The sequence below is a fragment of the Canis lupus genome, chromosome 10 (assembly GCF_011100685.1).
Source record: "Canis lupus familiaris isolate Mischka breed German Shepherd chromosome 10, alternate assembly UU_Cfam_GSD_1.0, whole genome shotgun sequence".
NCBI classification, from domain to species: domain Eukaryota; kingdom Metazoa; phylum Chordata; class Mammalia; order Carnivora; family Canidae; genus Canis; species Canis lupus.
The window spans coordinates 38,212,058-38,284,146 of NC_049231.1; the positions used below are offsets into that span (position 1 = coordinate 38,212,058).

The 72,089-nt window shown below is 43.6% G+C and overlaps 1 long non-coding RNA gene across 1 annotated transcript; it reads right to left on the minus strand.

Annotated features, from left to right (window-relative positions):
* Positions 1 to 13,371: 13,371 nt before the first annotated feature.
* LOC119876702 lies at positions 13,372 to 29,707 on the minus strand. Its single transcript, XR_005365198.1, has 2 exons — positions 29,447 to 29,707; positions 13,372 to 15,868 (listed from the first exon to the last, which is right to left on the minus strand). It is a non-coding gene; the product is annotated as an uncharacterized LOC119876702 (long non-coding RNA).
* Between the last annotated feature and the right edge of the window lie 42,382 nt (positions 29,708 to 72,089).

Consider the following 72,089-nt stretch of genomic DNA (forward strand, 5'->3'; position numbering starts at 1 on the left):
CTTTGTCGTCTGGAGTCCTGAGAAGTGGGCATGGACACACCCTTTCGGTGCCAGCTGTGATCCCAAACGCACTAGGCTGTAGTTCTGAGATCTCATGACTTTATTCTTGAAGCTACCACAGAGAGACTGCCCCCTTCACACACAGGCACACACACACACATGCTCACACACGCACACACATGCACACACACACACTTCCCAATGGTGAGGATCCATTTCTCAGAGTGAGCACTATCTAAGGAACACCGTTTAATGGCTCCATGTTATCTGAGGCCACTTGGATCCCAATGGCATTAATATCTCACAAGATTTCACATTCTTCTGCGAATCACATGCAGTTATCTTTCTTCTTCCTTGGTGCATTTTCAATATATGCTGCCAAGGTATTCTAAATAAGAAAAGGAATCATAGCTGAGATAAATCTTTAAACGGTCAGTCCATGACCAAAGACTCAGCAAAAGCTTCCAAACCCTTCTATGTGAGGGCCCAATTAAATGATTGGCCAAAGTACGCCCCACTCCACCCCCAGTCTGTGGTTAGGATGAAGGCTGATAAGTTTCTTCTTTCAGTTAAATTGATAAGCGCTAAACATAGAAAAGGGAGTACTCAGTCTACCCCAGGGAGACAATATCCCCTTCACAGGGATAACCCATCTGAGCCCCCATTTCAGAAACTGTATGGCCACGAGGGCACAGGAGATATGGCCACCCTGAAACAGCTCAGCAACCAGGAAAAATGATGCCAAAGCACATCAAGCAGGGAAAACACTGTCACATTGGTCCGGTGGTGTCTGTTCATGGGCCAGGCGGTGATCAGCAGTGAAGAGGGAGACAAGAATTTGAGGCATGTGGATGGGAGCTCCTGAGCCACTGGCACCAGGCTGGCAAGGCAGGGAACAGCACCAGGGGGGCTGCTCATGGGGCAGGCCTTTGTTACCAGTCGGAATGTAGGTGAGGCCATGATCCCATGGAAGGAGCTGAGTGATGTGCCCCCCTCCAAGTTATCTTAGTGTTCTTCTAGCAGAAACAAAAATCTAGAACATTCCAGATGGTAGAAAATAAGATCATCCGGACTCATTGTCCCCCTCTTCCACAGTGGAAAACAGATTTCCAGGATAACACCGAGAAACCCAGTGAGACCCTCCTTCCCTCATTAAACTAATCCTGGTGGTCAGGGTGATGATAGGATCTTACTAGCTTGGCCGGTCCTTGTACCCACACAGGGGCAAGGGGAGGGGAGCCCCCAGACCACGGATGCAGAGCAGGATTGCTAAGGGACAGAGGACAGGTGATTCTCCAAAGAAAAAGATGCAAGGATGAGGGGAAAATAAATAAAACATGTCCAGTATAATACAGTTGATAGGTTTTCATGTGGAAGAGTGATGTGATTTGAAATATTCATTTGTAGGAGGCATTACTCGTCCCAATTGCAGAGATTTTTATTCAATCTAAGGAAACACTTTTTAAAAAAAATAAAATAGAACTGCTCAAAGGGAGAAGACAAAAACGAAATGCCCTTCTTCATAACGTGGAGAGCATAGTTATTCGTTTGAGATGCTGAGGGGGAATTCTGGCTTCAGATGGGAGGGTGAGTCAGATGATGTGCAAAGTCAAGTTCCCACAGACATCAAAATCCTAGGATTGATTCCAGGATTCCGTTGTGTTGTTCAAAGAGATGAAGAGAGCACATAATCAGAAATATACACATGGAGGCCACAATATGCAAGATTTGGCTGCTACAAATGTTCTTTTCCTTTCTTACCTTTTTTTTTTTTTTCAGAATAGGATTGAATCCTCACGGTGTGGAGCTGACGGCGGCCCACTGTGGGCTTGGCATTGTGGGGACCACTGTGGGTTCCCTCTCGAGGGCCCGAACACAATACTTTTCCTGTAGAATGGAGCCTTTCCATGGGTGGTTTTGGTTTCTCTGCTCTTGAAAATGTACGGTGCTCCTCACACTTCACTGTGGGTGATGTTGGAGCCCAGGAATCACGGTCACCACCCTGTCCCCACGGGACAGCCTCGGCCTGGCAGGAGCTGTGGCGGTTCTGGGAGGTAGGCATCCAATAAATGAGGTTGGACTGACTCATGAACAGGTCAGTTATTCTTCAGCTACTGGTTTCAGGCTCTAACAAAGTAAGTAGCTACTTGATAAAGACCTGAATGCTGTTGATGGGGCTTTATAGAATTTTTTAAAAGAGTTTATTTCTTTATTTGAGAGAGAGACAGAGAGGTAGGTGGAGGAGCAGAGGGAAAGGGAGAAGCAGACTCCCCACTGAGCAGGGAGCCCACCATGGGGCTCCATCCCAGGACCCTGGGATCATGACCTGGGCCAAAGGCAGATGCTTAACCGACTGAGCCACCCAGGTGCCCTGCTTCATAGGATTTTAAAATCATTCCTTTACATGATGTTTCATGATTAAAGTAAATAACAAAAATCTTTGACCCAATCTTCTAGGAAAAACAATTCCGTTCAATGTAGTTACCAGACTAAAACCAATTTCCTGATTTCTTTTCCAGGAAAATCTGTTGTACTAACTTTGTCTATACTTTTTGAAACTAGTTAGTATTAAACTTATTCTCACATTAGAATTTTATTGCTTCTCTATGCTATACTGCATCCCCTATTTCATACTTCACCCTTATACCATACTGCACCCACATATCATAATGCACCCCATACCATACTGCACTCCCATATCCTCCTGCATCACCATAACCCACTGCACCCTCATATTATACTGTACCCACATACCATACTGCACCCACATATCACACTGCAGCCTCATACTGTACCCCTATATCATACTGTACCCCATACCATACTGAACCCCACATATCACACTGCACCCCCATATCCTATTGTACCCCAGGCCTTCCATACCCCATACCATACTGCATCCCCATATCCTACTATGCCCCTATACCATACTGCACCCCATACCATACTGCACCCCACATATCATACTGTACCCCCATACCATACTGTACCCCCATTTCATACTGCCCCCTGAGTAAAGCACTGATTTTCCCCTTTTCTATGCCATTCCCCACCTGCCGCTAGTTGAGCACTTGCCTCAATTAAATGTCTTCACCATGGGAATGGCTGACCTTTTACAAAGTATTTATTAAATGAACAAGCAGGCTCTCGTCCCCCAAGGCTAACTGGAAATAGCTGAACTTTAAATTTTCTTTATTGAGAATTTCAAAGATTCCTCTCTCCAAAGCTACTTACACAATGTTTCTTACCTTCCTCTATTTGTTCCAGGAGGGGCTTTAGGGTGAAGTTCAGTTATTAAAAGAATCAAAGTAAACTTTATTTACATGCTCTCATCTTTTTAGATCATTTGTATCAAAGAGTAAAGAGTTTTTTTTTTTTTTAAGGGAAGATGTGTAATGTTTTCACATGAGTGCCCATGTCCCAATATTCCAACCTTCTAACTTTACTTGGATTTTGTTTAATATCACAGTTTCCAAACATGATTCTCTTTTGTTTTCCTTTGGTTGTTCCTCCTCATAAAGAAAAACCTCTGATATTTACGAGAGGATAAGGCTGTTTGCTCAGTGGCCCTGCTCCTATTCCTTACTCCTAAGGCCAAGATAAAATAAAAATTTGAAGCGGTTGCATTTTGGTGTCTGGGACTTCTGTGTGGAGTCCCCATCTGTCCTGTCATGCTGTCCATCCACCTCGGGCTCAGTGCCCTCTGCCTTCTTTCACCACCTGTTGGCAGCATGTGGCCTTTTTGGAAATCATGATTAATTGTACAGTAGACATCACTAATAATTTTGAGGGTTAGTCCCCACCACTCCTTGTATCTAACTAAAGACAATTCATCCACAGTAGTCACAGAGATGGTAACTGGGGGAGCACACAGGTGCCCTCAAGACCTTGACCTGCAGGCACTGAAACCTTTCCCCGAGAGCCACAGTCCCACTGGAGCAACCGCAGCTGCACCTCCCCACCTGCGCCACACTCGTGTCTTGTGCAACACTTCCAACCACAGAAACTAGACCTGAAGCTACACCTGTGCTCCAAGGGGGACTGAAGAAGATGGGCTGCTTTTGTAGGGTTACATTTTCATTTTGAAAAGGTGGGACTTACAAAGTGGGAACTTGCAAAATGTAGAAATAGTTCTCCGCCATGAGTGACCGATTCCATTCCAGATCAGAGTCCAGGAGACTTCTTCAAATGAAGGTTATGGAACTTACCCAAGGACACATAACCAGGAAGGGACAATCTGGGAATCAAGGCTGTCCTAACCACTGTGCAAGACTGCTCCCCAGGACATGGGGCTGTTTGGAGTTGCAGGGAGGTCCATTGACACCAGCTCTTTTTGGGTTCTCAGACCTAATATATTTTTTTAAAGATTATTATTTATTTATTTATTTATTTATTTATTTATTGGTTTATTTATTTGAGAGAGAGTGTGTGCATGTACAAGCACAAGGCAGAGAGTGGTGGAGGGAGAGGGAGAGGGATGATCTCAAGCAGACTGACTGTGGAGCTCAGAACCCAGCATCAGGCTTGGTCTCAGACCCTGAGATATGACCTGAGCCAAAACCAAGAGTTAGTCACTTAATGCACTGCCGCACCCAGGCACCCCCCAGACCTAATTTTAAATTGGGGAGTGGTCCCTCACACACAGTTCTCCGTCACCCTCCTGGTGAGACTTCAACTCAGTTCTGACGTGAACTACCGGAGACGGCATCAGGCTCCAAAGGGGAGGGCTTGGTCCTATGAGACTCCCCCAGGCCTGGCTGTGGATGCCAGTTGCACGCCCCAGGCTGTCACCTGCTCCAGATCAGAGGTTCCAACGACCTTCTCCTTAGGTTCCTTTGATTTGCTGGAGCGGCTCACAGAATACAGGGAAACACTTACCAGTCTATTAGGGATATGGTAAAGGATATGAATCAGCAACCAAATGAAGAGATCCATAAGTTGAGTCATAGTGAAAGGGTGGGGAGTTTCCATGTCCTCTGCAGACCACAGCTGTCTCCAATCTCCACATGTTCACCAACCAGGAAGCTCCCCAAACCCAGTCAGTTTTGGTTCTTATGGAGGCTTCACTCCAGAGACATGATTAACAAAGTCATTGTCCATCAGCTGATCCAACCACCAACCCCTCTCCCCCTGCCCCTGAGGTCAGGACCTGGGGGTTTGAGGGGTTTGTGGTCTGGGGGTGGGGCTGAAAGTTCCAAGCCCTCAATCACATGTTTGGTCCTCTTGGTCCTCCCTTGGGTACAGTCAAAAGCCACCTTTGTTAGTAACAAGACACCCATGTCATTCTTATGACTCTGGCATTCTGTGGATGATGACCAAATATATCTGAGAAATATACTTTGGCCATCTGAATAAGTAAATATATATTTATTATACATCATTATATTACAAGAAGGAAGAAGGTCGATAGATCACTATGCAAGATAAATTGGCCAATAGAATAGAAGGCCCAGAAGTAATGCCACACATTGACACAGTTGTGAACTCTCAGTATAGAAGACAGGGCACTGCAGATGGATGGAGAAAGAACGCTCTTTACATTAACTGGAGTGGGGGCAACTAAGTATCCTTATAGGGAAAGTTAAAGACCCTAACATGACACCATTCTCAAATCAGTTTCAACTAAATTTAGGCCCCAATCTGAAAGTTAAAACTACAAACATTTTAGGAAACAGTAGAGGAGATTATTACAGAAAATAATACAGAAAAAATCATGTCTTCAAGGTATCTTAAAAAAATTTTAGACAAGATACAAAAACATTAACAGTAAAAGAAAAGTTATCCTAGAGAACCTTTTGCATGTTTTCTATTCTAGAACAAATATATATATATATATAAATTATATATATATAAATATATATATATAAATTATATATTCTAGAACAAATATATGTTCTAGAATATATAATTTATACCAATCAGTGAAAAAAGTACAGGCATTAGGAAAAAAATGTGCAGATAGTTGATCCAGCATAAGGGAAGAAATGCACAGGGCCATTAATATACAAATGTTGCTCAATGTCATTAGTAGTCAGAGAAAAGCAAATTAAAATACAACAGGACACTGTTTTACTCCTACCCAGTGGGCCAAAGTTAAAATGTCTGAAAGCAGAGCCTATGGAGGAAGCAATCTTCATATGCTGCTGGAAGGGGCATAAATTGGTACAACCACCATGGAAACAGGTTGGCATTATATATTTAGGTAAAATATAGACATACCTTATGACCCAGCAACTTCACTATGGGTGTGTACCTTGGCAGATAGTTTGGCACACATGTGCATCCTGTTTAAAAATGCTTGTATCAGTATTGTCCTCAAAAACGCAAAGCCAGAAACGGCCCACCCGTAGAATGGAAAAAGAAATGTGGTCTGTCCCTGTTATGAAATAGCATGGAGCAATGTAAAATGAATGAACCAAAGCTACCCCAAACACCAGGGACCAATTTCACACACACACAGTGTGGAGATGGAAAAGGAGACACAAAAGAGTTACAGAGAGATAGATGCCCTTTTATTCCATTACATCAGAATCAAAGCGAGCCAGAGTCAAGTGCGATGCTCAGGGATGCATCAAAGGTGGATGCCTATATGGGAAAGCAAGGAAATAATTCTCACCACTATTGGGGTGGTGATTCCCCTCCATCGAGGAGAGATGCTTGGGGACTTTGTGATGTTTTCTGACTAACTGGTCTGGTGTTTGAACAAGGAGTGGTATTTGGATGTGCCCCCTCATGATTATTCATTATAATATATACACAACTTTGGTAATTTTCTGCATGATTTTTTCACATGCAAAAATGTAAAAAGCTGAAGAGAAGGAACATGTTCATCAAGAGGAATGGCCCCCACAAAGGAAAATCCGTGTTAAGGACCAACGTTGGCAGTGAGACATCAAAGCTCAGGCGAGCATCTCTGCAAACAGCTCATTTGTTGTAATGATTGCGATGCAGTTGCCAATTTGGAGAGCCACGGATCCATAAAGAGAGATATGCTACATCTCCTCTTTTTATGTCCATTTGTGAGCATATTCATTTATTCATTTCTTTCATTCAACAAAATATTGATTGACACTTACCACTATGTCAGATACTAGAATTATTATACCAAACAGGACAAATATAGCCAAGGTTCTCAAGACACTCATAGTCTGGTGAGAAGATATAACTAAAGAGGCAATTTCATTGTTTTCAAAAGATACAATGCATTTAAAGTGCTTTTCTCTTGGTGTCTGGCCCAGAGTGGGCCCTCAAGGGTAGCTCCTACTTATTATTTTGTAAAGTTCTCATTTTAGGCTAATTGCAAGGTCACTAAGGAACTTTGTGATAGTTCAACTTGGTGTACAATTTGCCTGTTAAAGGAATGTACTAGTAACGTCAACACAATTACAGAGATCTCTTGGCAGTCATATTTTTAATCAGTTAACAATTAGGATTCAGACATTAAATATGTTCTCTGTGAGCTTGGTCAGTGGGAGCTAGTGCCACACCTAGACGTGATGAACCCCAAGAACCGAGGCTCTAGTTTCTGAGGCTACCGGTCATTCAATATGGTAGGTGGCCTTTGGCCTTCCCGTTGCTGCTTCCTCCCTTCTCATTTAGGGCTCCTTTCAGATCTCTTTAGCCCCCCTTGGAGTCCTATTCAAGCCTGGCCACCTCCCTGGCCTTCCCCATCTTCTGGCGGCTTCAACACCTTCCTTCCTTTAACCTGCACGCCCCCTGGTGGCTACCAGTTGAACCACCATGTTGCAAATATTTATTACTTTCGTCTCTCACACTAGTCTGTGAGCTGCTTTTTACTTTGTCTCTCTGATCCTCATGTACCATGCATGGCACACATCAGTTGCCAAGTATCTTTTAAAATTAATTGGTGAGTGAATGAATTAATTCCTTATATTGTTTTGACTTTAAAGACGTTGGGAAATTGAGTCTAGATGTTGCTTCTGATCAAACTGTGTAACAAGTTTGATCTCTACCAAGATAACACAGAACAGTTTTCTGAATTGATGTTTTCCCCAAAATAGATCCACATTCCCCATAGAAGCCAATTAATTCCAGGCCTCAAGATATCTGGAAGCCCAACAGGTGTGGCCAAGTTTTGTGGGGCTGACATCTTTAGTATTCTCCTAAATTCAGAACCAGCTTTGGGGGCTGATGAGTCAGAGCCAACAAACTCCAGCTAAGGAGCTTTGAGGAGCCACCTCCATTTCACCTCGATGATTAACGCTCTTGTTTACTGGTTCATTCTTTTTAGTTGAGTACAATGCTGAGCTGTGGAGAGCCGATAAGAGAGATGTCTGGAGTTACATTACTCTCCTGGAGGTAACAGGAATAAACACTCAGGCATTCTTTTTCAGATAATCGGTCAAAGGGAGGTCAGAAACTAGATAATAATTTCAAAGAATCTAAAAAGATCTTACAGAAGCCTGAGGACTTGTACTAAGAGCTGTAATAAAAGTTTATTCCTTACGCTGTGTTTTCACCAGCTGAGAGTAATTTAGTGTATCGCTTTGCTCACAGGTCAGCAAAGTTTTCCTGCAAAGGTTCAGATAGCAAATATCTTAGGTTTCACAAACCATATTGTTTCTGTCACAAATATATGACTCCAGGATTATAGCACAAAAGCAGTTATAAACAATATATAGATCAGTGCACATGGTTATGTTCCAATAAAACTTTATTTAAAAAGCAGGTGGCAGGCCAGACTGGCCAACAGGCCATAGTTGGCCAACTCCTGTGGTTTATTCACTAGCATATAGTTATACTTAGTTCTTTACAGAACCTAAGCAAGTAACGATTTAAAGATGTAACAAAACTGCACTGACAATCCATCAGAAATCAGAGTTAGGATTCCCTATTACTAAAATTATATATGTAGAATCCTTTCAGTTTAGGACAGTTTCTCAGTCTGTATTAACATTTGGATTAGATGATTCTATGTTGCAGGGTACTGCAGGATGTTTAGCAACATCTCTAGTCTCTCCCCACTAGACACCACTAGCATCCCCACCCCAAGCTGTGACAACCAAAATAATTGCCAAATATCCCTTGGGAAGCAAAATTGCCCTGCTTGAGAACCACTGGTTTAGAAAGATAGACAAATGCTATCTACTCCAAATGGCAGGCTCAATGCGTCAAAACCAACATCACACGGCAAACTGTGCTAATGTTGTTATTGTTGTTGCTGTTGTAATTGTTGTGTTTTAAAGATTTTATTTATTTATTTGAGACACAGAGAGAGAGGCAGAGACACAGGCAGGGGGAGAAGCAGGCTCCCCAGAGGGAGCCCGGTGCAGGACTCCATCCCAGGACCCCAGGATCACGCCCGGAGCCAAAGGCAGACACTCAACCACTGAGCCACCCAGGCTCACCTGCCCCAATATTTTTAATGTTAATTGTGAAAAGAAAAACTTCTCATCCTTCAAGAACTGTTCCGAGGCCTAGGTGGCTCAGTCAGCTAGGCATCTGACTCTTGATCTCCACACAGGTCTTGATCTTAGGGTCAGGAGTTCAAGCCCTGCATTGGGCTCCTCACTGGGTGTGGAGCCTACTTTAAAAAAAAAAATTAAAAATAAAAAAAAAGGAACCGTTCTAAGTATGTCCTCTGGCATGATGCTCTCTAGATGTGCTGCTTCCCCTTCTATAGAACAAATTCTGCTGGAAACCTGAACCATAACACGGCTCTTCTGGAAACAGTCTTAGCCAAGAAGGGCACCTCTTTCATCGTCAAGAGAGAGTCCCAGAGTCCCTAAGGGTCAAGCCTGAGGTACTGTCTGGGGACAGGCAAAATTCCCATTGTATTACAGAGGCTTCCACAGGCCTCTAGGTAGGGTGACACCTGCTAACAAGGCCTTGTGAACGATAATGGTATGAGCGATCTGGAAAGAATATAAGTAGAACATAGACTATAAACCACGTCAGTAGAACATAGATTACTCAGCACTAGTTGTTTATGGATCTCTCCTGGGCTGTCAGTCAGGGGGATGAGGCTCGGAGGAGCCCACCTTCACAGCTCATGCTGCTTCAGGTGATTGGCTGAGGGAGGGTGCCAAGAGCTGTGAGGCAGGCCGCCCTTCAGGTCTTTCACTAGAGGACAGGCTCCCAGGACACACATGCCACATGTGCCCATATTCTGCACACAGATCCTCATGAATGTGCATTATAACCTGTAAATGTGCACAAATGTAAAATACTGATGTGACGAAACCACAGAAGCCCTCTGTGCCCTCACTCCATCCTAGATGCTGGGACTCGAATGCGGGTCTTGATGGAACCCTCTGTGGCCATATTTCCGATAGTTGAGCCCCTGCCTTATTTCCTTGGACCTTCAGTCCTATCTTTGCTGCAAGCCAAGCCACCCACCACATTCCTGTGTGACTAGACCCTGAATCTGCCCAGGTCTTTCCCCGCCTGGGCTCCCTATGCCTAGACATACGTGAAAAGCACACCTGTTAGAAAATTGCCTATCTCTGTGAGCACTCCTTCCTGGTCTCCTCGGGGCCCTCCCCTGCGGCCCCCGGTCATGCCTTTCTCTCAGTGCCCACAGGCAAGGCCCTGCTAACCCCACAAAACATTGCCTTTGTTGGGAAAGCACTCTTGGTTTGAACTGTTTTCTGCCTCAGAAGAACTAAAGTTGATCTGTGAAGGGGAATAAGGCAGAAGGACCTGTCCTGGGTTTTCCACCAGAGTACTTGAGACTTGGGGAAGCACCAGTGGAGCTATGTGGAGAGGACGTCCTTCCTTCTGTCTAAAGCAGAACACTTCAGTGTTAGGGGGTGCTGCTCCAGGAGGCACAGGGTAGGAGAGCGTCAGCGACAGAAGCACCAGCAGTAGAAACTACTAAGAGAGGTCATGGTCCTACATCACTCTCTCTTATTCTTTCATGGAAAATTCAGCTTCTATCTGAAAGTTCTCTAAGTGGGGTTCCCAACCAGCACTTGGCATCACCAGGGAACTTGTCAGAAGCATGCATTTTTGGACCTTTCTCCAGACCTCTTGAATCAGAATCAGAAACTCTTATAGAGGGGCCCAGCAAACCATGTTCTTTTTTTTTTTTTTTAAGATTTTATTTATTTATTCATGACAGACACACAGAGAGAGGCAGAGACACAGGCAGAGGGACAAGCAGGCACCATGCAGGGATCCCAATGCCAGATTCAATCCCAGAACCTCAGGATCACAACCTGAGCCAAAGGCAGACACTCAAAACCCCTGAGCCACCCAGGTGCTCTGCAAACCATGTTTAATAAGCCTATCAGGAGATTCTGGTGCATGAGCAAGTTTGAGAACCAGTAGTTTGAGCAGTTCCCAAGCCCAGTTGTAGAGTATATTACCTTGGGATCTGAGAAATATCTCTTGACAGCCTCCTGAAACACCTGGATCTCCTCATAGAGAGCACAGGGTCAGCCAAACACCCTGGAAGGCCATTTGGTTGAGCCACAAGCTCCTGCCTCACTACTTGAAACCCAAGTAAATGTGGAGTCTGGTTTAATGGCCGAGAGCCACTTGCACAAACCCTGAGCCCCTCGTCCTCTCTACCCTGACTTCAGCTACTTCAAGGAGAAGATGATTGGAGGTGGGGACAAGACCTTGGCACTACCCAAGGCCAAGGGGCACTACCCAGACCCATGGGGAAAAGAGGCACAGGATTCAGCTAAGAGAGTTTGGGGAGTGTTCACAGTGGGGAGAAATAATAACAGGACATCATGGGCAGGGCCCTTCAGACCAATTCAATGCACCGTTCTTAATGATTCTACTACTAGAGACAGAATGGGGATTTGCGATGTCATATGCTTCTATGTCACCCATCCCTAAGTGTCAGAGGGGATTGTGTCTGTTGGGGCAGAGGCTCCAGGGAACTGCTGCTGGGGCATGATCATTTCTTCCCAGGCTGCCTGGCTGAGTTGGTCATCAGGCTCAGCAACTTTGTAAAGCAGCTGTAAGCTGGCCACAGGCAGTGTCTGTCCAATCACTAAAACACCTGCTGAACATGGGGTGCCTGGGTGGCTCAGTCGGTTGGGTGTCTGACTCTTGGTTTCAGCTCAGGTCTTGATCTCAGGGTTATGAGATTGAGCCCCACGTCAGGATCCACACTCAGCAGGGAGTGTGGTTGAGAATCTCTCCCTCTGTCCATTCCTCCACTCGCACACACAAGCACTTTCTCTCTCTAATAAATAATTAAATCATTAAAACAAAATATGCTGTACAGAAACTGAAGGGTAAGGTTACCTGGCTTCCTAAGGCACACCTGGTGGCTTATCGGACTTGCACGTGATGCCTGCATGCATCTGGAGCTCTGGATTTGGAGACTGCATGAGGCCAATGAAATGGATTTGTCCCAGCGTCTGCAGGTCAGATCAGTCAGAGAGGCCAGTGGAGTGCTGCGCTCACGGAGATACTCTGACATCCAAGATAAGATGGCAGAGTAATGAGGAACAGACATTATTGGGACACTGGCCTCACATGATCCTCCCCAGCTTGTGAGCCAGGCACTGGTTGGTGAGCTGAGGATTCCTCTCCTGAAACTCAACGCACTGAGTGCGCAGGGTCACCTTCATTCGACCTTGTTGGAATTAGGGACCAGGGATTGGCATACCCACACTGGTGCTCTGGCCACCACCGTTGCCATGAGCAATAAACTATCCTTAATTTCTGAGCCAGGAAGTTGTGTTTTTCTTGCCAACATCGAATGAAACTGTAGCAGGCTAACTCTTTAGCTTGCAGATAGGATAAAATCCCTATTTTATCTGCAAAGGACTCTTCACAGTTCTCAGCTCCAAGTTATGGGTCTCGCCCTCCCCTCTGAAATCTTGTAGTCCTGGGCTTAGAGTTCTGACCAGAGAATGTGAGAACAAGCTCCCTACTTGGAGTGAGTTGGAAGCCCTTGTGACTTCTTGAGAGCTCAGGGGAATGTGATGGATTGTGCAGGAGGGTTCTGTAGAAGAACCAAGAATTCTTACCATGAAGGTTTCCAACTCTGCCTCCCAATTGACTAGTCACTGAAGCAAATAAAAAGGATCTGGCGCCAGACCGCGGTCTATTTCAAATGCATGTGTATATAATCAGGATATGAAATAACTAGACAGGGTGGAGACAGCTATTGATGTGAACACAAGATGGATAGTCTTCTGGCTGCAACAGGGATTCTTATTTTCTATTAAGTGACTTTCCCTGGTCAAAAGCAGAATTAAAGAATAGTTAGTGAACCCCTTTCTCAATGGCCGACTGACCTCAGAACACCAGGCTTTCACAGAGTCCTGGAAAAAAAAGGGACTGTAGGAAATGCTCTCTCATTACACTAGTCAGTGGGAAGTGAAAAGCATGTGGTTTGTTTTGAGCCAATAATGAAATCCTCAGGATGCAAAGCAACCCAAGCAAAGTAAACAAAGTTATTTATTTAATTTGAGACAAGGAGGAATCAATAGGCATTATCACAAGTCACAGATTTCACCTTGGTTTTCCCCACCCCGAATCCATCACCTTAGCCCTCTCTCAAGGACCCTGGATATAACATCACCTCCTCATCTAATCTGAAAGTTGCAGTTGCTCTTCGCTGCCTCCTTTGAATGTAGGATTTGCCAAATATGCTTCTTCCTATTGATTTTCTGCCAGGGATCTTCATAAGAATCTGTCACAGGGAAGAGCACGGGGTCTGGAGCCAGGCCGTTGGACACAAATGTTGTCTACACTAGTTGTTAACAGTGTGACCGTGGCCAAATCACTTGGGTTCCTTGAGCATCAGTTACCAGCAAAGGGCAGGGAGGGGTGGGGGAGGGGAATAATCTTACCTACTTCACAGGTGTTGTCACTGTGATCAATGAGTTAAAGCATATACTTAAAGCAGTGCCTGACCCATATTCAATAATTCATAGAAGTTCCTTTTATAACATCTGAAATTGGTAGAAATTTTCTAGAGAAAATAATCACCTTCTCCGATTCAATAATTCTACTTCCAGGAATCAATGCTTAAGAAACAAAAAGAGGGGCACTGGGTGACTCAGTTAAGCGTCCGACTCTTGATCTCAGCTCAGGTATTGACCTCAGGGATGAGTTCAAGCCCTGTGCTGGGTGTGGAGCCTACTTAAAAACAAACAAACAAACAAACAAACAAACAAAAATAGATGAGCTTGAAGATGTTGATACCAGGAAGTTCCCCCATGGAATTTTTAACAATAGAGAAAAAACTTCTAAGTGTCAAACCTTGTCATAAGCATTTTTAATATGTTAATATCAAATGTATGTTAATACATTTAATGTATTATGTTAATACATATATTATGTATGTTAATATTAAATGTATTTAATATGTTAATGTTAAATCCTCCCTGAGGATTCCCATTGAATCCTCACAAAAAATGTGTGGTAGATATGATTATCCCTATTTTAACAATAAGAAAGAAACTGCAATGCCAACAAGTTAAATAAACTGATTCGGTATCACCCTGGGGTTTGTCTGGCTCCTAGCTCGTATTGTAACTGCTACACAACACCACAACTTTCTAAACATTATAATACTACGTATTTTGCGAACTGTGATCCCAAATTTGTTAATCTTATAAATGTGTGTGTACATTTGTAGATAGAAATGATATAGAAGTGTGTAAGCACAAGGATAAAAGGATACACATCAATTTTTATTAGGGTTATTTTGTAGGGATGGTAAATTTCATATTTTTCTGTATCTTTCTGATTTTCCATATCACGTTCAATTTAATTCAGGAAATATTTCTTGAGTTTCTACTATGTGCCTGTCACCATTACACAGAAACAGCTATTACTTTTTAAATTAGAAAAAATATAAGCTACATTGATGTCTCTTATGTAATTGGCAGCATTCATTTAAACGTTCATTTTAATATGGTATTTATTAGTTGTTATGTTACATAAATGGTAATAATGGCAAATAAGTAAAATTCTGTTTTTGTACCACCAAGTGGAAAAGATGACTCTCCCAGCAAAGTTTCTTGAAAAAATTGCCTTAAATCTGTGTTTCCAAGTTCATGTGAGAAAGTGCATCAAATTCTCAGAGAGGGCAAAAAGTAATTCATAGAAATAGTTTTGAACTTCCTAAAGCCTGGTAAGATAAAGGAGAAGAAAACAAGGATGTGAATGAAGGAATGAGGGGCAAAACACTGAGTTTTAAATATGGGAAGCAGGGGACGGTGGGCCCCAGAGGCCGCGCCTGCAGGGGGTGTGCCCATGCCCTGTCACCTGTCCCGCAGAGCCCTGGGTGTCTATTCTCTACAGGAGTCTCTTCACGCCTACGGGCCCAAGTGTCACCTCATCATCAAAATCATATTCCGTGCCCTTTATCTGCCACCGCTTACCGCAGGGATTCAGCTTTTTAAAACTTAACGCTTTTGTGTGTTGCTTCAAGACATTCTAACTAATGACCCATCATCTGGGTCTATTTTACAGTCAGAGCTGCAGGAGTAAGAGGGATGCAAACTGAGGAGGGGAGGTATGGCTGAGGGACAGAGCTAGGCAGAGGCGGGAGGCATCCTGAGCCCGGTGGCACTGCCCACGGCATCTGAGCCCGCTCAGGAGCACACCTGCAGGGCCAGGGCTACTGTTCCCAGAGCCAGGGAAGGAGCACCTGTCCAGCGCATCTGGAGATCTGCCGAGGCCTACAGTGGCCGGTGATGAAGCTCCAAATGGGCCCTGCCAGGAGACCTGGGTCCTCCCACCACCATTGTCTTGCACACAGCACTGGTCAGAGGACCTGGGCCCTCGCTGAGCTGGGCCGCTGGCTCCCGGCCAGCCTCTGCCTCTCGCCAGGGTCGACCTGTTGGCTTCAGTTCTTCATCGGGAAGATGAGAATAGTAGACAAGAACACGTTCAAGATGCCTTCCCATGGTAGAGGTCTGGGATCCTGCACAGGGTAGCAATACAACTATTGATTAGTATCTCCGAGCCTCGTCTGCCTCGTGTGTGAAATGGGAACACTGATATCCACACTTGCAGAGTTTTGTGAACATTAATTTGAGGAGGATTTATGTGTCTGGTGCCGCGTCTGCTACAGGACAGGTGTTCACTCCTCACCCTGCACTACATTATTTGAATAATGATCATTTACTTTCCACCACGGTACTATTAATGTTTGGGGCCAGATAATTCTGTGTTGTGGAGAAAGGCTGTCCTGGGCATTGCCGGACATTCGGCAACCTCCCTGGCCTCAACCTTCTAGAGTCCATAGCATCCTCCCCCCACTACTGAATTGTGACAACAAAAAAATGTCTTTAGATGTTGCCAATTGACTTCTGTGGCCAAATTTGCCTCCCACCCAACCCCACTGGTTGAGAACCACTCATTCACATAGGCCTCAATTATACAAGAGGAAAAATGGGTTCCTTGCTCAAAATCACTTTTCCAGTAAAAGTCAGAATCCTGTCCAAATCCATATCTTCAGGGCTCTGGTCCCCATGTGACCTGCATGACAATATCCTGGATTTCTAGCTGCCAGAGGGCAAGAAGGCAAGGAAAGAAGACTAGAACTAAGAATTTGGTGCACCTACTGGGAATCCTTTTGAAAGGTGATGGGATAGTCATGCCAGCAAATTCTCCCCTTACAGGTATACTGAATGGGTTATAGGAAGTTATTTTTCAAAGCCCAGGAGAGAATGAAAAATGTGGGGGAGACTTGCACTTTTCTGAATTGGCCATACATAGAAAGATAAATACAATTTAGTAGTTCACCTCATAAGAATATAGCTAGATGTGTTCTTGCTTTTCCTGCAGTCCAGCCCAATGGCACAATTTCAGATGATTTATGCTTCTGGACAGCTTGTATCCATTCCCCAGCCTCTCTGAAGTTATTTCTACATCAGATGGGATTCATTAGATTAGATTGGACTATAACTCCACTTTTTCATTTGTTTCCCTTCAAAGGTATGTTCAAAGATAAATGGCTCTAGCATTAATCTTCCCAGAGGAAAGTCACAGCGTACACCAGCCCATCCTGCTGACGGCCAACAGAAATGTTTAACCCCTTAGAAGGAAGTTATCATGTCTTTCCTAGACAGTTCAGGCTCCCATGTCATAGATGAGAAACATTTTATGAATTTAGGATGCTCTTGGCCGATCCTTGGTGCTAGCAAGCATCACCTTGTCATGAGGAACAATGCATGTGGAAGGCTAGAAATAAAGGTGTGCTGAGAGGTGGGAGGATTGGGAAGTATGCAGAGCAGAGGCAAGTAGATTTTTCCAGGGATGGCTTCTTGTGGGAGAGAGAGAGAGAAAAGAACAAGACATTACAGAGCCAGTAATAGTGACATGGCTAAGAGATGAAGTGAGCACACGTTTGTAAGATACACCCAGAGATGATGAGCTGAAGTTCCATGTAAAGAATAAGTTGCCAGGGGGCTTCCGTAGCGGGCTCTCCAAGGTCCTGGCAAGGGGCTTTGTGTGTGTACACGTGTTCCCATATGGCGTATACAAACACAGTCACAGTAGAATAGAAACAATAATCACCAGCAATCATGGGTTTGTGGCTAATTCTCAGTAAGAGCATCACCTCCTTGTGGTGTGCATTCAGCTGGATTTGGATGCAAAGATGAGCTGGAAAGAGCAAAGTGGCTCAGTGTGGGGCTCGCTATGCTACATCTTTGGGGTGTGCAAGAGGGCAGATTCACAAGCATTAGGAGCCCCTCACAGATGTCCCGGGGTACTACCTCAGAAGACACAGCATCTCCTTGAACCAGAACCACAGCTGATGGAAGGATGATCTTCCTCTATCCTGAAAGGAATCATATTCTTACAGTGCATGCATTTCCCAGGGGCCTCTTGATGGTGGAGGCCCTGTCTTCCCTGCAGACACCGAGGTTGGGACTTCCCAAGGGGGTAAAGCCTCTCTTGGCTTGGGGCTCATGTGAGTTCTTGTGACTGGACAGGCCAAGATGTTGATGAGTCCTGAAGACACCGGGCAAGATACAAAGGTGGATGGAGGGAGAGGAGGGATGTGGTCAGTGCTGGGTGTCATGAGAGCCATGAGAAATGCAAAATTAGGGGTAGGACAAATCTTTGCTGGGGGGCCGGGGACAAAATTTTACCTAATGAAGAAAAAAACAAAACCAAAATGTTCGGAAGTGATACGATTTCTCTTTGCCTGTGACTGTGTGAGCCTGTGCACCTACTACAGTCCTAGACATGTCTTTCCAAGTCTCCCTCTCCCCACCTCTGCCCGTTTGGGTTGCCATGACACAGAACCAGAGACCAGCGGCTCACACAACAGTCCGCGGGCTGGAAGGCCAAGATCAAAATGTCAGCAGGGTTTGGCTTCTCCTGGGGCCTCGCTCCTTATCTCGCAGAGGGCTGCTTTCCCTGTGTCCCGGCCTGATCTTTCCTCCAAATGTGTCTGTGTTCCTATCTCCTCTCCTTATAAGGACACCCTTCAGACAGGCTTAGGGCCCATCCATATGACCTCATTTTACCTTAACTACCTCTTAGAGACCCTATCTCCAAATACAATTATAGTCCAAGGCACTGGGGTTAGGCCTTCAACACATGAATTTCCCAAAGAAACCCTGGTTCTTTTATAAAACGTTCTTCTGAATAAGCATTCTGTGGGTCATGAAACGGAGAAAATCTGTATGACCGATGCAGGGGGGGGAAAAGCCTTAAATGGAATGCTGATCAGCTAATGAGTTTGTAAGGATTAATTTTGCAAGACCAAAGACTCCATTATTCTTAAGAAGCTGAGTGGAGCGAATGCAAGAAGAAATGTCATCAACAGTAATGTAGTTAGAATACTGAAAAAACTCTCCAATTAATAGATTATACATTGGATGTGAAAGAATGCTAAGAAGACAGGATATCCAGTAGTCATGATAGTATATTACATATAATCATATAATATATATCATATTACATAATGCATTAGTTGCGATGCCATATATTATATATTACATACATTGTTATAACACTTATGTTGATTGCATTAGATTAATCCCTTTTTAAAAATTCTCATAGTATCCTACAGAAACAGAAGTAAGGCTACCACAGTGGTGGCTGGAAAGTCTAAAACGTCTGGATTCTATTGTGCACTGATGATAGAGCATATCTGATTAAATTGAAATTTATATAATTATTCAGAGAGATGATAGTTCAGACACCCCTTCCTATCATTCTTATGCAGTGTGGTTTTCAGAGCTCAGAGGTGGGCTTGGGTTTTGTTTCAGGAAGATATATACGTTTCTCTCTCTCTCTCTCTCCCTCTCTCTCTTAAAATAGCTTTATTAGAGCATAACTGACATACAGTACATTGCACATAGTTAAACTACACAAGCTGATGAGTTTGACATGGGTATACACCCATGAAAAGATTGTTACTATGGCAGGCTGAATAATGGTCCCCAAAGGTGCCCTTATCCCACCCAGAACCTTCCAGTGTTTTGCCTTACATGGTAAAAGAGACTTTGCAGATGTGGGGACCTTCGAGTGTTGGGATAAAGGGATGGCCCTAGATAATCCAGGGGCTCCTTGTGATCACAGGGATCTTTATAAGAGGAAGTAGAAGTCGGATGATGTGAGGGAGGGGCCAGGAAACAGGAAAGCTGGCAGCTTCTGGACTCTGGAAAAGGCAGGAACAGATCCTCCCAGGAGCTTCCAAAAGGAACCAGCCCTGTTGACACCTTGAGGCTTAGCTCCTAGGATTCATTATGGAATTCTAACCTTCAGAAATGGAAAAGAATAAATGTGTGGTGTTTTAAACTACTATTTATGACAATTTGATACAGCAGCAAGAGAGAACAAAGATAACGACAATGAAACCATCCTCCTGGCCCCTGCACACCCCACTCCCACCCTTCCTTACCCCCACCCCTTTCCCAGGAAACCACTGCCCTCATTTTTATTACTAAAGATTTGTTTGCATTTTCTAGCTTTTTTTAAATAATAAATTTATTTTTTATTGGTGTTCAATTTACCAACATACAGAATAACACCCAGTGCTCATCCCGTCAAGTGCCCCCCTCAGTGCCTGCCACCCATTCACCCCCACCCCCCGCCCACCTCCCCTTCCACCACCCCTAGTTCGTTTCCCAGAGTTAGGAGTCTTTATGTTCTGTCTCCCTTTCTGATATTTCCTACCCATTTCTTCTCCCTTCCCTCTATTCCCTTTCACTATTATTTATATTCCCCAAATGAATGAGAACATATAATATTTGCCCTTCTCCGATTGACTTACTTCACTCAGCATAATACCCTCCAGTTCCATCCACATGGAAGCAAATGGTGGGTATTTGTCGTTTCCAATGGCTGAGGAATATTCCATTGTATACATAAACCACATCTTCTTTATCCATTCATCTTTCGTTGGACACCGAGGCTCCTTCCACAGTTTGGCTATCGTGGCCATTGCTGCTATAAACATCGGGGTGCAGGTGTCCCTGCGTTTCATTGCATCTGTATCTTTGGGGTAAATCCCCAGCAGTGCAATTGCTGGGTCATAGGGCAGGTCTATTTTTAACTCTTTGAGGAACCTCCACACAGTTTTCCAGAGTGGCTGCACCAGTTCACATTCCCACCAACAGTGCAAGCGGGTTCCCTTTTCTCCGCATCCTCTCCAACATTTGCGGTTTCCTGCCTTGTTAATTTGCCCCATTCTCACTGGTGTGAGGTGGGATCTCATTGTGGTTTTGATTTGTATTTCCTTGATGGCAAGTGATGCAGAGCATTTTCTCATGTGCTTGTTGGCCATGTCTATGTCTTCCTCTGTGAGATTTCTCTTCATGTCTGTTGCCCATTTCATGATTGGATTGTTTGTTTCTTTGCTGTTGAGTTTAATAAGTTCTTTATAGATCTTGGAAACTAGCCCTTTATCTGATAGTCATTTGCAAATATCTTCTCCCATTCTGTAGGTTGTCTTTGAGTTTTGTTGACTGTATCCTTTGCTGTGCAAAAGCTTCTTATCTTGATGAAATCCCAATAGTTCATTTTTGCTTTTGTTTCTTTTGCCTTCGTGGATGTATCTTGCAAGAAGTTACTGTGGCCGAGTTCAAAAAGGGTGTTGCCTGTGTTCTCCTCTAGGATTTTGATGGAATCTTGTCTCACATTTAGATCTTTCATCCATTTTGAGTTTGACTTTGTGTATGGTGCAAGAGAGTGGTCTAGTTTCATTCTTCTGCATGTGGATGTCCAATTTTCCCAGCACCATTTATTGAAGAGACTTTCTTCCAATGGATAGTCTTTCCTCCTTTATGGAATATTAGTTGACCATAAACTTCAGGGTCCACTTCTGGGTTCTCTATTCTGTTCCATTGATCTATGTGTCTGTTTTTGTGCCAGTACCACACTGCCTTGATGACCCCAGCTTTGTAGTACAACCTGAAATCTGGCATTGTGATGCCCCCAGATATGGTTTTCTTTTTAAAAATTCCCCTGGCTATTCAGGGTCTTTTTTGATTCCACACAAATCTTAAAATTATTTGTTCTAACTCTCTGAAGAAAGTCCATGGTATTTTGATAGGGATTGCATTAAACGTGTAAATTGCCCTGGGTAACATTGACATTTTCACAATATTAATTCTTCCAATCCATGAGCATGGAATATTTTTCCATCTCTTTGTGTCTTCCTCAATTTCTTTCAGAAGTGTTCTATAGTTTTTAGGGTATAGATCCTTCACCTCTTTGGTTAGGTTTATTCCTAGGTATCTTATGCTTTTGGGTACAATTGTAAATGGGATTGACTCCTTATTTCTCTTTCTTCAGCTCATTGTTAGTGTATAGAAATGCCACTGATTTCTGGGCATTGATTTTGTATCCTGCCATTTTCTAGCTTTTTTCACTGTTTTCTATAAATGAAATTATTTAATACATACTTTTTTTTTTTTAGTACATACCTTTTTATTTCTGGCCTCTTTTGGTCTACATCATTATTTTGAGTTTTACCCATCTTGTTTTGTTCTGTAGTACTTCATTGTTTCATTGCCTGGCAGTGTCCCATCACGTGGATATACCACAATCTGCTTACCCACTCATCTGCTGATGGACTCTTGGATTTTTGTCTGATTTTGACTATATAAATACAGCTTGTACATTTGAGTACAAGGTTTGGTATGAACAAATGTTCTCACTTCTTTGTTTAAATACCTAGGAGTGGAATAGCCAGATCATATGGTAAATATATGTTTAACATGGTTTTTTTTATATGTTTAACATGTTAAAACAAAACAAAACAGCCAAACTGTTGGCCCAAGTGGTTTTACTATGTTACTTTCCCACCAGAACATAAGGAAGTGCCAATTGGTCTACATCTTCACCAACACTTAATGTGGCCAGTCTTTTCGATTTTATCCACTCTCATAGGTATGTAGTGGTATCTCACTGTCATTTTATTTTATTTTATTTTTTAATTTTTATTTATTTACTTATGATAGTCACAGAGAGAGAGAGAGGCAGAGACACAGGCAGAGGGAGAAGCAGGCTCCATGCACCAGGAGCCCGATATGGGACTCGATCCCGGGTCTCCAGGATCGCGCCCTGGGCCAAAGGCAGGCGCCAAACCGCTACGCCACCCAGGGATCCCCTCTCACTGTCATTTTAATTTGCATTTCCCTAATGACTAATGATGTTTAGAATCTTTTCATCTCTTTTTTTTTTTTTTTTTTGGTCAGGTGTCTGCCCCAACCTTTTCCAAATTCATTATTGGAATTTTTATTATTAAATATTTATTATTTAATGTTCAGAGTTTTTATTTATTCAACAAACATGGACCTACTGTGGGCAACCATGGGCCATGTGCCACGTGCTGTGTGCATCAGAGGAAAGGTAGACAAAACCTCTATCCTCAAAGGGATGACACTCCTACATCATGGTGTCTACTGTCCTTCCTCTGGTCCTGGTCAGGCCTTTGTCACTGCTGTAATGAATAGGATGTGCCAAACATGATGCTACACAATCTCAGAGACTAGTTCAGAAAAACTGATAGGGCATCTACCGGGGTCCCTTCTTTTATCCCTTTGAACCCGTCTCCCAAGTTATGAGAGCTTCGGGTCCCGGAGAGGCCACAGTTCCAGCCAGCAGCCCAGCCAGCAGCCCCAGCGAAGGTCTCAGCCAACAGACAGCCTTCACACTGCTCAGCTGCTAGGTGGACCTGGTAACCCCTTCTCAAATTGCAGATGCATGAGCAAAATACATGTCACTGCTGCCGGTTGAGGCCATGGAGCAGTGGGGCAGTTTGTCACGCAGCAATAGATGACCGAAACACAAATCACAACACAGACTAGTATTGTTATATTGAAAACAAAATGTTTGTGTTCTGAAGAAAATGTACCCTGAATAAGTTATTTTTCCTACAACAGATGGGTATGTTTATTTAAACAAGAACATTTGTATTTAAATTTTAAAACATTTAAGTTAAAACTAAAAACGTACGTTTCTCATTCCACAGGCGTTTGCCTTAGAAATGTAAAATATTCATTTTGCAGTAAACAGTCAGAAAGGCCCCAAATTTCAGAGCCTAAGATGGCACTGATGGGCTGCAGTTCTCCTCAGGCAGCACAGAAGCCGGAAGCTGGCATTCTATGGGTTTCTCTTGCACAACCCGGAAAATAAGGCAATGTTTTCTTGCTTGGTCACTGTCTTCATGACTTTCCATTGAGGAGAAGTTATATCTAATTTGTTAAGGAAATATTCTTTCCTTCCTTATACAAAAGAATTCTTCTGTTTAGGAATTTATCTCCAAAGTCATGGAAATTCCAGTTTGCTCAGGGGCATCAGGGAGGCTCCACTAGTTGAGCATCTAACTCTTGATCTCAGATCAGGTCTTAATCTCAGGGTCATGAGTTTGAGCCCCATGTTCGGCTCCATGCCCAGCTTAAAAAAATAAATAAGTAAAAATTCCAGTTTGCTCAGTGCCCAGCGACAGTCCTATGTGCCTCACAGAATCTGGGTTGGTGGTAGTGGCCTCAGGCTCTGGGTAGTTACTTGCTCTGGATTCAAGTCCCAGCTCTGCCACCTACCACCTGAACAACTTTGCTCAGTTCACTTGATCCTTTCTGGGCTTGCATTTCCTTGTCTGTGACATAGAGATATAATAGTTTGAGATGAACCTCATAGAATTTTCGTGAGAAATAAATGAAATATATATTAAAGTTCCTAAAACATAGTTATTATTCAACAAATGGCAGCAATTCTCATAACTCCACCAAAAATTTCTCCAGGTGCCACGTGAACCCCATCCACATGTCCTTCTTACTGCAAAGATAAAATAATTCATTCTTTTTCAATTCCTTTTTCAAAAAGTCCATGAAAGTCTGGGTCATCAAAAGGGGTTCAGATCTATTTTGCTGGCAATTAGGAAGCATTAAAGTGTTTAAGCAGAAAAGAGATCTCCTCCGCAATTGCCGTTAGTGGTGATCCCTTTGAATGATATGAAGGAGGGATGGGGTGCGGGGTTGCTTGAGCTGAGGACAGATGAGAAATCCGTTGGGAGGCCGTGCCCATAATTACAGTACAGTGTGTCATGGCCTCAGCTAGATGGTGGCAGTGGGACATGGATAATACTCATCATTATTATAGCTTGTGTTTGTTGACCATCCTTATTTAGAGAATGGTCACAAGAAGTAGATTTGGCCAAGAGCAGTAAGAGAAAATTGTACAGTCACAGAAGTAAAGCAGAAAGCACTTTAGGGAAGAAGTAGACACCACAATAGACTTCTGTCAAATCAACCAGCAAAGGCCTGAAATAGTAGCCACTGGTGCTGGGGACCACTGAGAAGCCATCCCACCATGTATGCTGGGACCCAGCCCTATCTGTTCATGGTTCCCAATCCCTTGTGCACCACATGGTGAGGTCAAGAGTGTGGTGCCTATGAATGGCCTGCAGAAGTAGGGCTCCCTATAATTCTTATTGTAAAGGCTACTTTCATTTATTTCAGTGGTCAGTGCTACTGCGTACAAGATCTCCACGGTCTGCTTTCCTTGTGGTGCAGTGGGACAGTGATGTGAATGGATGGAAGATGGTTGCAGACTAAATAAGATTGGACGTTTCTTCCATAGGACTTAATGATGGCCAGGTTCCTGCTGGCACGCAGCAGATTTGTTTGTACAGAGGTAGTCATGTCAGATGAGAAATGACACTCAAACTCTCTGATGATGGACACAGCCGTATGGAGTGAAGATGGCACCAGGGGTGAAGTGCTCTTGGTCATCCTAGTACGGTCTCTGGCACTCCTCCTCTGAGTGTCCTGGAGTGCTGGCTCAGTGTCTGCCTGCACTCAGTGCCCGTTTCCTGGGGGACCAGCTTCCCAGGAGCCCCGCTGCAGCCTGAGACTCTAGAAATATGCCGAACCACCTTGAGAACTTCTCGAACAGTCAACTTCCCAAAACTCCCTGGGGGGATCTGGCTTCTAAAGTTCTCCTGCCCCAGTTTTACCGCCCTTCAGAGAACCAGTGGAAACATTCCACTCCCATCTGTGACATTCTCTCCCATCACATGTGACCTCCTCGTGTGTGTCATCTCCCAGTTTAGGATCCAGAATCACCGAGTTGCATGAGGTTCTTGAAGATCACCCAGCCCAACCCCTCATTTTGCAGATGAGGTTGTGGAGACTCAGAAGACTTCAGTGGTTTGGCTGGGATCACAGGTAAGAAAGGAACTCAACTAAGACACCATGTCCTGAAAAGAAAGCCTTGAAGGGCTTCTGTCCTCCAGTGAAGCAGAGTAGAGGCTGGGCTTGGTGAGCGCTGCTGGGAGCTGCTCCCTTTATGACCTGAAGCGAAGGCTCCAGTCATTGAAAGGTCTTTCCTTTCGAGGAAAGCTCAGTGCAACTGTACTAAATACCCCAGTTATATACAGAGGCACCTGAGTGGCTCAGTCCATTAAGCTTCTGACTCTGATTTTTTTTTTAAGATTTTATTTATTTATTAGAGAGAGAGAGAGAGAGGCAGAGACACAGGCAGAGGGAGAAGTAGGCTCTATGCAGAGAGCCCCACGTGGGACTCCATCCTGGGTCTTCAGGATCATGTCCTGGGTTGAAGGCGGCGCAAAGTCACCTGGGCTGCCCTGACTCTTGATTTCAACTCAGGTTGTGATCTCTCTGGGTCGTGGGATCGAGCCCCCTGTCCGGGTCCACACCCAGTGGGGAGTCTGCTTGAGATTCCCTCTCCCCTTCTCCCTCTATCCCACCCTCACACTCCTGCACATGCACGGTCTCTCTCCAAAATAAATAAATGAATTTCCTCAAAAATATATCCAAGTTATATTTAACCATTAGACATTTCCCTCTGCAACTCCTACCCATATTCCAAATCCGTCCACAAAATCATTAAAATGACTTGAAAGGTTTGGGAAAGGTTAACAACTTCCCTAGGTTTCAGGAGGGCACTGGAAGCACACGCTCAGGGCAAGGGAGCACCCACTTACGGGTCCTCTGCAGAGCCCTGGACTCCGGCCACGCGGGGCCTCAGGAGCCGCGGGGACCTCGCACCCTTGCCCACCGCCGGTGAGGGGGGCTCGCAGGGAGCACAGAACACTGCCCGGGCCACTTGGTCTTGGCGGGTAGAGAACATTCTAGGCGGATGGAAGGGATGAGCCGGCGATGTCTATCTCCAGCCTTTGACACGTTAGTGACCGATCCATCCAAACTCGAGGACAAGGCGGACAGGGCAGCGACCCACACCGCCGGATGCTCTCTGTCCCGCACCGTCGGGCCGTGCGCTCGAGCCCACTGCCCTGGCACCCGGCGGCGGGACGGCGGGCACGGCTCGCCCCAGCGGACCAAGGCGGCTCCTGCGGGCGGGCTCTTCCCCTGCAGGTGCGCAGCTCCCGCCGCCCCACGGGGGGACACACGGCCTTCCTCTCTGGCCCTCCCAGGAGCCGCGAGCCCGGACCCCCTGACGCCCATTCGTCCCAGGAGAGAGCCTCCGACTTTCCTTGGGTTGGGCGCCGAGCCCACGAGCGGGCGACAATCACGACGTAACACTCGCTTCTTCCCGGGGCTGCAGAGCCCGCGGCGGGGACTCGGCGCGTCCCTGGGCTTCGCGGCGCTCCCCGTCCCCTGCACTCCTGCGCGGGGACGCACGGGGGCAGCAGAGCGCGGCCCGCCCCAGCCGGCGCCCGGCGGCCTGCGGGGTCCCTGCTGAGCTGGGGGGCTGGGGGGCTGGGGGGCAAGGGGGCAGGGGGGCCGGGGCGCCGGGGGGCCGGGGGGCCGGGGGGCCGGGGGCCGCGGAAGCAGGCGAGTGCGCGGGTGCATCCGGTAGCTGCGACCGCGGTGCCCTCGCTGTGCCTGTGCGCTGGGCTGATGGCTAAATCCATCCAAATCCGTGACAGGAAGGAAACCTTGTCATTTTATTTTATGTTTTTAAAAGATTTATTATCTATTCATTAGACACACAGGGAGAGGCAGAGACACAGAGGGAGAAGCAGGCTCCCTGCAGGGAGCCCGATGGGGGACTCGGTCCGGGACCCCGGGATCTCGCCCTGAGCCAGAGCAGATGCTCAACCTCTGAGCCACCAGGGCACCCAAACCTTGTGATTTTAGACTAATCCTGCCAGCGGATGGTGGGACTGTTATCTGTGTGTCTATATCCGTATCTACGTATCTATAGCTAGAGCTATATGTATATATCCATAGCTATACCGATAGAGCTGTATCTATATATCTATATCTATTGATGTATACACATAGATCATATCCTTAGAAATAGTATTGTATATATATACACATATATATGCCTTTTACATCTTCCTATTCTGTCCAAAGTATCTTCAATAGGCATGCATTTGTTGAATAATCAGAAAAATATATAGACTCCACAAACACAGAAGGAAAATGTATATGACATGAAAATCCAGCAAATATATTTCAAAGATTTTTCTCTCAAAAAGATACTTCAGTTTATGAAATAATTGGCAATATGGGGATTTTACTTTTTTTCTAAGATGTTATTTATTTGAGAGAGAGAGAAAGTGCACGAGCTAGGGGGTGGGCAGAGAGAGAGAGGGAGAAGCGGACACCCCCCTGAGCAGGGACGTGGATCCCAGGACCCTGAGATGGTGACCTGAGCTGAAGGCAGACACATAACTGACTGGGCCACCCAGGTGCTCACAAGATGAGGACTTTCAGTGACACTCTCCATCCATGCATTTACTTGACATATGCCTCACCTATGCGAAAGGCACTCTCTCAGGTTCAAAGACAGCAAGGTGAGTCACACTTACTGCCCCCAGGGAGCTCTTGGTTGGGCAGCCATGAACATCTGAACAGTCACAGATGGTGACTGTTATAATGGAGGAAGGGACAACATCCTGTGAAGATAACAGAGCTGGAGACCATGAATTCTACAAGGGACAGAGTATGATGAGGCTTCACAGAGGAGGTGGGACTCGAGGTCTGTCTTCAAGGATTAAATAGGAATTGACCAGGAAAGGTGGTGAGTGGTGCATCGGACAGAGGGAAATGTCAAGGACAATTTCATGGAGAGTGGGAAGCCGAAGTGGGGTGAAGGTAGAAGGGCTGAGCCTCGGGCCACCATGGTCACCTCAGGAGTGATGAGCCGGGACGCTAGCTTGGACTCCCCCTGGGGGCAGTGGGGGTGGCAGGCACAGATTCCCATGCCCAGGTCGATGGGGTGGGTAGTGGAGCTGGGAGGACAGCCTGGCTGGAAGGGGTTGGTAGGTTCCATCAGTGACTCTCAAACTGTTTAACCTGCAGTAAGGATACACTTGACAGCGCAGCTCACTATACAGAAACACACCTGCGTCTGCTATACATTCATATAGAGCAGAGTTACAACACGTGACACTCTCGGGTCTGTGTAAGCTCTATGTTGTCAGCAGGGAAATTTCACAGCCCAGTAATAGGCTGCAACTTAAAATTTGGAAAACACTGCTCGAAAACAGGGTTCTGGGGCACCTGGGATGCTCAGTTGTTCAGGCATCTGTCTTTGGCTCAGGTCATGATCTCAGGATCCTGGGATTTCTGCTTGTCCCTCTGCTCCTTCCCCCACTTGGGCTGTCTCTCCCTCTCTCTTTCTCTCTCTCAAATAAGTACAAATTTTTAAAAATACATTAGAAAAATAAAACAGGGTTCCTCGGCCCATCACTACTGACACTATGGGTGGATGATTTGGGGCCTGGGGATGGTTCTGCTCCTATCGGATGTTTAGCAGCGTCCCTGGCCTCTGTTTACACCAGAGGCATCCTCCTCCTGAGTCTGACCACTAAAAGTGTCTCCAGTCACTGTCACATGTCCCCTGGGGTGCAAAATTGCCCCAAGTCAAGCCCTGCTGCTCCCAACAAACTGAAAAATGGAAATGACCTGGTTTGAAGGAAAGATGACTGGCTTCACTTTCAAGAGCAAATGGCCTTGCATCCACAGGCTTACTAACCACCCCCAAAAGAGACATTTGACAAATCTCAAGAGTGAACTGGGGGTAGTTCTAGCAATGGTGGAAGGTCCTGGCATCAACAGATACAAGCAGGCATATTATGTGATGTGTCCCTGCTTACCTTGTCACGCACACAGCAAGCCACTGTCCTCGGGGTCCACCAACAGGCCATACTTCCCTGCCTTGGTTTCCTGAAATCACCTGAACTATCAGCCTCAGGGCCTTTGAACATACACTTCCTTCTGCCCAGAACACCCGTCTTCTCTCTCCTCCTGCTCAACCCCTATTGACCATCCAGGTTCATCTTAAGTACCCCAAAGGGCATTTCTACTCCCCAACCTAATAAAGTTCTCTGGTGTGCTCCCAGGAGACGTTCCACTCGTCCTTTTAATACTTACTAGGAAAGGTAGTTTAAAAAAAAAAAAAGAAAAAAGGAAAGTAGTTATATGTATATTTGTGTAACTATTTGCTTATCGTGTTCCCTTTACTTCTTAAAAGCGTGAACTCCAGGAGAGCAGGGGCATTGTCCACTTTGCTCATGCAGAGCAGTGCCAAAACCAATAATTTCTAAATGAGGAGGCAGGTACGGCCAGTTAACCTGATTATGGCTCCTATTCCTATCAGTTTAGAGACTGACTGGTGAGCTGGTCTCCTTCTAATTATCATTCCTTTTAAGAAACGTTTAAAAGCTTTTCAAATAACAAAACTATGAATTTCTCACAGAGGCTGAGTTTCTAATAAAAGAATTATTCCAACACTTATCTTGAGACTGCATAATTAAGAAGCAGCAATACCTGGGGGTTGGTTTGGTTGTTTTTTTTTTTTTTTCTTCTTTTACTTAAAAAGTCTACATAGACCATTCTCAGTGTGGTTCTTTCCTTGATAATTAAAACTCTCTTTTTCTCATTTCATCATTAGGAAATGATTCCCGATTACAAAATTGAACTTCCTCTAAAGCATAAAAGTGTTGGGATATTACAGTCAGGTTAATCTCATCTACATGACATTAAGTGTAGAATTTCTACTTGATATTCATTCTCAATAAAATACAAGCAAAACAATAGACCAAAATTCACTTAATGTTTACCAAAAAAAATGGACTGAACTTCAGGGAACCCCCTGAACAAAAAGGAGGCTATCAGGGACCAGAAGAGTGATGTAGTTGGCCAGTGTCCTTGACAATCTGAAAATGGACTGCATATTCTGTTTGTTGTTTTTTAATGTGGCAAAGCCTAAATAATTTTTTAAATGTCAGATCTCACTCTCATTTTATCAGCTTCATTCTCAACCCTTATATCTATCCAGAAATTGGAATTCAAGTCAACATATTTTCAAGTACAATGCATTGGGCCAAGCACAAGGGGATGCATCAGTAGATAAGGCCAACTGTCAAAAAGGTTTTGGTGTCTGGGGGGGACACATCCTGTCGATTTGTATAAAGCAGGGAAGAACAACTGTCCCCCCACGTGCCCCCCAACTACAGGCCACATGCTAGTGACCACTCACAGTCCTGTGGATAAACAAGCACATGCCATGCAGGCTTTGGGAGGAAACATGCTAGATGTGGGGAGATCCCTATCTGATGGGGGAGGGACAAAAAGGGCCCCCCGGGGAGACCTGGGGCTGAGAAAGTTGCGTGGAGTATACGAAAGGGGCCTGGGAGGCCCACACTGAGCACAGAGGCAGAGGCAGAGGCAGAGAACCAGCCCCTTGCAAATATGTGGTCAAGACTCCTGGAAGTCAGTTACTGCCAGAGATGATGTGCAGGTGAGAACCGGGGGGCATGGGGAGTTGTAGACGAGAATTCCCGCTGGGCCGTCAGGGCACGAGGTTGAGTTTCCCAATACCAGAGCACATTGGGAATGATCAAGCAATTCACACATCACCATAATTGTCATTATTATTCATGGAATACTTCAGCACCACAAATAGTAGATGCCTAGGTCCTAAGTACCTTGTGGAACAAGCCAAGTTCTGATGAGTGCCAAGGAAGAGAAAAGAGAAGAGAAAAGCAGGGTGTTTATGGACTATTTAAAGCCGTTGCAGCAAGACAAATGGTCTCTACCTGGAGGTATTCTATGCAGGTTGAAGCCTCCGTCTTCAATTCCACTTGATGGCCCCACCTCCCCCAGGCCTGAGCCCTCTGTGCTGACCATTTTAGAAAATGTCTATACCACATTTTCCTGTTTTTAAACTGCTCTGGCAATTGTGTTATATCAGCTGGCTTTGTGCCACCGTGAAGAAGCTTGCAAGTCCTTTGGTGGTAGAGTAACGGTGTGCACTTCCCGGGGCCCCGAGCGCTGGCTGGGCACAGCCAGACAGGTGACAAATGCTCTGGGGTCTGGAGGTCTGTGAGCCTCTGACTCACCAAGCCTGGGACTTTGTGGGGCCATGCACCTGTCAGTATTTAGTGAGGATGGGAGAAGGAGCCAGACGGAGATGACTCGTTCATTTTATGTTCATTTACCCTGTTAATTTCCCAAGTAGGGCGCGGGAGGCTGGCACTGCGACAAGGAAACACGATGGCTGTCCCCCACTGACTCCGAATGTGCTTCGCCAGTGCGGGTGCTCTCCCTCCACTCTTCAGAGCCCTCTTCATAAGTTCAACCCCAGCAGTGTTGATTAGAGGTGACTCAACAGGTACTCTGCAAGGCCTTTTGGAAATCCAGTGTTGCTTCAGCAAGGACAGCCATTTCCTCTTATGTCATCTGTCATTACCTGGGGGTTCTGTAAAGAGCTGAAATCTGGTCTTTATAGAGTCAAAGGGTATCTTCAGAAACCAGTGCTAAGTATGAAATTGAAATTTTAGGGGTGCCTGGGTGATTCAGTCAGTTAAAGTTCTGACTTAATTTCAGGTCATGGTCTCAGGGTCATGAGATCGAACCTTGCATCAGGCTCTGTGCTGAGCAAGGAGTTTGCTTAAGATTCTCTCGCTCTCCCTCTGCCTTTCCGCCACCCCTGCTCACTCTCGCTGTCTCTCAAAAAAAAAAAAAAAGAAGAGAGAAATTTTAAGCATCCATGTATTCAAATGAAAAACAGATGTGCAAGTGTGCCAAGCACACCCCTTGCTCTTAAACCCATTCGGGGATTTTTTTAGTCCACACTTAAAAAATAAGTAAGGTATATAGTGTTTTAAATATTGCGCCTTTGTGGCATTGCATAAGGATTTATTACATTTTTTAGTTCCAATCTATGGCCCTACAAGGAAAGTAAACTCAAATGTCTGAGCTTTGCTGGGAAAACCGTGAAAGTTTAAGGCAAAGACAGTCGTCTCCAGGGTAGGACACCTTCTGACGACCTGTCCCGTGGGAAATGATCCCTTTGGTTCAGGGGTCGCCCTCACCTGCACCACCAGGCAGGCCCTCCTAACCGTCGGAAATGAAAAGGTCCACGCACCAAATGAAAGTGCTAGAAGCACACAGTTTATTAAATGCGTGTAACACACAGTGCCAGCCCGCAGCCCGGGGAGAGGCCAGGTGGGTAACCAGCCGGCAGCTAGGGGCGCCCGACACCCCCTGGCCGAGCCCTGTCTCCCACGCCAGCCGGCCCGCTGAGGGTGAGCAGGGCCAGCAGGGCCGGGGCGCGGGGGGACCGGGGGCCTAGAGCCAGTAACGCAGGCTCGTTTTTTTCTGTTTTTCTGGAGAAACGCGGGGACTCGATCCCCAGAGAGGCCGCCACCTGGTGCACCTGCAGCTTGCCACGAGCAGCCGCGGTGCTGCCAGTGGGCCCTGGGCCCGTCCAGGGGTGACAGCTTCCAGCCCGGGGGGCATGACCATCCTCATCTTCCGGCCCCTCTAGCTGGTGTCATCCAGTCTCCCACTCCCACACTCTTCCCCGGCCTTGCCAGCTGCTGGCTCGCCATCCCCATTTATCGCGCTCCTGGGTCCCGGGCATGGTGCCCGTGCCACTTGTGCGCTCGTCGTCTAACCCTAAGGCGCCCTCTGAGATTCCCCAGTATCTCCTGAACAATGAGCCCGCTTATGACACACGTTTAATATTCCTTATGCGTTCCATCCTTCTATTTGCCTTCTGCTACACCCAATACAACAAAGTCACGTTCCAGTATGAATCTGAGGTTCATTTGTAATATGTTTCAGGAACTCTCTGCCATCGAACTGTACCCAAGTTATTAGTAGGAATCCAGCGAAGCTAAAATCTTTTATGAGCTTTCGGTTTAAAATAATGATCACCATCAAATAACAACCTGAAGGAACATCCACCTCTCCCGTTGAGTAGAGGAAAAGCAGAAGGGCGTTATGCAAATACAAAAAAAAAAAAAAAAAAGAATATATCTATCCGTGGGAACAAAGAACACATAAGGAATTTTTTAAGACACTACAATAATGGGATTATGGCTTATTTTTTTTCTCTGTCCAAATTATAAATGTGCCTTACTGTTCTAATAATAAAGTATGTAAAGGCTGGTAGGACACTCAGCCACCGCGTGGTCAAACACCTCCAATTTCCTACACAAGGACTTTCTTTGAAAGGTAGCCTATTTCTGTTCCCCTCAACTCTGTATTTTAGTATCCATCTTTTCTCTAAGGTGGTGGCACCCCTGGCCCTATGCAAATAAACACAGCCTACCCATCCTGGCCTCTTTGACGGAATGTGTGTCAGCAGCCCGAAAATTTAAGTGTTTGAGTTTCAGTGCCTGTCTCCTCCACTAAGTGACTGTCCCCAGAGGACTGTCTGGACACTGTGAGTAATACAAATGGAAAGGAAAGGGTAGTCGTGCATTTCTTAAAAAGCTACTATGGGGGCATTATATGAAAGATATCATACTTCGAAAAGTTTCTGGATTTGAAAACCATACATTCAGGTGTTTTGCCCCCAAGCTCCTCTGTCTCCTGGGTGCTTCCACAATGGCAAAGCACTGGACACCTGCCATTGGCCAGAGTTCGGTGGCCCCTCCAGGCAGCACCCCCAGCTGCTCTTTCCTGAAGTATCCAATGCCCTGGGACTGGAGATTCCTTAGAAAAGAATGTGTACAGAGGATACAGCATAGCTTATGGAATTGGATAACTGGGTTTAGGAGCCAGGGATCCTCAGCTCCAGCAACCTTCTAGAAGGACAACCTGTCCTTCAGGATTCAAGTCCCAGAGACAGAGTGTCTAAAAAGGGATATCGAAATGTGCTTTGTACCAGAATCTGAAAGATATTTGTGGCGGTGGATTTTTGAGAGCGCTCAACCAAATAGTATGGAACATCCTCAATAGACCAAACTGACTATATACTATGGTTGCATTTACGGAAGGGGCTGCATTCATTCCACTTACCCACATGGACTCACATTCTCAAAGGTCTCCTTCTTCAGGGCCTGAGGAAGACATTGATGCAGGAAGCACCAGGATTTTAAAGGAGGGGGGTGCTTGGCAACTGAGAGGGTGTCACGATTGCCCTGAAGGGAAGAGGAACCGGGGACGACCACAGTAATGATCAGAGGATGAGTAGGTGGTACGATCCAACAGTGAATCATGTACAACTCCTGTTTCATGCCCTAACCAGACCTCAGGGGCCGATGGCAACCTATGAGCCCAGCCTACTAGACACCACACTTGTTCCCTGCAAGAACAATATGATGATTAGGACCCTAAGGGCAGGAAATGGAAAGTTCCCAGAAGCCTTGTTTCAACATCTGCATGACAGGGAAGTGAAGATAAATACAATAAAAATAGAGCACCTGGCAGCTCAGCTTCTGATGTTCCAGAATTTGGGAGCCTTTTAGAATACCTACTCCAAAGTCAAAGCAAGGGGTGTCATCTTGTTCTCCTACCATTAGAAATTCACTCAACACATAGACCATCTCTTTGGATTTTGGACTCTTATAAACCAAATTACTTTCTGATGACCCAAAGAGCCCTCCTGGTCTAAGCCATAGAGCAATTTCTGCTGCTTAAAACTTTGATATTAGGTAGAGACTCCCAGTTATTGAAATGTAAGTTAAATGGGCTAAAATACCTCATTTTCAAAGTCTATGAAATTTCAAAACCCTCCTTCAGATTTCTGGGCTTGTATCCACACAGTGTCTTCTAGTTCTGGGATGCTTTTGCACAATGGGGTCACTTAGTTATAATGCTACAAGCACATCTAAGGAGGTAAGGGGAGGACAGACCTGTAAATAATGTCTATGGTTCTCATGCAGGCAGCAACCTTACTGTATTCCTTATCTTCCTTCCCCTACACAATGCAGGTTCCACTTGCTCAAAAGCATGGCTGCTGCCAAGACTTCTCCATCTGCTGCATGACCTGGACTTTCCATCTCAAAAGGTTCACCTCATGAGGTTAAGTTGTTTTAAAAAATTAACTTTGATCAGTGGACTTGCTCTACTAAGAGGCACACTGTCAATCCTGGAGTTCCAGAAATGCTTGCCTTCCCTGTATTGTGTGATAGCAAAGCTATATCGCCCCTGATGATCAGGATCCACCAGCCCAGCCAGTATGCTTATCCTTGCTCTGGCGGGCTCACCCAGTGATATGTGAGTTGGGTGGTGTCTCAACTTCCAGTTCATTGGGACCATCTCTGTGTCCCTGGCGTGGAAAACAACCACCTCCACCGGAGACTGAAGTTGTGGGAATGGGAAGCAAAATATGTACAAATGTCTGGGTAGCTATGACAGCTCCACTTCCATGTCTATCTTTTGGTTCGCAGATGGTCATTTTTTTGGTGTCAAAAAACACCACCATCTATTGATCACTGATTAAAAATATATACTGCACCCTGCAGGACACCATTCCAACCTCTCGAGGTGCTGACTCCCAGCTGATACTATAATTAGGTCTCTAATAGCTTATTTCATCACACTAAAAGGTCCCCATTATATGGGTGATGAAGCACCTTTTGAATACCAGTGAATCCACTGAGCTTGGCAGGAGGAAGGAGGCTGTACAATAATTTCCTTGGTCGGAGGAAATGTTCTGTGGGACACCACTACCGTGAATAAGGCATTTAGTAAGTTCCCTCTTGATGTCACAGAAGCATCATACCCAGGGTTAATGTCTATTTCAGTAAGCATGAATCACTGACCCCTCCACAGTGGAAAAGTTCAAATATAATCTAACTGCCTCCAAGTAGCTGGCTGGTCTTCCTCCACTCCAAGGATAGGGCTTCCAGTTGGTCTCTGATACTGGGTTGTTGGTCTTTCAGCTTTAGTAGAAGATGTCAGCCTCACTTAAGGAATAAGATCCATCTTTCTCATTCTACCACCATGGCCACTTGGTTCACTTTGCCCACCATTGCTCCACCAAAACACCAGTGGGATGGTGGGGGAAAGAGGCTGATTGGTATTAACAGGGCACATCAATTGTCTACTTGGTTGTAAGAAGACTCCTTCAGAGTGAGCACCCCTTAGTGAAAAACTACACGGGCTGCAAACATTCTCACATCCTCACACACCATTTTGAGAGGCTTACCCACATTCTCTTCCCTAGATCTTTTTGTCATTTTTTTCCTCTAGGCTCTTTCTTTCAAAACCTCTGTCCATCCAGCCAAAAGTAAACCATAGCCCATGAAATAACATACATTCTGATTTCAGGCCACCTTTCCCCCCAGGAAAGCAGACAATGTGTATCATTCACAATTCTTTCTCATGAACGAAATTCTCCTCCCTCTGTCCTCCAAGGCCATACTTGAATATGAATACAAAGCCACAATAGTCCAGTTCACACCCATGCAAGCATATCTGTGGCACCATTCTGTAAACCCAGCTCAAAACTTCTCCCCCTTGATCAGACTGGCCATCAGGAATCCCCCCGGAGGCTTAGCAGTGGGCTGAGAATAAGACGGGACCTCAAGAGGACCCACACTGATACTGTGAGCCACATGTTCTTCAGTTTATTCACCCCTGTAAGATCCCATGCCACCTCCAAGTGATGAGGGAGTGCTAGCCAAATACTCAAAGTTATGGTCATATACTCAAAGTTGTGGCTTTATAGTTCAGACAATACCCAGTCCATGATGGGAAAGTTCAGGTTAAATAGTCTACTGATATGCAGAGGTCAGTCTCTACCAGGGCCCAAAAGCAAACCAAGAGCTTTCCTTAAAAGAGAATGATTATGTTCCAAAGGAGAGTATGGCTTTGCTCAGAACCCAATCACTAGTACCATATAGCCTAGTTATCACCACGATGCTGTTCATGTAGCAGATTAACATGATATTCTGTGAGATCATGAGAGAACCAAGTCCTTAAGCTACCTAGAATAAAGAAAACTGCTTTTATTGTTTCTTATTTACTAGAATACAAGGGGAGGGTGATAATTTTCAGGATAATAACTTCATATCAAACTGGGAGCCATGCTGATTTATTCTGATAAGATGATCACATGGCTTTCCCTGGAGTGGGATTAGGCTTCTGGTACTTTACTACTACTTTCCAAGAATCATGTGTCTTCTATGTGGACAAAGCCCTTTTCACTATTTTGAATCTTTCAAGATTTGATGTCTGCACCCCTCCTGCCAATGACTGGCTATTTCCTTTGGCCTATAATGTTGGTGAGGAGTGGACACATCAGTGAGTTGTCCTGGACCCTTCATTAAGTCCTAGGCTCCCCTCCACAGAGCTGACAGCTGAGTGTGCCCATTCCACCTCTACATTCAGGAAATAAATAGGTGGAAGACATGTTGTGACATGGTGGGATTCAGGTGAAACCTCCCTTTACCTCGTGACCTACATAAGCAGCCCTGTTCTGACCAGCAGACCACAGTGATATCCTGAGTCCTGTGACTCTGAGCCAGAATCCAACCATTCCAGAAATTCCTGGGTATTTTTTTTTTCTCTTGCTTCCAGTAAATGGCTGCAGATCCCTTTCAAAAAGGAGGAGAAAGATTTTCAATTTGTACTTGTCTTCTTACCAGATGATTCTTCTTCAAGGGTCCCCTGACTCCCCATTTATTCAAGGAACTTTGGTCAGTGAACTAAGCGAAGTCTGAGAAGGTCATGACTTTCCCTCATGATGCCCCAAGTCAAATCAAGTATGAAGTATGACTTTAGTGGGCTGCCCACTGATTTCACCACCTGAGATCTCTGTGGTTCAAAGAATGCTAATACTTCCCCTCGCCACCCACATCCCTGCAGCCTGTTACAGCAATGAGACCTGCCTTGCTGTCAGTTATGTGTGTTGCTATTTGATTTCAGCCCCATAGAACCTCATCATCCCTGTTGTATTCAGGAGCCCATTTCAAGGGCAGCAACTCTCATCTCCTCCTCTGGTCTATGGAAGATGGGCATTACAGGGTTTTTTGTTTGTTTGTTTTTGTTTTGTTTTGGTTTTTTTGGAAAATGCTAGTGTTCCTCTGAGCATATATTCCTCAATGCATCAAGGTTTCCAACTTACAGTCAATAGTCAAGCAAACAAACCCCTTCCCGGTACACATGACAGCTCATTAGATGCAGAATCTTTGGTAAGCTGATACATAGAGATAAATTCAGCAGGACCAGAAATCATATTAGCACCCTTGGAATCCATCCTACACATACTTGTCTGGGCTGTGCTACTATAAATTTTTAAATCTTATAAATCTTTTAGTACATTAGACTTCTGCTCCCAGATGTGATTGTGTAATTAGGCCCTGAGGCATGTTGGGATCTAACTCTCATTACAGGTCAATTATGGTGGAAGAGTGAACATCCCCAAAGAGACTACTTCAGGTCAGCACTGTCTGGTCGTCTGGCAAGGCCTTGTTAGACTACAGAGGGTTTACTTCTCCTGGCAATGACAGTTCAGTGAGGTTGGGAGAACCGGGATAATACGACTCACTTGAGTCTCATCAAATGTCATCATTCAAAGTCTCTGGATCTCAGCCATTAATAACCAGTCACCTAAGAAACTGAGCAAAGCTACAAATTCAACTGCATTATAAGCCAGAAACCCATGGAATCAGTCTCTGTGTCCAATTGTACACTGTTTCCGGGCCTGATCTACAACTTTATTATAAGTTCATTTAAATGTACCAGATTCCACTGATGCTACATAGACACCCCTCAGCACCTGCCATTTCCTGCATGGCACCCCAGTTTCCACAAGCTATCATCAGTGATTGTATGCCTGAGACATCCTGGGACTGATGCATCCCATTCTGCCCACACACAAGGAAGGCTGGCAGTGCCAAGGAATGACTGCATCACTTTGGAAGCATCCTGTATCCACTCATGTTTGACAAGACCTTCCTCATCCCAATGAGAAAGCTGGGGCACATTTCAGAATGCCACCCAGAGTCACCTCTATTGATAGCTTGCTTGATAATGCATCACTCATTAGCTACTGTCCCTTTCCCAACTCACCTTTTTACTGTGATGCTTGGCATCTCATCTCAAGGAAACTACTCACATTTGACTTTGCTTCTGGAGAAATTCAAACAAACACGGGCAGTAACAGAAACTGCATGTCTTAAATTGAGATGTTGAATCACTGAGTTAGTTAAATTATTAAAGCCAATTAGCAGAAGACAGCCCACCTAACACTTATTTCTTATCCCTTCCATGCTGGATTATCAAAGCAGACACTGGATCTGCCCAAATCTTGTTTTCAGTGGGGTCTCCATTCCAGATGACCGCAGGTGACCATTTAAGTCCTACAATAGAATGGCAAGGATAGCAGTGCTCCATCTGCTAATGGTAACTGGTATCTGTGTATTCTCAAATCTGCCCAAGCCAGCAGGCTCATCTCGGATTTCCATTTCCTTGAGCGTCTTTCCTGCCAGTCTTTCCTGTTACCAGTTACTCTATTATAATCAGTCTTAAGCGCAGGCCACAGAAGCTTCTCTAGCTAGTTTAGCAGAAATGAATTTGTAAGTTACTCAGAGGTTCACAGGAAAGTGTAAACCCAACTTCAAGGACACTTAGAAACACACCACAAAAGTAGACTACCAAGAGAACTGCTGCCTCTCTCACCAGTAAGAAGCTGGAGGACATAGAAGCTGCCTCTCCACCCGCCAGCTCCCAGATCAGAGCCAGAAAGCCACCAAATCTGGAAGCAGTTTAAAAAAAAAAAAAGAAAAAAAGAAAAAGAAAAAGAAAAAGAGGGGTACCTAGGTTGCTCCACCAGCTAAGTGACCAACTCTTTATTTCCACTCAGGTCATGATCTCAGGGTCATGAGATTGAGCCCCAGTATTGGGCTCCATGGTGTGCGAGCAGCTTGCTTAAGGTTCTCTCTCTCTCTCTCTCTCTCTCTCTCTCTCTGTCTCTCTGTCACTCTCTCCTTCGGCCCCCTCCCACTACTCATGTGCGTGCACACTCAATCTCTCTGCCTAAAAAAAAATAAATAAAAATAAAAGCCAGGCATCAATACTTTCAGCTCTGGGTTCCAGAATGATACTGTTTTCTGCCACAATCTGCCCTGTAGCTCTTCACCTTGGTTTATTTCTGAACCAAAGTCTCATGCATATGCGTCTGATTGGTAGAACCTCAATGACTTGGAAACATTATCTCTCAGAGCCTTCCAACCTGCTGAATGCTTGAAGGAAGTTGGGAAGAGTTGTAACTGAGGGACCCAGAGTACCTGCTACATAATTCATTGATACAAAGTAAACATTCATCAATAGTTAAAGAAAATAAAATATAAATCATTTAATAATTCATTAACTATGCTTCTTCATTATATTATGTTCACTATTCTTAAGTCTTGACCTAGATTTCCATTGAACAGACTGCCAGCTTCTCCTTTGAGCTCATCAAATGTGTATGATCTCTTCTACTCCCGGCAAAGGAAAATAACACATTTCTTTTTAACAAATGGTCCTGGGACAACTAGACAGCCACATGCAAAAGGAATAAGTTGCTACACTTTCTTACACCATACACATAAGTTAACTGCAAATGGGTATAAACCTAAATGTAAGAGCTAATTTTTTTTTTATCCTAGAAGAAAACATAGGAGTAGATCCTCATAACTTTGGGGTAGGCAAACATTTCTTAGATATGACACTAACAGGACAAACACAGAAGGAGAAGGGAGGAAGGAAGGAAGGAAAAGAAAGAATAAAAATAGAAAAGAAAAAATAGAATTCATCAATTAAATTATTTTGTGCTTCAAAGGATACCATCAAGAAAATGAAAAGATAACTCACAGAATAGGAAAAAATATTAGTAAGTCATATATATGCTAAGGGATAGTATCCAGAATATATATACATACACTCTTTAAAGTCAGAATATGGGGATCCCTGGGTGGCGCAGCGGTTTGGCGCCTGCCTTTGGCCCGGGGCGCGATCCTGGAGACCCGGGATCGAATCCCACATCGGGCTCCCGGTGCATGGAGCCTGCTTCTCCCTCTGCCTGTGTCTCTGCCTCTCTCTCTTTCTCTCTGTGTGACTATCATACATAAATAAAAAAAATAAAGTCAGAATATTAAAAAAAAGTCAGAATATATATATATGAATATATATGAATATATATATACTTAAAAGTCTCAGTTACAACTCTTACAAGTCAACAACAATGAAAGACAAATCAATTTTAAAAAGAGTCAAAAGATCTGAATAGATATTTCTCCACAGGAAATATACAAATGGCCAATAAGCACATGAAACATGAAAATATGTTCAGAATCCTTAGCCATTAGGAAATTCAAACTCAAATCTCAGTGAGATATGGCTTCATACTCACTTGGGTGGCTATGATTAAACACACAGATAAAAACATGTGTTTGGCAAGGATGTGTGAAAACTAGAAGCCTTGTGCATTGCTGCTAAGTATGTAAAATGGTGCAGCCACTTGGGAAAACAGGCTGGCAGTCCTTCAAAACATTAAACATAGAGATCCATCTCACCCTGCAGTCCCACTGCTAGGTGTATATCTTCGAGTGGTGAAAATTTTGTACACAAATAAATGTTTATAGTAGCATTATTCATAATAGCACAAAAGTAGAAACAATTCAAATGTCCATTCATTGATGAAAGGATAAATAAAATATGGCATATCCATAGAACGGAAAGAAAAAGAAGTTAAATACTGAGAGATGCTATAATATGAATGTACCTCGAAAAGTGAAAGAGGTCAAACACAAAAGAACAAAAGACCACATATTGTAAGGTTCAATGTATATGAAATGTCTAGAATATGCGAATAGAGAGAGATGGAAAGTAGATTATTGGTTTTCTGAGACCAGAGGGAGAAGGGACAGGGATGTTGAGAGTACACAGTGATAAATGTTAATGGGTATGGGGTTTTATTTTGGGGTAGTTAAAATGTCCGAAAGTTGAAAAGTTAATTATTGCACTGGCAGTACAATTCTGTGAATATACTAAAAGTCATTGAATTGTATACTTTAAATAGGTGAGTTGTACAGTATGTAAATTATATTTCAATAGAGCTATTTTTTAATGGAATAATATTTTAAAGTATTTGGAATTATATATACAAACAAATCAGGTGACAAATTCTCTGCCCTGAAAAATCAACTAGAACAAAGAAGCTTCATTTCAAAGCAATAGAAACATTCCAAAAGCTAATTTTTAAAAAAATATTTTATTTATTTATTCATGATAGTCACACACAGAGAGAGAGAGAGGCAGAGACACAGGCAGAGGGAGAAGCAGGCTCCATGCAGGGAGCCCGACGCGGGACTCGATCCCGTGTCTCCGGGATCGCACCCTGGGCCAAAGGCAGGCGCTAAATCACTGTGCCACCCAGGGATCCCTCAAAAGCTAATTTTTGTTCTAGTAATAATCTTTGTATTTATACCTTATATAATGCCCTTAGTCCCTTGTTTTCTTACATAATGTTTTACCTTCTGGACTGTTGGGGTTTTTTGTTTGTTTTAGTTGTTTTGTTTTGTTTTGTTTTTTTAAATTCTACATAGGCTCCATACCCAACATGGGACTTGAATTCAGGACCCTATAATTAAGAGTCACATGCTCTACTGACTGAGCCAGCCAGGTGTCCCTGGGTTGTTTATTTTTAAGGATATCCTTTGACTTCCCTTTTATTGCCTAAGTAACCATCAATGAATTTCTTCAACTTTCCTTCTCTCTTTTTTTTCCTACAAATTTTCAGTTGAGTTATATCTGCTTTGTCATGGTATGTACCATTTTATTGTTTTATTATTTATTATTCTACACTAGTCCCTACTTCATTTGGTCTCAGATCTACTATTAAATATGTTTAATGTTCATCATCTGTCCTTTTGCCCAGCTATCTATTGGTTATAGAAGTTCATCTTCTACGCTACTCTTCATAAAAGCTCATGAGTACAGTATTCTTGCATATTTATTTTTTTAAGATTTATTTACTTATTTTTATTTATGATAGACACAGAGAGAAAGAGAGAGGCAGAGACACAGGAGGAGGGAGAAGCAGGCTCCATGCCGGGAGCCCGACGTGGGACTCGATCCCGGGACTCCAGGATCGTGCCCTGGGCCAAAGGCAGGCTCCAAACCGCTGAGCAACCCAGGGATCCCCGTATTCTTGCATATTTAAACTACATTTGTAATTTCTATAGCCTTGAAGATCTAAAAGATTTTGAACTTCTAACAGCTTGAAGAATGAAATGGACAAATATTATAGTCTACATCCATATAAAAGGAAATTTTCTAAAATAAACTAATGTTCCTAAAGGACCAAACCCCAGAATTAGATGGAACCAGAACTCAAATATCTTCATTCAGAATTTCAGCCTGGATTTGAATCATCCAGGAAGTCTCAAGGCTTGACCTTGGCTTAATTAAGCCTACTGAAAATACACACAAATTCCCTATGCAGAAATAGTTCTTCAAGCTGGGTCTCAAATTATTTCTGTATAAACATCTTCAAATACAATGACCAGTATACAAATATAACCAAGTGCACAAGGAAACAGAAACAAGCAAAAACCAGGAGAGAAACAAACAGAATTGCATATACAGATGGTCCCCAGCCTACAATGATTCAGCTTAAGATTTTTTGACTTTATGATGATGTGAAAGCAATAGCATTTAGTAGAAACCATACTTCAACTTTTGAATTTGGATCTTTTCCTAGGCTAGTGAGAGGCAGTATACTTACTCATGATGCTGGGCAGCGGGCAGCTGCAGCTCCCAGTCAGCCACACAATCATGGAATAAACAACCAACACACAACCATTTTGTACCCATACAGCCATTCTGTTTTTCACCCTCAGGACGGTTTTCTATTAGTTACATGAGATATTCAACCCTTTATTATAAATAGGCTCTGTGTTAGATGATTTTGCTCAACTACAGGCTAATATAAGTGTTCTGAGCACCTGTAACGTAGGCTAGGCTAAGCTGTGATGTTTGATAGATTAGGTGTGTTAAACTTATTTTAATTTATGTTATCTTCAACCTACAATGGGTTTATTGGGACATAACTCCCAACGTAAGTCAAGAAAGATCTGTATTTCAAAATATTGGATTAGACTTGGATTATAAAATAATTATATTCACTATACTTAATGAGTTTGGAATTAATTTCTTTTTAAAGATTTTATTTATTTATTTATTTGAGAGAAAGCAAAAGTGCCCGAGTGGGTGTAGGGGCAGATGGAGAAGCAGGCTCTGTGCTGAGCAGGAAATCCAACATGGTGCTTGATCCCAGGACCCTGGGATCATGACCTGAGCCAAAGGCAGATGCTTACCTGACTGAGCTACCTAGGTGTCCCTGTATTAATTTCAATTAAAAGTTAATTAGTAAATAGAATATTGTAAATATTGAAATAGTAATAGTGAATAGTAATAGTCAAAAGAAATTTACAAAAATACCTTTCAAAATAAAAATAAAATAGATAATAATGATGGGAGAGCAAAAAACACAGAGAGAAGAATGATAAGATCTAATTTACATTTAATTTCACCCAGGAAGCAGATGTGAGAGAGTATGGGACAGAGACATTATTTAAGGAGGAAACTCTAAGAATTTTTCAGAAGTAATGAAAGATAACAATCCATAGATTCAAAAATCCAGGCAGCCCCAGTGGCTTAGCGGTTTAATGCCACCTTCGACCCAGGGCGTGATCCTGGAGACCCGGAATCGAGTCCCACAAGAGGCTCCCTGCATGGAGCCTGCTTCTCCCTCTGTCTGTGTCTCTGCCTCTAAGTATGGTTTTATTCTCTCTCTCATGAATAAATAAATAAAATCTTAAAAAAAATCCTAACACATCCTAAGTGGATAAGTAAAGTGAAATTTATCTATGGAAGCATCACAGGGAAACTTCAGAAAACCAAGGACAAAGAGAAAATATTATATGCAGCCAGAGAAAGAAGATAAACTACTTTAAAAAAAAATCTGACTATAGAACAGAAGCCAGGGATCCCTGGGTGGCGCAGCGGTTTGGCGCCTGCCTTTGGCCCAGGGCGCGATCCTGGAGACCCGGTATCGAATCCCACGTCGGGCTTCCGGTGCATGGAGCCTGCTTCTCCCTCTGCCTGTGTCTCAGCCTCTCTCTCTCTCTCTCTCACTGTGTGCCTATCATAAATAAAAAAAAAAAAAAGAAAAAAGAACAGAAGCCAGAGACAGGGGAATGGTATTCTCAGTGTCCTGAAAGAAAATAACTATCTAATGTTCTCTATAAATTATAGTGATCATATGTTATGGGGTTTACAAATATACGCAGTATAGAAATCAGGAGGCAGGTAAATGTGTTCTAAAATAAACAAGTTAACTTCAGATATGGTAAGTTAAGGATGTACGTTATAGCTAATCTCTGAAGGAGCTGCCACCAGACATCTTACCTCCTGCACAGAACTTGCCAGTAGAATTAATTAAACCCAACAGAGGTGAGTGGATCCAGAGCAACTGAGATCCAGAGCTCCTGGATATAGTTTGAACAACTCCACCCACCTTGGGTAGGAAGTTGCATGGGCCCAAAAGTTACCTTTTTTGCTCTACTTTAAGTTTTGGTTAGGTTTTTGTCATCTGTAATGGGAGCCCTATCCTGATAGAGGTAAATCATCTCTGTCTACTACCAAAATCCGGTATCGGAGACTGCCATCCTGAAAGAGTTCCATGGGCCAAGGTGTCACCTAATTAATGCTCTCCCACAAGGCCTCTGGTCAGTTAGGAAGCTGTCCTTCTTGCTCATGACAAAGTATCTTTTTCTATTCAGAATCTGAACAGGGTCATTTCCAGGGAGACAAGCCTTGCCACGGGAATACCAGGGAAATTCTGACAGGAACTGGAGGAGTTTGTGTTAAGGGCAAAACAGACAAACCTTCCCAATTTGGAGTTCTGGCTCAGACCAGTCCTATCCACATATTGTGACATAGAAAGGGGCACATTTACAGCAAGCAGCATGAAAAACCAGAGGATGAAATTTAACTAAATATGTTCTTTTATATTTTATCTATTTGGCAAATAAAGTCACATGGGAAAGTAAATAAGTTTTACAAGAACCAAAAATTAATAGTACAAATCAAAAAGACATGTCAGTTGCAACTAATAATTATCATTATATTGTAGCAAAAAGTTACCCCCCACCGTGAAGTTACCACATCTAACCTTGCCAGGTGTGATGTGTAACACATGGGAGGGCTGTTGTTTTGTAATCTCAGCTCCTATTCTCAGCTTCTAACCCCCATGCAATAAAGGATCATTGATTAATCTGTTTGGATCATCATCACCAAGCATTGGTGCAGGCAGCATGACTCGGTTTGCTGGACAATGAGCTCAGCTTCACTGAGCATTAGTCTCCTGGGGGACCTCGTGCCACCCCTTGGCACTCATGGATGCCTAGTCCTGCCCAAGGCAGATCCCCCTGTTGGAGCCCAAGGAGCCCAATGCAGAGGAGGGTAGGTTCCCCACTACCCCCCGCCCCTTTCCAGGTCCTACCTGGCTTTCTGAGAGGATATGACACTGTCGTTTCACTTTCTGAACCACTTCCCCTCCCCAGATGCAGCAAATGTCCTATTGAAATCTTAATAAACATGATTTTTAACACATCAGCCTGAGTGCCTTTCCCTTTATTCACCATATGCTCGTTCTCACTTGTCCTTCAGATCCAGGGCTTTTCTCACCCCCACATCCAAATTTTTATATGACTTATCACACACAGTAATTGTAGACTTACTGTTTTGATTTTTTTTAATTCATTTCTCCCTCTGAGCAGAGCAGCCAGTCAACAACCATATCCCTCATGCTTCTAAACAAACCCCATTTGTTGGAGGATCTCCTCTTTCCTAAAGGCAGTGAGGACACAAATCCCTCCTCCAGAACCAAATACGGACACCAATTAGACACACTAACACTGAGCCAAGATTCAATTTAAAAAATAGATTATCTTTCTGCTTTCAAGCCTTTGAGCACAAGAAGGTTGCAAAGCTTACTGGCTGCATCTCACTGTGTTTTCGATCAGGTTTCTAGTCCAAATCTTTCTACAGAAGCCAAGTCCTGTGTTTGCTACAGAACACTAAGTCTAGGATGCCAACTTGACATTTTAAGTGCTGGGTCCAGGGGAACAGTGTAGATGGGCTTCCTTTCTTTCTGTGTTGCTTTCAAATATATTCAGATCCTATAAAGGATCTAGAAGGCTCAGACTCTGGGGCCTATGGGGTTTATTCATGGCCCTTAAGGGCTGCCCTCTGATGTGGCCTCAAGTTGGTTCTAACTTCGTAGCTGGGGTTCCAAGGTGCAAAGCAGCTGGTGTGAGGAATCCCAAACAGATCAGGTTTGGCCACTTGCTGATGATAAAATCCAAAGGCAGAGAGAAGCCAGCTGTTTCAAGAAAAGTATTTTAGTGAGGCTGACACTGGGAAGACTTGTGTCTCAAAGACCCTCTCCAAAGTGCTGAAAATACTTCTAGGTTTATGTAAGACGAATCTAGGACCAAGGCCAGTGAGGACCTGCAGGTGGGCAGTACAGGTCAGATTGTCCATTATCCTGGGGTCAGTCATGCAGGTCTCGAGGTTCAGGATGATCATTACTACTTGGGGCAGTTTCCGTTCCCATCAGGGGATACTTAGCCTGCAGGGTCTTTTGCCTGAGTTGATGTAAGCTGGAAAGAGAACTCAATTAGAAAGTTTGAGGTTAAAATGGAGGTAGTTGAAGTCCTCTTTCAAATTTGTTAGATGAGTTGAGACCTTGACTCTTAGATTACAGAAGCCAAATTACAGTTTCATGCAGTGAAATGCTATCGGCTTTATTAACACACAAATAAAAAGTTGTCAGACCTCTTATTGTGCAGAGAACATGCCATCTTCTGCATCAATGCAATTAATGCAAACTCAAAGGCCAGGGAAGTACTTTGAAACACCCTGGCTTGGGAATCTGCTGACTCTGGAACAGGTGATTCTATAGAGACAGAAAGAAGATTGGTGTTTGCCAGAAACTAGGGAAGGGCAACAGGTAGGACTGCTAATGGGCATGGGGTTTCCTTTGAAGGTAATACAAATATCTGGAAGTAGATGGTGGTGATAGTTGTACAATATTGTGAATGTGTTACCTGTCGCTGAATTGTGTACTTAAAATGGCTAAAATGCTGATTTTTATGTTATATGTATTTGATCACAATAAAAAAGAAAAAGGACGGGGGCACCTGGGTGTCTCAGTGGTTGAGCATCTGCCTTTGGATCAGGGCGTGATCCCGGGATCCTGGGATCAAGTTCCACATTGGGGTCCCTTCAGGGAGCCTGCTTCTCCCTCTGCCTATGTCTCTATCTCTCTCTGTGTCTCTCATGAATAAATAAAATCTTTTTTAAAATCATTAAGAATTTAAGGGAGCAATAACAGAGCTTGAAGCCACGTGTGTCCTCTAAGTTCCTGATAAACTGGGGTTTGCATGCCCTGGACAGTGGACTTTGAGCACCTGTTGTAGACTGCCCAGGATCCAGTAGGGCCCGAGCGAGATGCCCCTCTCATTCATGTCACTCCATCTCTGCTCTGGTCTTTGCAAACCTCAGTACATGATTTTACCTGAATTAACTGTATAGGGAATATGCTATGCACTGAATGCTTGTGTCCTCCCAGAATTCATAATTCAGAAATCCTAATCCCCAGTGTGATGGTATTTGGAGGTGGGACCAGTGAGAGGTGACTGGGTCATGGGAAAGCAGCCCTCATGGAAGGGATCAGCACCCTGATCGTAAAAGAGACCCTGCTGAACTCCCTGCCCCTTCCGCCATGTGGGGCCACAACAAGAAGTTAGCCTGTAACAGGAAGAGGGTTCTTACCAGAACCTGGCCATGCTGGCACACTCATCTCAGAATTCCAGCTTCCAGAACTGTGAGAGGTAAGTATCTGTTGTTTACAGGCCACCCAGTCTTGATGTTTTGGTACAGAACATGTTTTGGCTCATTTCATATAAGGCCATTTTGATCAAGGCTGGTGCTGTGACATGTGGGTCCCAGTGGCTCCTGGGCCCCTTCAAGAGTGAGGACATCAGGAGTCCTGGGATTGAATCAACTCAACTTTAAGATTCCAGAGGAATCCTTGAGAAGCCAGCCAGGCAGCAGCTGCTGACAGGAGCCTGGACCTGGCTCTGCCAGCATCAAGAACCCCTCCACTAAGATGGAACAGAATAAGGAATTAAGAACAGTGCCTTTTCACTGCGATGCCTTTGGACATTGGACTCACAAGGGAAAAAGAACTTGATTTTGAACTTTGTAACTTGAATTTGAATTTGATTTAACTGGTGATTCATGTTCCCTGGGAATTGTTAACTTATGCTTCACTTGCAGACACGGCTCTGCTTCTGGCACTTTATTATTGGGATATCTTTGAGCATATGTTATTAGAATATCTTTGAGCACATATTATTGGAAAATCACTCTTTTTTTTTTTCTCTCATTAAACTTTTGTTTTAATGGGTCTCAGAATTCTGTGACAGATTTTTGGTCAAGTTGTTTCCATTAAAAAGTGCTGATTTTAAAAACTAATAACTTAAAACTGCCACACACGCACCAAAAAACAAAACAAAACAAAACAAAACAAAACAAAAACAACAACAAATGGTCCACAAAACATTCTCCTTTCCTTCTGAAGGTTTTACGATGCATTGTTATCATTAACCAGTCTTTTACTATTAAAGTTAAATGGCCAATTGACACAAACAGTTCTTTTTTTTTTTTTTTTAAAGATTTTATTTATTTATTCATGATAGACACAGAGAGAGAGAGGCAGAGACACAGGCAGAGAGAGAAGCAGGCTCCATGCACCGGGAGCCTGACGTGGGATTCGATCCCGGGTCTCCAGGATCGCACCCTGGGTCAAAGGCAGGCGCTAAACCGCTGCGCCACCCAGGGATCCCGACACAAACAGTTCTGAGACTGTTCTTCCACCACTGATTAAGACTGGGGTGGCAGGTATTGGGGATTATATTCATTTAACCTTCTGAGCTTTCTGAGCAGACTTGGTGACTTTGCCAGCTCCACCTGCCTTCTTGTCCACTGCTTTGATGACACTCACAGCAACCGTCTGTCTCATGTCATGAACAGCAAAATGGCCCAGAGGAGGATAGTCAGAGAAGCTCTCAACACACATAGGTTTGCCAGGAACCATAACAACAATGGCAGCATCCCCAGATTTCAAGAACTTGGGACCATCTTCCAGCTTCTTTCCAGAATGACGATCTATCTTTTCCTTCAGCTCAGCAAACTTGCAAGCAATGTGAGCTGTGTGACAATCCAGCACAGGTGCATATCCAGCACTGATTTGGCCGGGATGGTTCAGGATAATTACCTGAGCCGTGAAGCCAGCTGCTTCCATTGGTGGGTCATTTTTGCTGTCACCAGCCATGTTGCCATGACGAACATCTTTGACAGATACGTTCTTGACATTGAAGCCCACATTGTCCCCAGGAAGAGCCTCACTCAAAGCTTCATGGTGCATTTCAACAGACTTTACTTCAGTTGTAGCATTGACTGGAGCAAAGTGACCACCATGCCAGGCTTAAGAACACCAGTCTCCACTCAACCCACTGGGACAGTACCAATACCACAAATTTTGTAGACGTCCTGGAGAAGCAGATGCAAGGGCTTATCAGTTGGACAAGTTGGTGGCAGAATGCAATCCAGAGCTTCAAGCAGTGGCTCCACTGGCATTCCCATCTTTATGGGTGACTTTCCATCCCTTGAACCAAGGCATGTTAGCACTTGGCTCCAGCATGTTGTCACCATTCAAACCAGAAATTGGCACAAATGCTACTGTGTCGGGTTTGTAGCCAATTTTCTTAATGTAGGTGCTGACTTCCTTAATGATTTCCTCGTATCTCTTCTGGCTGTAGGGTGGTTCAGTGGACTCCATTTTGTTAACACCAACAATTAATTGTTTTACACCCAGTGTGTAAGCCAGAAGGGCATGCTCACGGGGCTGCCCATTCTTGGAGATACCTGCTTCAAATTCACCAACGCCAGCAGCAACAATCAGGACAGCACAGTCAGCCTGAGATGTTTTTGATAAAGTCTCTGTGTCCTGGGGCATCAATGATGGTCACGTAATACTTGCTGGTCTCAAATTTCCCCAGGGAGATATCAATGGTGATATCACGTTCACGTTCAGCTTTCAGTTCATCCAAGACTCAGGCATACTTGAAGGAGCCTTTTCCCATCTCAGTAGCCTCCTTCTCAAATTTTTCAATAGTTCTTTTGTCGATCCCACCATATTTGTAGATCAGATGGCCAGTAGTGGTAGACTTGCCCGAATCTACGTGTCCAATGACATCGATGTTGATGTGAGTCTTTTCCTTTCCCATTTTGGTTTAGGTTTAGCGGTGGTTTTCATGACACCTGTTTTCTGGCAGCAAACCCGTTGTGAAAAAAAAAGTGGAAAATCACTCTTGTTATTTTATCGCGTTTCTAGAAATTCTGATGTCATGGTCTGAAACACTAACTTCAATCAAGAGTGAATTACTAGTCCTAAATACAGGATAGTGAGATGTTTAATTACTTAACTACTGCAGCTTTTAAAACATCCTAAGGGGTAAAATCACAGGCCCAAGAGGAGAAAAGATGAGCAAGAGTTAAGGATCAACTTCACTGAAGATGGGGCCACTGCCCCAAAGAGCTGCTGCTGGTCCCCTGCACCAGGGTAGAGGAGGCTGGCTCAGTCAGTGGAGCATGTGACTCTTGATCTCAAGGCCATGAATTCAAGCCCCACGCTGGGCATAAAGCTTACTTAAAATAATAATAATAATAAAGATGGAGGAGGAATTATGATTTCCTCTAGCTATGTCACAGCAGTGTCCTCAGCCTGCTTTCCTGGCCAGAGGCAGCAGCACCCTCTGGGAGCTTGCTAGAAATGCAGACCCCAGACCCCTCACTGGACCCATGCAATCAGATGCTGAGAGGAGGGTGGTGTGTGTTCCCAAAGGGTAGTGTTTCCCAGCCCTCCCCACAATACTGATACAGCTGACATTTGAGAACTACTGTGTTAGAGAATTAAGATATGGGGAACATTAGGACAGAAATGCTCTCTCTCATTTCTGACGTTTTCCTCTACAAGTAGACTGACAGATTTCATATTTGCCCAGGACTGTCCCAGTTTTAGGACTTAAAATTCTGTCTCCTGAGGAGCCCCTTCTTTTAGGCACCCTGAGAAGGCAGTCACCTTCTCCACATGGGTAACACTCTGGGCCTCCCTCTACAGTCTCGCTCCCTTCCCATGATTTATCTAACAGGTAGCTTGAAAAGAGAGGCAGGTCATGTGCACCCTAATGGTCCCCCTTGCCTTCCTTGAAGAGTGGGTTGCCCTCCAGCTCTGGTTTTCCTCCTGGAGATTCAGGAGGGCCCCACACAAAGAGGTCCATGAAGGTCACAAGTTGGGCAGCAGATGGGCATTTGGGAATCTCCTTGTTCATACACATTCTCCAACATTGGCTTATCTATAAGAATGCCATGTTTTGGTCTCTATCTGCTGACTGTCTGAGGAATATAGATGCTATTTATGGGGTCCCACCTAATTCTGGTAAACCTCAGAAAAATCTCAACAATCATTGAGTGCATACCCTTTTTTTTTAACTGTAGAAGTGTAAAATCAAGAACTACATTTAGATAAGAGTGACTTATAGTGTGAGAGAGGGTGTTTGGAGTTATATGTTTTAAGCCCAAGCTGACATTGTCCTGATGTGATTTAATTGTCCTGCTGGGGCCACAGGATGAAACCATATCCTGGCAGGCAGAAGTGGGATTTTCCTGAGGTGATGATCCCCACTGTCAAACATCCTAGTGCATTACACGGCCATGAAAAAATGATGTGATCAGTATTTGAGATCATGTGGTTGGACCTAGAAAGTGTTATGCTAAGTGAGATAAGCCAGATAGGATAGGTGAGATAAGTCAGGAAGACACATATGTGATTCTACTCATATGTGGAATCTAAAAGACAAATGAATAAACAAACAAAAAGCAGAATCAGACCTATATGTACAGAGAACAAACCGATGGTGGCCAGAGGGAAGAGGGATGTGGGAAAAGCAAAACGAGTGAAGGGGAGAGGGAGATACAAGCTCCCAGTTATGGAATCAACAAACCACAGGGATGAAAGTCACACAATAGGGAGTATGGTCAATGGTGCAGTAATAACCTTGTATGGTGACAGATGGTGGCTACACTTGTAGTGAGCGTAGCATAATGTAGAGACTTGTTGAATCACTAAGTTGTACACCTGAAAGTAATGTAACATTGTGTGTCAACTACACTCAAATTTTTAAAAATGTGCTAAAAAGTCCCAATAAATCAACCATGAATCAGAAAATAATGACATAAAAAATATACTTTAGATAAGGCAAGAGGAGTAGGCAATAGAAGGAGAAAGGGAGGGCAGCCCGGGTGGCTCAACAGTTTAGCGCTGCCTTCAGCCCAGGGTGTGATCCTGGAGACCCAGGATCGAGTCCCACATCTGACTCCCTGCATGGAGCCTGTTCCTCCCTCTGCCTGCATCTCTGCCTCTCTCTGTGTCTCTCATGAATAAACAAATTAAATTAAAAAAAAAAAAAAGGAAAAGAGGGAGGGAGGGAGGGAAAAGGGGATGGTGCCATAGATTACATGTTCTGGTCCCCTCAAATACATGTGTTGAAATCTTACCCTCAATTTGACAATATTTGGAGGTGGGGCCTTGGGAGGTGAGCAGGTCATGGAAACAGAGCCCTCGTGAGTGGAATCAGTGCCCTTACAAAAAAGATGCTGGAAAGCTCCCTGCCCCTTCCACCATGTGGAGACAGAGTGAGAATATGGCCATCTGTGAACAGGGAAGAAGCCCTCACAGGCACCATGCTGACACCCTGATCTGGACTTCCAGCCTCAGAACCGTGAGAAACAACATCTCTTGTATGTGAGCCACCCTGTTATTAGAGCAACACAAAGAGACCAAGGTGGATAGATGGATAGATAGATGGGGAAAGAGATGAATTAATCAGTTCTATCTTCTCAACTTTTCTAAAGCATAATGTTGATTCTGGTATTATGATTTATACTTCCTGTTATTCTAAAAAATCAGCACACTGGTTTACATGTTGTAATTTCTCAATAAATGTGTGAGTGGATCAATTAAAGAAAGTCTTTCTCCTTGCTCAGAAGCTATCACTGTTTCATCTAATCGGACACTTTGCTCCTAAATGAGTATTATTGGGGTTGGGGTTAGTGCTTCCTCCCTTCTGGTATTCTCTCCTCTTTCTTCACATTGATGTTCTACCTGCAGTGCCATTCTCAACTGTCTCATGGCTTTGTTATTCCAAACAAAGCTCCAATAAAGGTTACGATAAATAAGCATGTTCTCTTTCCACTGAGAGGATACAAAAGATTATTTTCACTTCCTAAAGAAAATCAGGTCAAGGAATCCTTATACTACCTAAAAATTCAAGTGTTTCCTATGGATCTACTATGTATAAGATACTATGCAAGTCTGAGTGTGAAATAGGGGGAATGAAATGTCATCCCTGCAGTGCAGAAATTTTTTAAGATTCGGTACATGCTATAATGGTGGAAACTCCTTGAAAGAGATAAGCAAAGCATGCTATTACTAAAGAAAATAGTAACGGGCTTTGGGGGTGCCTAGCTTCATGGGAGCCTTCTGTAGGAGTCCCCACAAGTACTTGGGACAGAGAACTGCACGGAGGGCTGTTGGTGGGATGCTAAGCTCAGCCCAGTGCTATCCAGACTTAATGTTGGAATTATTCCCCATCTGTATTCACAGGCAAGTGGAGCCTGGGACAGTGATGTACCATGGGCAACCAGAAAGCCAGCCCCGGAAATGACACAATCTGCTTGCTTTTTAATAATCATAACTCTGTCAGCTGAGCCCAAGCACAAAGAAAATAGAAATCAAGGCCAATCAAGGGATTCAGAAAAATCTAAAGCCTTTAGTCAGTAGCTTGAAATGGGATCCAGGAGTAGAATGAGTGTCAAAGGTTTCTAGGCTGGAGAAACCAGCATGAGCAAAGGGATGGGTTGTGGGAAAACAGGCATATTTCCTAGAAACAGCAGTAGTTTGCAATGATAGGAGCAAGCTGCGGGGGCACGTGGGGAGCAAGAGAGACAAGCCAAAAATGACAAAAACTGATGAAAACCTGGAAATGAGATGTTCTGAATAGTGAATTTTGAAAAGGCTTGGCAAAGAAGCATCATTTGAAATTGAAATTTTTTAAGGTTTAAGTTAACTATTTTTTGAAATTTCACATTATTTTAAATATGTATGCATGCTATCCATTTAGGCTCATAGCTGTGGCAGGTAAATACTCCAAAAAATAAGTGCCCAAAGGCTTAAACAAAGCAAAGACTTATAAAATAGCTCTGGATGCTATTAATGCATCCCAGGGGCCAGGAAAATAATGGTGTCAGAGAACAGCATTGCCTTATACAACCCATCCTGAAGGCAATTTATACTTTTTATCTTTTTATTTATTTATTTATGTAACAGCATCATTCAGAGTAAGGACCTTGAGGTAAAAACACAACATTAAAATCTTCACCAAGACACCAACAGCTCCAAAACCTGCTGGTGATACTACCATATTGTGATTTAGTAGTTCCAGAAATTAGGGGTGCCTCAGGAAAGAAAGTGGCAAGTCAGATAGGGCAGACATGGCATCACCTCTGAAGCATGAAGGAGACACTCTTCCTTCTTACTCACCCTCCAGAGTGGCTGATAGATCTTCCTTTCGGATGTATGGGTACCTTTGGTTGATGAATGCCACAAAGCAACTGGTTACACCCTTGGTGGCTGGTGCCAGGTATGCGAAAACATGGAGGAAGAAGGGGCATCAGTCACATAGAGTCAGATCCAGAAAGTACGTGAAGCCTTCTGAGCTTCTGGAAAGAGATGTGACATGGACTTCCATCCTGCCGACCTCCCCTCTGCACTTGGTAATAGAGAAAAACTCCCAACAGAGCGTCTGAGTCAGCTTCAGCTGCTGTAACAAAATAACACAGACTAGCAGCTAAAACAGGAGACATTTGGGTCTCATGGCTCTGGAGGCTGGAAGGCCAAAATTAGGGTGCTGGCAGATCCAGTATCCAATGAGACCCTGCTTCCCAGCTAGTGATGGCAGCCTTGCTGTGTCCTCACATGGCCAAGAGTAGAGAGAGGCCTCTAGTCGCCTCTACTTGTAAGGACATGAATCCCATCCTGGGGCCTCCCCCTCATTACTTCATCTAAACCTAACCTCCTCCCAACTCCATCATTTTGGGGACTAGGGCATCAACACATGATGTGTTCATGTATGCATACAAGCATACAGTCTACAACACAGAGACAAGCTCCTCAGAAGGGGGTACCAGGAAAAAGTCTGCACTTACCTTAGTCTAGTGTCCGCTTAGCACTCACAAACCCAACTATGTAAGGACAGAGCAATCTCAGAGCAATCCTGGGCTTTTTGGGTTTTGGCTTTTTGTCTGTTTTTAATTTTTTCATTTTAATCCCAGTACAGTTAACAGTGCACAAATGGTTTCAGATGTACAATATAGTGGTTCAACAACTCAGTACTTTACTCAGGGCTCAGACCATAGTGTCCTCTTTAATCCCTATCACTTGTTTAGCCCATCCCCCCTCTGGTAACCATCAGTTTGCTCTCTATAGTTAGGAGTCTGATTCTTGGAGTACCTGAAAGGCTCAGCCCATTAACCATCTGAGTATTGATTTTGGCTCAGGGTATGATCTCAAGGTCACGAGATCAAGCCCCAGGTCTGACTCTGGGCTGAGTGTGGAACCTGCTTAGGATTCTCTCTATTTCTCCTGCCCCTCCCACTCTGTCCCTCACTCTCTCTCAAAAAAAAAAAAAAAAAGTCTGCTTCTTGGTTTGTCTCTCTTCCTCTCTTATTTTTTTTTTTCCTTTAGAACAATCCTCTTTTATCTGCATCATCTTGGATTATGGCAGGTAGAAAGCAGAGGTGCCCACCAAGGACAACATTTGGGCTCACTCTCCAAGTATTCTGGAAAACAATACAACATGAAGTTTTCATTAAGGAAATGGCTTTTGAAATCCATGAACATGAAATTAGAAGTCACCAGAGTGCTAGTTAAAGAGTACTAGCTCCTTTTAAAAAAAATAAAAATAAAAAAGATTGATTGATTTGAGAGAGAGAGAAAGCATAAGTAGAGGAGGGGCAGAGGGAGAGGAAGAGAGAGAATCTTAAGCAGACTCCAACCCACGCATGGAGCCTGATGTTAGGCTCAATCTCACAACCCTGAGATCATGACCTGAGCCAAAACCTAAAGTCGGATGCTCAACCCAGTGAGCCACCCAGGTGCCCCAAGAGTACTGGCTTCTTGAATTGTTCATCAAATTAATAATAGCACTGTTTCAACACTACTCTTTGCATGTGTCGAAGTAGTAGATTTCAAGCTCTTTGATTTCAATCAAAGCTTTCTGGGACCATTCAGACTCCCAGAGTAAATTATCATTCACAGTTTGCCATTGAAGGAAGCTATGTCTTACACTTATGATAATTGATGGGTCAAATTCATTTAACATATATATCCTATTCTAAAATAATCTGATTCCTCAAAAAGATCTCCTAGGTATCTTTAGTTATAGGACTTCCTTACTAGTGGCAGCCTGGAGGGATAATTAGGAACAGCTGCTGTCACCTGCCTTGGGCACAAGAGGTGGGAACCCAGTGCTCCCTCACCTGCACAGCCTGCCCCTTACCCCTCATCTGTAACATCAGGCCTGTTTTAGCCCTGTGGGAGGGGACTGAAGAAACCCAGCTTAGCAGCACAGTAATTGGGGTTTCCCTTGGTTTCAGCAGTCTGGGGGATACATTAAAGCTATTTAGATTACATCACCACCATAGGGTTTGCCCAAAGCATCCTCCAAGTAGGGGAATGTCCTGCCCCAGGCATAACCCATCTCCTGGAGCATTTCCCCATCTGCCCTACAGTCCCTGCCTGCTGGCCCTCCCGGGAGAGCTCGCTGCCGCCTACAGCTCAAACCAGAGTCTGGGCCCTGAGCTCTCAGCTCCCTGGATGCCTGGGGCTTCGGGAAGGAGGCCTGACCATCTGGCTGGAGAAACAGGAGAGTGACTAAGCTCCTTCCCTTTCCATCCCTGCTTCCTTGTCTGCGTCCCTGGCGCCAGTAGGTCCTAGGAGGTCCCTGCCCTTGTCCCGCCTCCTCTCGCTGGTGGCCTGCCTGGGGGCTGCGGTCCCCGCGGGGGGACGTGCGACGGGGACCACCAGTCTTGACAGGTAAGCGGCCCACGTGTCTAAGCACCTTAGGGCTCCCCAAATGCTCGCGTATCTCCCTTTACAGCTGAGAAGACAGAGGCTGGAGGGGGCCGAGCAGGAATCGGAACTCAAGGCCACCCTACGTGGCCTCTCGGATCCCAGTGCCGCCAGCCAGTGGGAGACCCAAGGCACCCTGTGCCCGAGGCCTGCAAGGAAGCCCTCCAGGGCCCAAAGCCTGGTCCTGAAGCAGTTAGGCCCACCCTCTGGGCTCCGGCCACGGGAGAGACCTGAAGACTCCGCAGCCTGCGGGGCCACCTCCTGCATTGCCCCCCACAGGCTGGGCACCTCCCTCCCTCCCCGCACCAGTACCCAGTCCTTAAAGGGGACAGGAGAAATGCTCCCTCCTCACATTGCCAACTCCTTCACGCCTTCAAACATGCTCTCCTCTACCATGTGGCCCCTACAATGGGCTACTGTGGTCACAAAGAACAGCAAAACCCAGCAGGAGGTAGGGCCTCCCGTGGAGGAGCTCATCAACACCCAGGAAAGCAGCCTGCCCTGGAGGAGACTGGAGTCTCCGCGTACCTCATCACAAGGCTGCTCAGTTGTCACCTAGGGCCCAGGGACCAGTTTCTCTGCTTCTGCTTAGGGCCCCTGGAACAGTCTCCCAGAGCCAACCCCAGTTTTTGTTGTGCACCTGCCGGCAAGCCAGCCCCTGGAAAACCCCACACTGGGGATGAAGGCTGTGTCTCCCTCTGGTGGCGTCCACTCCTGGTGGACTCCCCTGTCCTGCCTGTGCCCAGGAGTCCAAGGGAAGTGTGCTAGTTTTCCTTGGATGGCCTCTTCCTTCAGCTCCCCTCCACCCTGCACCACCCTGGCCAGCTAGAGACCCACAAGGACAGCAAGGGCCAGCCAGGCTGTGCTCAGATGGCAGCCCTCTTCCTCCCTTTGCACAAACTCACACCTCAGCACAGTGCCTGGACAGCTGTCCCCCAATTCTCCCTCTGTTAACTGAGTTCTTCCCCAGGACATATCTGTCCCTATGCAAGTAGATTTCTGGAGGTTCAGGCCTACTAGAATGAAGGAGTGCAGTGGATCACATTTTGGTTCAAACTGGGGCTGCAATCCCCACCCAAATCTTCCAATACCATCCAGAGGTCAACAGCATAATCCATGGCATGCAAAAGGCTTTCAGAGCCAGTTAGGAATGTTCTGGAATTAGATGGTAGTGACGGTCGCTCAGCATTGTGATTGAAGAGAAGTCACCGAATTGCACACTGTGAAGTGGTGAAAATGGTGAATTCTATATTATATGGATTTTTTTCTCATCAAAAAACAGATAATCAGGCTGAGTCATTAAGAAGGAACACTGCTTGACCTTAATTCCTCCTGAATCTTCCCAATAATGAGTCATGGTCAAAGGAAATCTACTGTACCCTCAGACCAGGCTAACTCAAGATTGCATAAAGTCAGGATGTGGTACAAATTCTTCAAAAATGGACATTGATTTTGAAAAAGTCAAGGCCATCATCTGTAATGATCCTAGCCATGTGGAGTTTGTTTGTGAGAAAAGCAGTTGGTTTACACCCAGAGATGTAAGGTCTAGAGAAGGAATAAACTCTTCTGTTTGGGCTTTGTTGTGTCATCGAATTTTCAAAGGCCCTGGAAACACATTATGCCACCCCTAGCAAGGCCATCTGTTGGTTGTGCACTTACCGGATTGGAAATAGAAATGCCAGTCTCAGGGAGAAGTAAATCTACTGTATTTTGGTGGGAAGGAGGACAGAAGGTGAGCTAACTGCCTCTGGGGGATTACTGTGAGGTTAAGGGGGAAGCCCTGTGAGCTTGGCAGAGGAGAGATATCTCATAGACACAAAGGATTACTTTTTCTAGAACCAAAATTTTACCCAAAATATAAGCAAATGGCCCATGGTGATGGGACTGAGCACCCTAAGGTCAACACAGACAAGAACTAAGTCCAGACATCAGTGCATTTCTCAGATTTAAAAAGCTTGAGTTTTGTGAAAAGTGCCTGTGATTAGGGTGGCAGCCATACAAACTGATTAGAGCTCAGCTCTGGGCAAGTGTCATGAGGGTGAGCCAGTGCCACATCATCTGTGCTTTCTGGTTCTATGACCACACCAAGAGGCAAAGCAGAGCTAAGGGGCTTTGTGGAGAGCTGACCTAGAGCAAGCGGCTACAAACAGCTGGTACAGGCCTGGGCAGATGCAAATTGCTCTTGCCTTTCTTTGGTCCCATTCTCCAATTCATGAGCGTGGGTTTCTCACGCTCTTGTTTGTTTGGTTTATTCTTTTCTTTTTCTTGTTTGTTTGGTTTAGTCTTCTTACCAATGTTCCCATGCTGCCTAAATGTACATCTAGGTGTGAGCTCAATGAAATGTATGAATGGTTTTCTAACACTGTCGTCAACAAGGCCCTAAACATCTGAGACACGGGTCAGGTGGGGTTCGCAGTATAAGGAGTGGGAAGCACAGAAATCCCAGGGAAGGGAGGCACGTATACTTTTTCTGGTTTTCGAGGCCTTCACCAAGCATGGGCTTCATGTTGTCCCTGCCAGAACTCTGGCCAGTCCTCAAGGAGCCCAGGATGGAGAGGATAGGAATTTAAATCTGTGTTCCATGGAAAGTTAGCTGTTCCCAGATCATTTCCATCTGTGGTCTAATTGTTTTCTTTGTGTGAATGTGCTAAAATTTTCCATTCACGACTTCCATTCTTACAAAGATCAAATACACTTCTGTTCTTTATGTTTATTTAATTAATCTCTACTAGCAAATTTCACTAATGTTTGTCTTGATTTTTTTCCTTTGATTCTAGAAGCAATTCCTGGGCTTTGACTTATTTCTCTCCCTTCATTTCTTGCAATAATGTTGGGTGTCTTTGCTTGCCCCCCTTGTGTTTCTCAAATGAGGATACTGAGTTTGGATACATGATGTAATATTTTGAAAGGACAGATGAACTTGAATCTAATTGCCCTCATCTAGTTAGTCTATAACAGCATTACCATTAAACCATTTTCTTTCTGCATTTTTTTTAAGGTAAAGATTAAATGTCACTTGACGACACATGAACTCGGGACTGCAAATAATATTATCCACTTTAAAATATCTTTTGTACTTCTTGTCAAAACTCTTATATTACGCTATCATTTCATTACCCTGTGAAATGGAAAGTATGGTTAATATATCAGTACTTTGAAAAAAAGACAACAGAAGTCCATAGGGAAGCAACTGCCCACCCAAAGTCCTATAATTGTATACTGGCAGTGCTATACTTTCCAAAATTTTCTAGCTTTTGTCTCCCAGTGTAAGGCTTATTTCACCTGATGACCAGAGAACCAAAATTGCAAAAGGTCCTCAAATCTATATGCCAAGAATCATTTACCACAGATGACTACTCCTCATTGGATTTGCTACTAGCTTTCAAGTATATGGGATGGTTATGATTACTGAAATGAAAATGCATTTTAAAATATTATTGAATTCACAGTAGCTTTTACACAGCATGTATATTCCTAGTCTGTGGATATTGCAATAGAAAGAAGTGCTCCTGGGCAGCCTGGGTGGCTCAGCGGTTTAGCACTGCCTTCAGCCCAGGGCCTGATCCTGGAGACCCAGGATTGGGTCCCATGTCAGGCTCCCTGCATGGAACCTGCTTCTCCCTCTGCCTGTGTCTCTGCCTCTCTCTCTCTCTCTGTGTCTCTCATGAATAAATAAAAAAATAATAATAAAAATTTTTAAAAAGAAAAAAAAGAAAGAGGTGCTCCTTCTTGAAAGGGGTATCATGGACCACTGTCATTAACCATGGAACCAGTCAGGATGTGCTAGAACGGGCTATGGTAACAAATAATCCCAAAATCTCAGTGACATAAAACAATGAGATTTAATTGTCACCCATGCTAATTATCCATGATGCAGTATTCATTACGGGTTGTCTGGGAACTCTACTCCATGCCTTCATCCTGCACTATGGCACACTGGTACACTGGCCACTGTGTGGCCAGAGAGAGAATGATCAATCGTACAATGGTTCTTAAAGGCTCTACAAGGAATTGGCATATGCCACTTCCACTCACATTTTAGCATTGGCCAAAGAAAGCCACATGGCCACTGCTAACATCAAGAGGACAGGGAGACACACTCCCAACGTGCCTGAAAGGCAGGAATATTTTGGTAAACACATTAGCGGCAAAGCACAGCTATATTAACTTTGTGGCGATGGGATAAGAGATCCTGGGATTTGCCACAGGCAGATTGCAAAATACCCAAGGAAGAGTTTCGTGAGTAAAACTTCAACCGTAATCCAGTCGTTCTTAAACATTGTCATCTTAATGACTTGCTTTCCTTCACCACATCTACTTAGTATTATCTTTCTACAAGAAAAGGGGAAAGAAAAGAGTCCTCTTTCGTCTGCAGTTCATCTCAGATCTCAGAGACTAGAATTTTAAAATAGGAAGTAAAGTGAATGAGAAGAGCTTACCTTTCTCATTCACAGTTTGGGGATAGAGTTCTGGAGCTCCATCCCTTCATCCTGTCTTGGTATTTCCCAACCATTGGTTCAAGGAACACTGATGTGACATGTAATTCACTCTGCATTCTGATTTCAGCCTCGCAGTGCTAAACATTTTCCTTAACCACGCTGTTTCATGCTGTTTTCAAATAAAGCTTGAGAAAATCTCTAGCTATTTTTGAGATGTCTTTTTCCCTCAGACAATATCCACATGCAGCTGTTTATACAGATATAGTGAGCTTATCCCAAATAGCCACAATGTCAACAATGTCAACTTTTTAATTGTTCAGGTTGACATAAATCAAATTATGTGAATGTATCACACAAACCCAAACTGTGGGTATTCCACGAAATAACTGCTGTGTGGTAAAGCAATGTCAAGGTCAAGAACACAGAGAAAATCTATTCCAGATTAAAGAAGACTAAGTGTCCTCTGAATGTGTCATTCTGAATTGGACTATGGACTGGGAAGGGACCTTATTAGGCAATTGACAGAATTTGAATGTGGGCTGTGGATTAAGTCACAGTATTATATGATGTTAAAATTTGTGATTTTGATTTTGATAACAGTACTATGACTATTTAAGATAAAGCTCTTTCTCTTTGGAAATATGCCCAAATGTTAGAGGTAAAAAAAAATGACAATTTACTTTCAAAAGGTTCAGAAAAATAGAACAAACACAGAGAATGATAATGCAAATGTAGTGAGATCTTTAATGCTATGAACCTAGATGAAAGGGATATGGATGCTCTTTTACTCTTCTTGTAACTTTCTTCTATCTGAAATATTTCAAAATGTTACAAAAAAGAGAAAGATGCTTTTAGAAAAATGTCAATCAAATGCCATGTGTGGGCCTTGTTTTTGTCCTAAATAAACTTATTCTAAGCAAATACTTTGACACAACCAGGAGAAGTTGAACAAGAGACTAGGTATTCTATAATATCAAAGAATTATTGTTGACTTTGTTGGATATATTGTAGTTAGGTGAAGAAAAAAATCCATAAGCATTAGAGATAAAACTTGGAAATATTTACGGGTGAAATACTATAATATCTGGGACTTGTTTCAAAATGTTCCAGGTTAAAAGAAAATCAGCAAACTATCAGCAGTTGTTGAGGCAAGGTGATGGATGTACAGGGTTCATTATGCTCTTTCCTCCTCTTTTGTGTATGTTTGCACATTTCCATAATATCTTTTTTTATTTATTTTTTCATAATATCTTTTTTTAAACTTTAAAACGAAAAGGAAAGTCTTTCCAAGGAAATATTTCTTTGTTAGATGGCCTTATGAATAATTACTAGTAATTAGTAATTTGGTTTCTGTCATTCCCCATCAACGTTTTGACATGTGAATGCAGGTTGAACCAACACATTTTAAAGAAAGCAGTATTATATCTATATATGCTATCCATCTGTTCTCATATTTCTAGAGAGATATAATGATGTGGACAAGTATTGAAAACATTTGTGTGTGTGTGCTCTCTGTTCGTTTAGTAATAAATCCCCTAATCCATGATTCAGATGACTCTGCTTATCTCCCGCTGAGCAACCCCCAGATGACAGATGCTGTCATGATCCCCAGATCCTGCTGCAAGTGGAACACACCCAGCCCAGCAGGTGCAGCAAGGGACTTTATGTGGACAGCAGGGTAGTGGCATAAAGTGAGCAGGGGGCTCGGGATGCAGGAGCAGCAGTATTTAGCAGAGCAAAGCCCAAGGGCAGAGTTGACAGTTGGAAAGCTGCGGGTAAAGCTTGGGATGAGTCTTAAAGATCAGTAGAAAAAAGGACACATGGGTGGCCCAGTGGTTGAACTTCTGCCTTCGGTTCAGGTTGTGATCCTGGGGCCCTGGCAACGAGTCCTGCATCAGGCTCCTTACAGGGAGGCTGCTTCTCCCTCTGCCTATGTCTCTGCCTCTCTTTGTGTGTCTCTTGTGAATAAATAAATAAAATCTTTTTTAAAAATCACTAGAAAGAAACTTGGCAGCCTCTGTAATGAAGGATAGTCATTCTTTGAAAAAAAAAAAAAAGTGCAAGCATGAGCAAAGACCCCAGAGCCAGAAACACCGTATGTCTTCACAGCTAGAAAACAGGACATGGACGGCATGGAGCAGAGAGGACATGCCCCATGGCAGAGGGCTGCACTGGCAAACCCACGCTGAAAGGGCTTCGCAGTTTGTTTAAAAAAATAATAATAATAGCTCCATGGAGAAAGGCCTGGATGAGACATGGCTGGTGGCAAAGGGGCAGATGCAGTGGCCCAGAGGAAAGGCAAAAGAGGAGTTGGGGACCCCCCAGAATAGGACCCACATGACTGCTGGCCTGGGGATGCCCTTTCCACACAAGAGAAGGAAATGTGAGGGGAACAGGGCCCCCTTGAATTTGGGGTACGTGAAGCATGAGGGGCCAGTCCTGCAGGGCAGCAGATGTTTCCAGTGACATTGGGGCCGCACTGGCCGTGGGAACAGATAAAATCACCTTGAATAGGATGTGAGGACAGAAAAGAATGTACGGTAGTGGGGAAGAAAGGCAGGATACACAGGGAAGGAAGGGAGAGGACTAGAAAGAACAGGTGCCCCTCAGCCTACAAGTACCACAGTTTACAGTCGGAGAGCTGGTGCCCAGGATTCCGGAGGACGCCCACACCTATGCTGTACCATCCCGACCTACTCAGACATCGGCTGCCTGTGTCTAGAGGCAACACTAACACACTGGGAGCCCCTTCCTGTCCCCTCGGTGTTTCATGAACTTACAAGAATGAGGCATGAAGTCTGTCTAATGATGCCTGCTATGGCTTCCAGCAAACCTTGGATCAGGTCTTCTAGAACATTTTGCCACATGCCCTCCATTGCTGAGGTCATAGTCATGAATGCATAAGCCATTTAATATTAAAATTAATCTCTCTGTCAAGCCTCACTCCCCTCCTGCCTACTGACTGAGGGACAGACACCTTTCCTAGTGGCTTTTTGCAAAAATACTTGTAATGGAAATGAGTTTCAAAAGCTATTTCTTACTCTGATATTTATTTGATTGCTTCTTCCAAGGGAGCTTTCCTCACTGCAGGGAAGGAACACAGTAGCCTTAGCTCACATTCCTTCGGGGAGTCTTGGAACCAGGTTACTGCTCTTGGAATCAGGGGTGAGTCTGAACCATGGGGCTCTGTGGGAGAACCTGTGACCTGCTTATGTTTCCTTCACTTCCCAGAGCTCAGTTTCCTCCTATGTCTTTACTAGTGTCCTAATGCTCTGTGACAAGCTATCACATGCTTAGTGGCTTAAAAACAACACAAATTTATGATCTTCCAGTCCTGGAGGTCAGAAATCCAAAGTAGGCTTCAGGAGGCTCACAGTGTTGGCAGGACGGCATTCCTTCTGGTAGAGGGAGGCTTCTGGGTTTAGTGACATTTCGTTTTTAATAATTTGGGGAGTGGAGAAATTTATTTTTACATTCTCAAATGTTCTCTAAATGTTTTAAGCTTCTAGAGTAGAGTTACCCAGTAGAAAACATAATGTGAGCCACATGTGGGATTTAAAACTGCCTAGTAGCCACCTTAAAAAAGGATGAAGGACTAGGAGGAATTATATTTAATGATATTTTATATGTAGCCCAATGTATACACAATATCACTCCTGTGTGCCATTGATACTAAAAATGTACAATGAGGGATGCCTGACTGGCTTAGTCGGAGGCTGGCTCTTATGCTCAGAGTTGTGAGTTCGAAGCCCACGTTGGATATAGAAACTACCTAAATAAATAAACTTTAAAAATGTGCAATGAAACATTTTATATGTCTTTTAACTTGGTATTTGAAATCCAGGGTGAGGTTGACACCCACAGTCTGTCCTAACTAGTCACATTGCATGTGTTCAACAGCCACTCACATGTGACAGAGCATCTGACAGCACAGTTCTAAAGGGTACTTCTCTATTATTAAGCAAATAGTTTATCTGTCTAATTCAAAGGGGCTTTTAAATTTAAATATTATTAAGGATTTTTACATTTAATTGAATTGAATTCTGGAATCACCACTGATCATCAATTTGCTTACAAGTCAAAGAAGAGCTACAAGTAGCATAACGTGTCTCCCTCCAAACCAAGAATGGGCTTCACATCACTTGAAGGTCAATGTATTTGACACATCAAAGTAGAAATTAAGCCTACTTTCCCCCTTTTATTGAAGTTCATTCTGTTAAGGAAACTGTAAGTGCCCAAAAGAGAATTCAACCTTGTACCTAGATTCAAGATAGCTGGTCCTTTATAAATAAACAGCTTTGAACTATATTTTTGCATCATCTGTCATACATGATTTACCCTAATAACACTTCATTCCATACTAATGACATGAAAGCATCTGGTTTGACATGAGCTGAGCCTATTAGCTCAGTGGAGTAAAAGTTATATTGGGAATCCAAGATGGCTGGTTGAGGCCATAGTCTCAACGTAGGACCCAAGGACTATCCTCTATAAGGTGGGACAGGCGAGAGCATATGGGCACACATAAACCTTAAATTAATGCTAAAAACAACTAAAAGTACATGCTTTAACATTGCTGTTTAACAACATTATTTTATATTGAAAAAGGCACATAGTATTTTAGAAAGTAAAACCACAATACATATCACCAGGTTTCTGTCAACAAAAACATAGCAACCAGTTGGTATATGATTCATTTTTCACATGAGTATTTTTAGATTTGTTTTCACTTGTACTCCAGCTGTTCCAGGGTGCATTTTGAGAAATAAAAATTAGACTACCAAAGCAAAGAGTAAATAATGAGTAGAGTACTTAATATCAATTTGTTATGTTATTGCCTACTTAATAGATCAAAAATCACTAATATCATGCTTGAAAGCGACAAATAGCCTCCATTCTTTGATAATATTCTACTAATGATAGTATTATTCTCATTGGTTAGAATATGAATTACCCATGGTGGAAATTGAAGTTATCAGACTCAAACCTATCTTAAGACTGTCAATCTTACATTATTAAAAAGTAGCATGCATACTTAAAGAAAAGTCACTTGTTAGTCATACTTTTATTGAAGAGATAATGTGTGATATTTACTCCTGATATTTGTGGAATAACTTATTTTAGACCAAGCCTTTAGTGTGAATAGCTAGGAAAATGGAACAAATGGAACAAAATATAATAAACATCTGTGAAGATCCCAGAGACACAAGAAGCTCAGAAAAGTGTGCATGACATTTGATCTGACTTTTTTTTCTTGAGACATTTGTCAGCTAAAAGCCGACCAAAGGCCACATGTTCAGCTTACAAAGCAGCAGTTGAAAACTAACTGGGAAAAAAACAAAAAAACAAAAAAAAAAATAAAAAATAAAAAATAAAATAAAAAAAAAAAAAAAAAGAAAACTAACTGGGACTGGAACCAAGGTAGGGGGTGATTGGAACAGGAGAGGTCCAGAGTCCCATGAAATCAAGAGGAATAGATACATAAGCATCAGAGTATGGATATCAGAAGAGCTACATCTTAGAGACAGGGGTTCCAAAAGTAGGTCACCCCCCAAAGAACGAGGCCCAGCTTCAAATCAGCTCAATCTTTGACTGTACTAAGGGACTTGTCCTTCTGTGATAAGCAAAAAAGTAAATTCTCTCTTGAGGATGATACCATTGCATGGAGCTCCAATTTAACTGTAATTATACACAGAGAAATACTGGGCATGTATATAAAAATAAGTAGGGACACAAGATAGACAGTCACTGAAATATAAAAGGAAAAAACAGACACCAAAAGAGACTCTGAAAAAATCAAGATGTTGCAATTTATCAGACCCAGACTTTAAAACAACTACAAGAAAGCTAAGGTCTTCAAGAAATTAAATAAAAAGTTAGCAAATTTCAGCAAAAAAATCCAGAAATAATAAAATAATATACAAAGTTCTAGAACTAAAAATTTATCTTAACCCATGGATGGGTTTGACATCAGATTAGACACAGATTAAAAATAGTGTTTTACAACTCAAAGATAACTCAGAAGAAACATGTCAAAGATGAGCCACAGAAGGATAAAGACTGGGAAAAAAAAATCACAAAATACCATGAACAAACTATTGAAAAGACCTAAAGCAAAATACTGGAAAAATATAGCCCAACAATATATGAAAGAGATCACAACCAAGTTAGATTTTTCATGGAAAGTCAGTTTGCTTTCCCACCTGAAAATAAATTACTGCAACTCACCACATTAATAGAATAAAGGAGAAAAAACTATTATCATAATCAGCATCAGTCAATGAGAGAACACAATTTTTAAAGTTATAAAATTTACAATAACATAAAAAAAGTCAAGTATCCAGGTGCCAATCTCTTTTTTTTTTTTTAGTTTTCATTTATTTATTCATGAGAGATACTTAGAGAGAGAGGCAGAGACACAGGCAGAGGGAGAAGCAGGCTCCCTGCCGGAAGCCCGATATAGGACTCGATCTGGGTCTCCAGGATCACGCCCTGAGCTAAAGGCAGGTGTGCTAAACTGCTGAGCCACCCAGGCATCCCCCAGGTATAAATCTAATAAGAGATATGAAGAACATCTACAGTGTCAAGGAGTCTGAAAGTTTATTCAACTTGCAATCTATGTTAGTCTTCTACAGATGTATGGATGTTGGCAGAAGATATAAGACTCCTAGATCAGAGACAAAGGACAGTGTAATACTCACAGCAATGCAGTAGCCAGGGCGTCAGCATCTAGCCAGTTTCCTAAACCACAATTCCCGCAGGGCAATATAAAGAGTTCCAGGTGATGCCTGAAAGTGAAGGAAGTTGCACCACTGGATGGAAACTCTGAGTTTAAGTATCAAATCTCATAATGGGTAGGAAGCATTCCTGACCTTTGCCTCAGAAAGAAATATTAACTTTATCTTACTGAACAGTCATTAAACTTACCCCTATCCTCTTAGATGACATTATCAAGTCTTTGAAGGCTATTTACTCTATAACCATCCTTTAAAGATAGTCCAGAACAAAGTGCCTCTACTTGTAAGACATGCAAAAATGTGAAAGATCCATGAGGATTGTCCTTCAACACACAGAAAAATCATAAAATATTATTGATGAAAATTAAAGAATAACTAAATCAATGGGAGTAGATGTCATATTCACAGACAGGAGATTTCAATTCACCCCAAACTGATTAATAAATTCCATGAAATCCCACTCAAAATCTCAGGAGCTTGTTTGCTTTTTAGAAAATTAACAAATTAAATCTAAAATATACATGGAATTCAAAGGGCCAAGAATAACCAACACACCATTGGAAAAAAAAGAGCGAAATTAGAGAACTAAAATCACCTGATATCAAGACTTACTGTGCTTTCTATAACCAAGTAGCATGGTATTGGTACAAGAATGGGCTGGTATCTATCAATAAGACAGGTGATTGTAGTGGAATAGAAGGTCTACAAATGTATATTCACACTTGATTTATGACAAAGATACTTCTCCAGAGCACTGCAGAAATCATGTTTTCTACATAATGCTAGATCAACTAGGTATCTGAATAGAAAATAATTCTTTACTCACAACATTCACAAAAATCAAATTCAGGTAGGTTGTAGATCTAAATGCAAAAGCTAAAACACTGAAGCTTTTACAAGATAATTTAGAACATCTTCATGGCCTAGAGTTTGCAAAATTTCCTACATGGAAAGAAAAACATTGATTAATAAGTTACATCAAAATTAGAAATCTTTGTTTATCAAGAGCCTGGTGGGCTCTGTCAGTGGAGCCACTCTTGATAATGGGGTCTTGAGTTTGAGCCCCTTGTTGGGTATAGAAAAGGTATACTAAAATTAATAAATAAATAAAACTCCAATGGGCTATTGTCACATATCTATTAGAATGACCAAACTGAAATTTAAAAAAGAAATCTGTTTATTAAGAGACAATATTAATAGAATAGAATAAAAATTTAAGTCACAGCATGAGAGATATTTGCAATACTGATCACTAAAGACGGACTCATACCTAGAACACACCATGAATTCCTACAAATCAAGTACAAAAAAGATAGGCCATCTGACAGAAAACTGAACAAAAGATTTGAATAGGCAATTAACAAGAAGAGTATATCTCGAAACCAAAACACAGATAACAAGGTGGCTTTTTTGGTAGTAGGAGAAAAACACATACTAAAACACATAATTCAGGGATCCCTGGGTGGCGCAGCGGTTTAGCGCCTGCCTTTGGCCCATGGCGCGATCCTGGAGACCCGGTATCGAATCCCACATCGGGCTCCCGGTGTATGGAGCCTGCTTCTCCCTCTGCCTGTGTCTCTGCCTCTGTGTGTGTGTGTGTGTGTGTGACTATCATAAATAAATAAAAATTTAAAAAATAAATAAATAAATAAATAAAACCCATAATTCAAATAAGAATTGCTAAAATACTAACAACACCAAGAGCTGGCAAGGATCTTGTGCAATAGATCAACAAAACCAGGGGGGAGGGGCAAGATGGCAGAAGAGTAGGGTCCCCAAATCACCTGTCCCCACCAGATTGCCTAGATAACCTTCAAATTATCCTGAAAATCTATGAATTCAGCCTGAGATTTAAAGAGAGAACAGCTAGAATGCTACAGTGAGAAGAGTTCGCGCTTCTATCAGGTAGAAAGCCGGGGGGGGGGGGGGGGGGGGGGCAGAAATAAAGAAACAAAAGGCCTCCGAGGGGGAGGGGCCCCGCGAGGAGCCGGGCTGAGGCCGGGGCGAGTGT